Source organism: Sesamum indicum, linkage group LG13, assembly GCF_026168435.1.
Source record: "Sesamum indicum cultivar Baizhima isolate 11 linkage group LG13, ASM2616843v1, whole genome shotgun sequence".
Taxonomy (NCBI): Eukaryota; Viridiplantae; Streptophyta; class Magnoliopsida; order Lamiales; family Pedaliaceae; genus Sesamum; species Sesamum indicum.
The window spans coordinates 17,185,060-17,254,116 of NC_142669.1; the positions used below are offsets into that span (position 1 = coordinate 17,185,060).

Consider the following 69,057-nt stretch of genomic DNA (forward strand, 5'->3'; position numbering starts at 1 on the left):
TTAAACCCACATCAAAATGTTTATTTTTATGAAAAATATTAGATTTTGTTTGGAGTTAAACTAATGCCGCATATTTTATGAAAGTATATTAAAAAAATTAGATACAAAATGTGTCAAAAAATACACTACTTAATCTTAATAATATTTCATTTTTTTTATATTCTAATAAGTTAAAAAAATTATTATATCAATTATTAAAAATTAAATATATAACTTGGAAATTCAAACATAACAGCAGAAGGGAGAACTTAATTGAGACATAATGGTACATAGATGCACAAAGCTCAGTTACTTCCTCCATTGCATTTATTATTTAATAGTTTCCTTTTTTTTTTTAATAAATTTCCTCGTATATATTTACAAAAATTTATTATTTTTATATATTTATAAATTATTATTTATAACAACAAAAATTAAGATAAACCCGCACGCACAAGCAATCTCTGGTACGAGGACTCTATCCAAGATTTGATTTTCTGGGAGGAGGAGTCCACTGATTCCCGTCTACATTTTTCACGTACGCACATAAATCTCGTTTGTGAAGAAAATGATCGTAAACACAATCAATCAGCTGATGATCACAGTGGTTTTCCAAGTTGTTTTTTGAATCCGCCTTCTCGGACGGAAATCAACTCAGTAACACAGTCATCATCGTCTCTTTGTTGTTGAGAGTTGTTTTTCCGTCGGTTTGCTTGTCTTCCCTCATGACCATATCACGAGTTTTCTAAAACCCCACTTCTTTTTTACCTCCCTCTCCTCGTGTCGTAAAGTGATTCAGAATTCTTGAAAAGGTAAAAGCCATTGCCCCACATTTATATATATATATGTGTGTGTGTGTGTGTTTTGGTAAGTAGAGTTTGGGAGTAAAATGTGACCTGGTTGAACATGGCGGTGATTTATATTCTACAAGTTTGAACTATTAATACACATGCATGTATTACTTTCCTTACTGATCTTTTTTCATGGGATTTTGATTTCGAACTTGGCCTATTCTGATACTTACATTTGAATGACAATGGAAAGTCTAGTTCATTGTGTTAAGAAAGTCTTTGGATTATGTTTTGGGTTTCAGGTTGATCAAATTACTGATAATGTGCATTTGATTCTTTAATCAATCTGAAGTTGAGGGATGCTGAAATCCAGAGTGACAACTGCGTGCTCATTTGCAGCAAAGTTTGGGATTAATATGGGTTTGCCTGTCCGGAGGCCCACAGTTATAAAGTAATTCTGTAGCTCTAAAATGGTTCATTTTTCGACAGATTGATTGAGTTTAGTTACCTATTTGCAATGGTACATAACTGATGGTTTAGTTCCTTGTGTTGGCTGCAGCTTGCATAAAAGAAGAACAAATGAAGGGATGAGGCTACTTATAACAACTTTCGTGGGGATTATATTTGGCTTCTATTTGGGGGTGTCGTTTCCTATGATTTCATTGACAAAGGCAGGCGGTCTTCGCTCTTACCCTGTTATGATTTCTTTTTGGATGGTTTAGTGCTTTGTTTGTCACTACAATGTTTGATTCTTTAGAATTCGACTTACCAAGATTGTTTTGTTGCATAATCTGGTTTTTCCCAGGTTAATTTACCATCAAGTATATTTTCCTCCATTGATCTTACTTATATTGAGGATAAATACTCAAGCCTCCCAAACCAAGCTTTATTAGACCTATGGTCTTCTATTAAAGGTCACAAAGGCACCTCATACAAGTTTAATAATGCTAAGGTTAGCTGTTATTTGTTTGTTTGTTTAAGGATTTTTGTTTATCTGCCTGTAGTATTCAAATCCCACCTAAACCATAATTATTGGTATTGGCATACCTAGATTTTGGTGCCGACTCTTATAGCTAGAACATGGATCTGTGGACTCCTTTCCTGTACCACTACCCCTTCAGTTGCTGAAAGATATTGATAGGATTCTAGATGAGATTTAAGTTCCATGGATATGAACACGGGGAAGACTGCTATTTGTTGTATGCTATAATGAGGAGCTCAATATATTATAATGGGTAGCGTATGAGTGAAGAATATCATCTGCCTAATTTTCACTATTTCTTACTTCTAAGTGATTATATGCAGATTTGGGTCCCAACTAATCCTCGAGGTGCAGAGAGACTGCCGCCGGGTATTATTGTGGCTGAGTCTGATCTGTACATCCGCAGATTGTGGGGGTTTCCTAGTAAGGTGTGTATGCTTTCCAAATTGTCATATGATTTTCTCATTTTAACTGCCATTGCTCCTCAACAATAGGCCAAGAAAAGATTAAGCACTCTGCTTTTCTACCAAATTCGTAGTATCTGCCTAATATAAATGGCAAAGACATGGATTTATGAGGCCTTCGAACATGAACTCGATTCGGATTGATATGGCTGAGAAGGAAATTCATCCACATGCATTCTTCTTTAGACGGCTATTCAATTTGAAGGGTTGCAGAGTTCATGTGATTTTCCTATATAACAGTCTTTCCAATTGAACTGTTTATCATTTCTGGTCAGTTTCATTAATTGATCGAACATTGCAGGATGTAATTAATAAACCAAGATATCTTTTCACCTTTACTGTGGGTTATGAACAGAAAGACAACATTGATGCTGCCGTGAGGAAGGTAATTATGAAACTTGTCTGTTTCCTCTCTTCCAAGTGAGTACTTATTTGTGCTACTCATTAGTATGTTTTGTTTTCATTGCTTGACAAAGTCGTACAGTTGACAGGGAACTTTACAATTATGTTGTTTCACTATGATGGTCGGGCAAGTGAATGGAATGAATTTGAGTGGTCAAAACGGGCTATCCATGTAAGCGCGCGGAAGCAAGCGAAATGGTAACTATAACGAGCAATTATCTATGTGTTTTAATTCCATTCAGGCTGTATTTGTGATGGAAAACATAATATATATATTGCTGTTCTTGATAGGTGGTATGCCAAGCGCTTTTTGCACCCAGACATCGTGGTGCCCTATGATTATATATTTATCTGGGATGAAGACTTGGGGGTCCAGAATTTTGATCCGGAGGAGTGAGTAGAAACAGCTTATTATCTTGCTTATGAAAGCTGTTCAGGTGATACTCTTACTGAAATTGTCTTCCTTGGTGACAGATATATAAAACTGGTGAACAAGCATGAATTACACATTTCACAGCCTGGTTTATCCCCAGATGGTGGAATGACATGGGAAATGACGAGAAGGCGAGAGGACATAGAAGTTCACAAGTATGAACAGAAGAACCCTTTAATCTCAAGGGATATTTACATGGAAACCCCTGAAGCTTGGTTATATCACAAAGAAACTTCTCAGTTTTGGAGATTACACTAAAATCCCTGCAATCATGTTTTGTATTGTAGATTCTCCCCGAAGATTGGATGGCCGGGAGGATATGTAATATAAAGCATAATTACATGGGATTGCATTGTAATTCTTCAAAATTGTTTTTTCAGTTGTGAGTCTAAACCTAAGGGAATGTAAATCCAGCCGTCCCTTATTTCGATCCGCCCTTTTGCTTTATAGATGATCACTGATGTTCACTTAATCTAAATATTACTGTTGACATCGGAATATCAATAACTATGTACAGGAGCACAGAGGAAAGACCAGGCTGGTGCACAGATCCTCGTTTGCCGCCCTGTGCAGCGTATGTAGATCAGTTGATTACATCATTGTGCTTGTGTTTTCCCTAAGAAAGAACAATTTTACCCCAATCAAATTTTGGATGAACAGATTCGTGGAGATCATGGCCCCGGTATTTTCTCGTGATGCATGGCGCTGCGTCTGGCATTTGATTCAGGTACGAAGATGTTTCTCTAATTTTCTAGTTGTTAGCACAGGAAAGAAAAAAAAAACTACAAGAATGTCCAAGAAACGGCTAAATAAATATTTTTTAGTCCGAAACACCAGTATGCATGGTGATGGTGTTTCTGAAATATTACTAGTACTGCTACAGAATGACTTGGTCCATGGATGGGGGCTCGATTTTGCTCTTAGGATGTGTGTGGAGGTTAGTTAGTTATCACTTCTATTCCATGAAAGTCATTCCGTTGCTCGTCCACAGTCACTTCTTTTGACCTCACTGCATCTTTCTCTAAAGCAGCCTGCTCATGAGAAAATAGGAGTCGTCGATTCTCAATGGATAGTGCACCAAACTGTTCCTTCACTTGGGAACCAGGTATATGTGACATCTTGTCTGTAGTAGATCAGTTTCTTCTTCGTTTCTAATTCACACTTTGTCTCTACAGGGTGAAGCGGAGGATGGCAGGGCACCCTGGGAAGGGGTACGTGACAATTAACTCCGGCCCTCAATCCCTTTTCCAATCAAGAGAATATGAACATAAAACTATAGGGATAATTACATTAGCACGACCTAAGTTGAAAAACGACGCTGCATGCTTGCAGTTATGTAACATGACTGCAGCAGCTGCAACATAATTTTATAAAAACTAATGAGTTTTTAGTAATATGACTTCAGGGGTGGTAGTATAATTATCTCAAAATATAAGTGCGTACCAGAATCACTCTGAGATCCCATTTCCATAAAACTATAAGCAACGCATTTGTTTTTTGTTCGCTTATCATATGAGAAGTTACGTGAACTCAAACTCAACTATATATGAAGAGTTCTGAAGTTGAGTCCTCGGTTTGTTGCTTAGGTACGGGAGAGATGTAGAAACGAGTGGGCGATGTTTCATGATCGTTTGGCCATTGCAGAGAGGCGCTACTACGCTGGCTTGGGATTCTATCAGCCTAATTCGACAGCTAGTTAGGGAGATTATTGTTATTGCAACATCTTGGTGTTCACAAATTCCTTCTAATTTTGATAGTTGGTCTGATGTCTGTATATCATCTGCTGGTACTCCTCCTTCCCTTCTTGGGTTAGCCTCACCTTTCCTTAACTGCAGTTTTGTTGTGTACTTTGCTATATAGATTTAAAATGAACCAAATTGGGGTGAAAAATGCAATTTTGCAATTGATGTGGTACTCGATTGAAATTTATTCTGAAGTAGATGAGTCTTCTTGGACGATAACATTAGTTGGGAGTTGAAATATGAAATGGGAGTGGACAAATTAGTGGACGAGCTCGATTTTGAGCTCGAAAAACTCGGTTCGCGAGTTTTTTTTATTTTATATATATATTAAAATTTTTATATATTTAATTTCATATTTAATACTTTATCAATTTTATACTCAAAATTGATAATGTATTATAGTTATTGAACAATATCATATATTTTATTTTGAATAATAATAAATTATGGTATTTTTATTTATACATTTAATCATTATAAAAAAAAATTAATCAACAATTCAATAAATTATAATATTTTTTATAAAGTAATTATTTAATATGACACATAAATTTTATATTATATTTGATATATATTTGTATTGTGTTATACTTTTCTTAAATTGACAAGTAATTCACTTATGATTTTTTTTTTTTTATCTATTTTAGGGTTTTTATATTTATATCAAGATACATACTTGCATTATGCAATCTATTTTATTATTTATAACTTTATGTCGAGATTTAGTGATTCCTATGAATTAATTTAAAAATAATGATAATAATAACAATAATGATAGTTGAACAATTTTAATTATCATTTTATTTATATATAATGAGATCAAAATATTTAATCAATAATTACGATATCTTAAAATTCAAACACCCGAATCATACCAAATTGAAATATATATATATAAGACCGTGTACATTAGATTATATCCGACGGTATGATTTAAAATCACCTGATCTGATTCAATGATACATCGTTATGAATGATTACTCTTATGTTTCAAGTACGATACCTCAACATCTGTATATCTAATAAGTATAAAACTTTACCAAACGTAATTTTTTTGCAAATTTAATCATATTTATACGGTTTGATCTAAATTTTGATGGCCCGATTAATCCATGTTGTTCAATAATGTAAGATGAGAGTTATATCAATATAATACTAACATTTATAAATATATAAATTTATTGCAGATTGTGAATATATATTAATCTCAACAATAAAATATTTTTATTTATTTCAATCGCATTATTCCAGATAATGGATATTTTTCTACAATTTTAAATTATTCAGTATGATTTTTTTTTGGGTATATTTTACTAATTATGTTACTAAACTAATTAGTAGTTTATATTTACAACAATAAATTAAAATATCATACTATATTTTGATATATTTATAACATAATATGCAGTATACAATCTATTTTATTACTTATAAATTATATAAAATTTGGTGATTCCCATATTTTAATATAATAATAATAATAATAGCTCAAGCTCGAACTGTAAGAGCTCGTCGAGCTCGAGCTCTAGTACTTAAAGTCGAGCTCGACTCGTTTACACCTTCAGGACAAGAAGCTTTTATTAGAGTCTTGCTAGAAAATGAAATAATGATGTTGTATAATTAATGGGTTATAGAATAATTTTTCCATTTTGAGGGGGGACGAATTAATATTTTTTACAAGTGGGGGGCGAAATGTTAATATTCAAAACCCAAAAATGACGTACTACTTTTAAATTGACTTTCGGGCTTTGCCGCTCAAATAATTCCCAATCTTTCGAAATTTTCGGTAACATCCTCCATTCAATTTCGGGGTTTTGCAAAAATTTATACTTTATGTAGCCATGGCCTGTCCGGCCGGCTATGAAGATCCCGACGAGTGGGAATTAGTAAATGACGATGGATTCGTGCACAAGCGCAAGAAACGCCCGCGCATCGACCCTGGCGGGGCTCCGTCGGCCGGCCAGCCGCCGCTGGATCCGGAGCTTGAGAAGAAGCACCGTCGTGAACGGAAAATGAGGGCTCTCCTAAAGCTGCGGGAAAAGTATTTAGAAGAGATCAGCCGGTGGGAGCTTTTGTCGAACACCTTGAAGGAAATGGAGGAGACTGCACAGGCGCGATTGCTGGAGCGACAGGAGCTGTGTCCCACGACGTCGTTTGGTGCCGCTTCGAGCTCAGAACAGCATTCAGCGTCAGATGCGACATGCCAGAGAATCGTTGATGATCTCCTCTCTCAGGTAATGCAAAAAACTCTTTCAGGAGCTCCAAATGTACTAGCTAGTAGTGTCTTACCTTTAATTATATAGTATAAATGCTCTTCTCATCCTGTAGAGTCATTCTTATATTAAGATTCGGAAGCAGAGAAAGAAAAGGGAGTTGGTTGATTCTTTACGCCATGAGCTTGAATTTGTAGGTTGAAGCGCAGGAGGCTATAATTCGGGATGCCTCAAATTTGTGCGATGTAGCTGAAGCATTGTGCAGTGCACATGAAGAAAGATTGAAGCAACAGCTCATTGACCTACCGATTTGGGAACCATCACCACATGAGCTCATGGCGGCATTAGGTGAACAATAGGCTTCTGTCAAGAATATGTGGTAAGTGTTCTGATTGAAAAACCAGTAATTAGGACAAACTGTATAATGGCCCCAGTTGTTTAATTTGTATGTTATGTGTATTCAACTGTAGTGCAACGACATCTGTTGTTCAATTAGTTATATTGTAGAGTTAATTTTTCAGATATAGAAACTAGTGTTCCCATAGCAGGCACTTTGATGATTGATCTTGAGCTAGAGGAAGAACATTTCGTATTTTGGTGCTTGAGATATGGTGTCTGATTTATTCTTGATCTTTTGCGTTCACAATTTCAGTATGTTGTGGAACGACCGTATTCTGAGCCTGGTCTTGTGGTGTTTTTGATATCTTGAGAATGCTTGTCAATGGAGGTTTAGGAATGAAGTTTATGTAATCTGTCTGAATCTTCTCAGCATTCCTTGGAGAGCTTGTAAGAGTGCCTAGGAGCTCCTGTATGTATGTGAGATATTGTAAGATGAAATTAATAGTCGCAGAGTTTATTGATGACTATGTTACCTTGTGCTCATGGATTTTTATTTGAATTTTCTGGAAAAGGCTGTTGAACCTGCCCGTTTTTGTTTACCGGTGTATGGTGTTGTATTTGTTTATGCTCAAGAGACATGATATGTTATAATTTTTGAGGTTTTGTCAGCTGCTGGAACAAGGTGGACTATGTTCTTTGAGAAATTTATAATGACTGTGCCATTTCACATCTCTTCCATTCTGTGTGTATCTCATAACAGACTTAAATATTTGTTTCTTGCATGGTAGAAACCTGACAACTTTCCTGTTGGGTCTTGGTTGTCTACTGTTAATTTTAGCAACTATGTAAAGGACTGCTAGTTTTTTTAGCATATGTGTTAGAGTGAACTCTGTCGTCTTCGCTGGAGAAACAATCTTTGGTTCAATGTTTGGATTCGTTGCTCAATTTTCTGAACTAGAAAGATGGGTGCAACCTGTTCTTTTGACCATATCCAATTCATAAGCCACCGCCTCAAGTTCCTTGTGACCGTATCTGACATGAAGACGATGAGCACTAAGATTTAAGAGAATCACATAGTGACTGCTTGAAGGCTGCTTTCTGCACTGCTAGGAAGTTCTTCCCAATTTCCTAGACAAAAACAAGTTGAAACAAGGGGGAAACAAAGATAAAGCTTTGAGGCCCATCATGTGAAGATAGAAAAACCCTCATCCTATTGTATTGAGCGTAAGTCTATTGTGTACATGTTGGAATTACTCTTATTGTGCATCATAAAGCAAAAGAAATGAAAGAATTAACTCCTGAAGTTTTAGAAAGCAATACGGCGAATGGATTCCTCTACTTCTCATCTCTTTGAAATAGTTCCAAGATCAATTTCATTTAGAAAAGATGGCACAACTTGAACAGGCTGGAAGGCAAAACCAGCTGTTTTGCATGCATCCTCCAAAAGCTTTGCTTGAGAAGGCCCTTCAGGACAGAATACAACAACAGCGCCTCCACTGCCTGTAAACTTTGATGCAGCACCGACCCGTCTAGCAACTTCGACCATCTCTATGTTTAGAGCCCCAAGAGCCTCATCTCCAAACATTTGCCTGAATAGAACATGCACTTGAATTCATCACTTATGTACAAGTTCATAGAAGTACTGAAATAATACAGCAACTAAAAAGAGATGATTAGTAATATAAAGTTCCGAATAAATAAACTCCGATAACCTCTGAGTCAACATTTTGTGCATATTCTCACCTTCGCAAATCAAAGTTACGGTTCATGAGGGTTGCAAGTTTGGCATAGTCCTTTTCAATCAATGCCGTTCGTCCTTCTAATGCAATATTTGCAACCTCTTCCATTGTTGATATAATGAACTGATCACCATTTAACCACCTTTGACGAACTGTGCTATGAACCTGTATTACAATAATCTTCCATCAATACATGCTTCAGAGCTGGCCTCTCGAAATGTATAGCTATAATTTAATTTTAGTGGTGAATAAATTGAGTGTAAAATCTAAAGTACATTATTTGTTCTTTTCAACAATGGCTAAGGATAACTTTAGAAAACATTTGCATCTGCCTTCTACTACATTGGATTAGAAACTGAGAATAGAGTGGCACTTTGATGATAAGATTATTACCTTTCCAGAGTCACTAGGGTTCTCAGCATAGATAAGATAGAGTGGAGGAAGAAGATTCAGATCCATAACTGTATATTCACCATGGCCCAATTCTTCCATTCGTTTCTTGTCAAAATCCTTACAGACAGCAAAAAACAAATCATTGCGCAATGGATAAAGATAATTTCACTTCTAGTAAATAATAATACCACTACCAGTTTCACTGCATACCATATAGACAAGGCCACCATAGACCTGAGCTACTCTATCCTGGAGGCCAGCAACAATACCGAGTTCCTTCTCTGCATTGAGAATAAGGTTTGGCCGGACCTCAACTTTTATCAGGTTCCTGACTTGGTAGAAATCAAGAAGGCAGCTAAGAGCAGCGCATACAATAGCACTTGAACCAGAAAGTCCAGTCTGGTTCAGATCACAACCAAAACGAAGATACATATATATAGTTAGCTGATTTTTACTGAAAAAAGGAATGGTGTGCCCAAGCGAATTATGAATGGAGGAATGGATGAATCATGCACATTTCAGTGACAGGCATCAAGAAAAATCTCTTCCATACAAGAGAAATATTAATAGAAAGAGAATACAAAATAAACAAAATATCGCCAAAGTTGTTCTTTGGTTTACAGAATACAAGAATATATCGTATTGGAGTTCTTGAACTTAGGTTAAGCAATTCCAGAAAATTGCTGCTTCATCTAAATTATGCAAAATACTGTGCAAGTTACAACAATAAGAAAAGAATGTCAAGCTCTAAGGATCCAAACCTCAAATGAAACATATTCACTGTCCCAAGCTAGGAATCCCATCTCAGAATCCTTATGCTACAACTGGTTGAAATAACTTGTATATAATACATCATTCTCTTATGCATAAAGCTGGAAATGTGTGATCCTCTTTTAGATATGTATTTAGCTGTTGTATTGAGACAGAAAGCTATAATTATGAATTGGGCTCTGAAGAATGAGCTACATTCAATTAGTGGGCAAGGTATGGCTATACCTAAGGCTAAGAATCAGAAATTCACAGAATCATGTACTTATTCCATGATGCTCAGGCACCAAGCCTATAAATACTGTAAGACACAAGCACTACCTGGCGAGGTATGTTTGTATCATAAGACAGTGTGAAATTCCGCTCATGTAAACTGATGCCATTATCCTTGCAATGCCTATGGAAAATTCTACAAATCGCCATGAGCAGACGTACACCTCCATAATAACCATCAGTTTGCAACCGATTAACCTACACAAGAAAACATATGACAAATTAACATCAACCCTTCAATATCATCTCCTTTTCACCAGAACTCCACAAACCACATTCACCATCAATACATTTCAAACTTTGGATCAAGACAAACAATTTGGAGAACTCAATCATCCAAAATCAAAATTCAGGTTTCAGAACAAATCAATAAAAACCCTTTCAAATTAATCTAATTCCCAACTAAAGTTCATTTGCCATTAATGATCGATCAGATCTACGTCAAAAGCAACAGCACTTCACAAGAACAAATAATTTCAAGAATTTATCAACAAAAGGCACAACCAAATGCAGTAGAATTTCAAAAGATCCAACATTAACCCTTAATGTCGTTCATTCTGTCACCCCTAACAAACCAAAAGGCAACAAGTTTCAATCCAACGAAACAATCTCAAGAAACCCGATTACCCAAACCACAATCAGACTCAATTAAATCCCCAAATCAAAATCAAGAAACGACAAGCACAAGAACTTTCCAACAAAAGGAGAAAGAGAAAGAGACCAGATGAGTGAGAGAGTCGAAATGAACTAGATCGTGAGTTGGGTGGGGAACAATCAACAATTGCTCAGAAGGCTCCAATTTGACCGAAGCCCAGAAGTTTCCGAGGCTAAACGCTATGGTACGCCCGAAGTACACATCGCTCGGGTTCCCCAGAAACCCGATCCGAGCATACGCTCTGTGCTCGATCACCTCAGTCGCCATGTTCTTGATTCTTGCCCGCCTGATTTCCCTGCAGCCGCAGACAGTTGCTCCGCTATTTACACAAAATTACTGTTCGGTCATACGTGGTAATAAACAATATGGTCCGATTCGCTGTTTATATGTATGGATTGCACATCGGATGAGATGGAGAGACGTGATTGTTGTGAACATATCAGATATATATGGAAAATTATAAATGGTCCATTAAATCTTATGAAATGGATTTCATTCCAAAAACAATTCTGAGAGAAAGAAGTTAACAAGATGTTGAATATGGAATTCTTGAACTTAAAGTAAAGAAATGGTTTTTAATTTAGGACGAAATCATTTATTTAATTTGTAATAGGCAATCATTTATTTGATTTTTAATGTATACTCAAGTAATTCATATTTTGCCTACTTCTTTTTATTGGGCTAGAAATAAACAGTTCAATAAAAAAATTTGGATATTTACTTGATATGATGGATACTCGAGCTTATGAGAAATTTGGGTTTAATTATTGTTTAGGTTCAATTACTCCATCTGCTTCCCCATATATATATATATATATATATATATTTATGAGCTAGAGTCAAATATATAATAATGTCATTACACATCTACATTATTGTTATATAGTGAGTTAAACACGTGATTATTTTTAGGGATAATCATACCCCGTCCTACTTTGAATTTGGCATAATTATATCTAGTAATCTTATGATTTGAGAAATTATAACTAGTAACCTTATGATTTGAGAAATTATATTTAGTAATCATGATATTTGCTTCTATCTAATAACTAGATCAATGCGATAGTAAAAATACACTAAAATTGATGATATTAGTAAAGAAGTTGAATGAAAATCCATGTGTATTCATGATTGACTTATTGTAGATCAAAAACATCTTTTCCAACCAAACTACCCTTATAAGGGTGAAAATATATCTTATCATATGCACTAGTATACGGATATGGATAAGAGCAGTTTGGTCAAAATAAATTGTTTGACTTGTAATTAGTTAATAATAAGTCAATGAGGGGGGAATATAGATCTTCATTCGACATTTTTAATATAGTGAGCAAATTCGATGAGTTTTAGCTAACAGATGGGTCTGTTTATTAGATATAATCAAGCGTCCAGAGTACAAGATGTAATTTCGAGACCATAGGATGATTTACGTCACCAAACTTTAAAAGAAGAGGTGTAATTATCCCTATTTCTTATACAACCAATATAGTCGGTGTTACATAAACGGACTATAATTAATATTTAAAAGTTATGTAATGTGATATTTTTCACATAACATGTGATTTTTCCTTCGTAAGAAGAAAAAATGATCATATATGGTAAAATGTAAATTTCGCAGAGTTGATATGATAAGTTAACACAAAAAAAAAATTTAATGCCAAAATATAAAAACGAGTATAGTTGGAATGATAAAATGTAATTTACCCTACATTTAATCTAGATTTATTCTATTATCCAATTATTTCGTAGAACAACGCCATAGTAGTTGGTGTTTTTTGTATCATACTTATGAATCTGTGTTGGTATGGTTACTAAAGATAGGCACGTGACAAAGGTTGTGATACGATTGTTTTATCTATCTTATTTATAAATATAATGGTTGACAAAATGTAGGTTATTTTTTTCCTTTTAAAAAATAATAGGAATTGGGCCGCTACAAATTCTGTTAAATCTAATGGGCCTATCCAGATTCGTTTTGTAGTGACCATTGGGCCTTCTTATCGTTTATTGGGCTTTGAAAATTAATTAGGCGGCCCATCTAAGTTTAGGAAAAGAATTGGTAAAAGTGTGAAATAATAATCACATTCTTTTATATACAAAATGTTACACGTTAATAAAAATACATTAATATTTGAAGAGTCGTTATTTGTTATGAGCAATTTTTGTATTAATTTGAAATACTCAAACTTGAGTTAACTAAAAATGGTGATTCTGAATAAAATATTTATTATTAATTAAGGTAGTTCTATAAATATGGGTTTGATGTTGGTATGTAACTAAGATTAGTAAAAAATGGAAAAAAGAAAATGAATGTTATGAGATGGTGTTGAAGTTGAAATAAATAAAATATTGATGTGAATATTTGAAAAGAGAGTGGTCCTCCGCACAATTTTCATCCTATTATTGTTATTATGATATATAATTTTAAATTAGGGATAGGAATTTGAAAGATTTTGAGTGCGTAGCTTTTTCCATTCATTCCCTCTCTCTTTTCTCTCTCGGAAAATTGAAACTTTCATGAGAGAGAAAGAGAAGAAGAATAGGAGGAAAAGGAAGAGGAAGAGGAGCAACGGGACGACGTCCAAGAGAAGGAAAACTCCATAATTTGTAAAGATAGATTCAAAGATAGGAAATTAAAGGAACCCCTGTTTTTAGGAAGGAGAGAACAGTTCCGTTCCTTTGTTTTGAGGAGTTTTTGTTGATTAGTTTCTGTTGTTTTTTCTTTCTTTCTTTCTCTTGCTTCCCTCCGCTTCGTCACGATCAGGATTCTGATACGTACGTAAACAAGGAGGGGGAGGGAGGGGGGATTTGGAGAAAAAGTGGAATTTTTTTGTGAATATTTCATAGGAAGATTTGTATGAGGGTACAAAGAGATTTCAAAGGGGATTAGCTACTTCGTCGGAGAAAGAAATTTAAGCCCGGATGATATCCGGTGGTTATTATACATGGAAGAAGTGTGATGATAAATGTGCCGATGTTTGTGGTCAGGTATGCTACTTTCTCTGCTTTTCAAAATTCTTGTTCTATTTTTGTTTTTCTTTCAATGATTGGAAAACTGGGACTTTTGGTTGTTCCAGAAGTTTTCAGGAGGAATGCTGTGTAATTTGATGTAGGTTTGTTGTTCTCTTTGCAAATTCTGAGCTTTTTATGTATTCTTTAATTTCTGCATTGGTGCTACGAATGAAGGTTTGCAGTTTTGGGAAATAAGTCGTCCATCATCCACACCTGTTGGTTTAATTCATTGTTGGTGGCTTTTCGTCTCTTTTTCAGAGTTCTTCTTTTGTTGGTGTTGGGGGGATCCTGGTGCAATTCTTTTGTTTGTGTGTGCGTGTGAAGGTGCTTTGTTAATCTTTCCTGATTGATGTCACAGGATCTCTTTGTTGGTGATGTTGTATCATTGTTTACATGATAGGTGCTTTGTCAATGTCAGGCTGAAAAGTTTATCGAATTTTTGGTCATGAAAGTTCTTCCTGGAACTGAACTGCTTCTTGGGACTCTGGAGAAAAGAATGAGTTCTGATTGTCTTATATAGCTTGAGAAATAAATAAAGTTGGTATTTTTAAGCTTTTCACAATGGGCATAGAAGAATTATCTGTTTTCCAATATTATAATGAGATTATCTGAGGAACTACTTGTTTTATCTGCAGCAAGCTTCCCCAACACTCTTAAGCATGTCGAGCGTCCGGTGCTTTCTCCAGGGACTAGATCTCAGATCAATTTTCTTTTTGTTCCTGGTTATCCCATCGGGTGTCTTTTTCATATATTCTCATGGGCAGAAGATAACCTACTTCCTTCGGCCGCTGTGGCAATCTCCTCCAAAGCCTTTTATCCCCATAACCCATTACTATAATGAAAATGTCTCAATGCCAGCTCTTTGCAAGCTCCATGGTTGGGGCGTTCGTGAGTTCCCAAGACGTGTATATGATGCAGTCTTATTTAGCAATGAAGTTGACATGCTCACGATCAGATGGAAAGAACTGTATCCTTACATCACGCAGTTTGTTCTGCTTGAATCGAATTCCACGTTCACTGCTTTACCTAAACCTCTCAACTTTGATATAAACCGGGACAAGTTCAAATTTGTTGAGCCTCGGTTGACATATGGAAAAATCGGTGGAAGATTCCGGAGAGGTGAAAACCCATTTATTGAGGAGGCATACCAGAGGCTTGCACTTGACCAGCTTCTCCAAGTTGCGGGCATAGAGGACGATGATTTGCTGATTATGTCTGATGTTGATGAGATTCCTAGCAGGCACACGATCGATCTCCTTAGATGGTGTGACGATATTCCTCCTGTTCTCCACCTTCAGCTCCGGAACTACTTGTACTCATTTGAGTTCGAGCACCGTGACCTGAGTTGGAGAGCTTCAGTCCACAGGTATAAGAGGGGGACGACTAAATATGCCCATTACCGTCAATCTGACTACCTACTGTCGGACTCGGGCTGGCACTGCAGCTTCTGCTTCCGACGTATCAGTGATTTTATATTCAAGATGAAGGCCTACAGCCATACAGATCGAGTGAGGTTCTCTCATTTCCTGAAGCCCAAAAGGATTCAGGATATAATCTGCAAAGGGGCTGATTTGTATGACATGCTCCCCGAGGAGTACACCTTCAGGGATATCATCGGGAGAATGGGTCCTATTCCACATTCCTTTTCAGCCGTTCATCTTCCCTGGTATCTGTTGGAGAACGCGGACAAATACAAGTACCTTTTACCTGGAAATTGTGTAAGAGAACGCAGCTGAGCACGTTGAATGCAAAGAGGCACATTTCCTAGAAGCGGTATGGGCAGTAATGTATAAGGAATGAAGCGAATCTTCAAGGACGACCTGGGAAGACGCATCCGGCAGATAGTTATACTCAGACAAACTTAGATGCATTCTCAATCCAAGAAAAGAAGCTCACTCCATTTTCACATCATGGACTCATCTTGATGGCTGGCTGCCTCCTCTTGTTTCAACATGTTCTGCATTTCATCGGTTCACGACTCAATCCGAGGTTTAGCAGTCCCGAATTTTTGTTTTGTTCTCTTTTTTGATATTTTACTCTTCTTCACAGACTAATTTACTTGTGTAGATAGCTTGTTTTCTTGAACCTCCTTGATTTTTACTTAATAGGACTGATGAGATGCCGCTAGTGTTAGTATTTTTTTCCTGTTGCATAGAGTCATATGTTCTTGTTATTCGATTGCTTTGCCACTTAATTCTTAATCTTGCCCATACATATGTTGTATGCTAGGCCATTTCCTTTGACGTTTGCTTCCACTTCAATATTCAAAGTAGTCAATGGTTCAATAATTGGTTCTTGTCCCATCTGGTGTTGGCGTTACTTGTTCTTGATGTGGTGGTCGCTGCACCCCGTCAATCATGTCGCTCCACTTCATACCCCCGGGGGGGGGGGGGGGAGTTGTGGGTGGGGCCCATCTCGTTTACTTATACTGAGTGCACCTCTTAGTTGAATCCACGACGAACGTTTCTATCATACGTCAGCTTTCAATAGTGTTAATTACAATGAACGGAAATTGGGTAAAAGCGTCCATCCTTAATAAAGGCTAAAAGGCATAAAATCCTATCTTAATAAGTCAACTAAAAAACTTTTCCTTATTTTAAAAATAGTAAAAAAGACCTCCTTTTTGTTTTTTTCTTTTTTGGTAAAGGTAATTTTCATTAAGTAAAAAAAATACAATAGTACAATACAACTTACTTAATTTAAGCGGTTTTCTCGACAGACCAAGGAATCCGTCATAAGCGGTAAAGCACACAAGTGCTAATAGCAGTAGGTAATTCTATATTAAGAATCATCTGCTGCACATCTCGAACCATCAGCGCACCCACAGTGCGTATATCTCTATGTATTCCATCAAATCGCCTAATGTTGCGCTCACGCCAGATATGGTACACACACGAGGCCAAAAGAGCGCAGTAAGCCGTAGAAACATAGTGTTTGCCTCTCCATCTGCGAGCAGCCCATAAAACGTCGTAGTCCAAGCTCGATTTGGCCAATCGAACCGAAGTATGCTTCGAATCACCCTCAAGCAGCCACACGAATAAGTGCAGCGAAAAAACCTCCTTTTTGTTCTGTCAAATATAACTCAATCGTTCCTTTCTGTTAAATTCAATTATCGGCACTAGCTTTTTTTATAAAATGATCGTTATACCTTTATTTAATATATATTATTTAATGATTATTGAATTTTTTTATTTAATAATAATCGTCAAGTTTAATTAATTAATCTCAATAATTAGATTTTAAAACAATGAAAGGTTTGAATTCAACAAATTATTTAATTTATATTATATATAAATAATTTTAAATTATAAAACAATATTATTATAATATAGAAAATTAGAAAAAAATATCCCAACCCCAACCCCAACCCCCGCCCCCTCCCCTTGCGCCAACCCTGCCCTATAGACGGGGTGAGATTTGAGCGACCGCGATATCGCCTAGAAATAGGGCGACATTGTCGACCATGGCCTGCAAATGCCGTCACCCCCAAATTAGATAAAGAAACCGTCGTCGCCCGCCGTGGATGGTCTTCTAATTTTTTTAATTAATTTTAATTAGATTAATTAAATATATTTTAATTAATAAAGAATACTTTTAAATAATTAATATATATTTTAGTTAATTAAGAATAATTTTAAATAATTATAATTATTATTATACTTTAATTAATTTAAAATATATAATTATAAAATTATTTTAATTCAAATATAATTTAATTTAATATTTCAATTTAAATAATAAAACTTCAAAAATTTGTATAATTTTTTTTTTCATATTTTATAGTAAATATATCTAAAAATATTTATTTTTTAAGTAGAAATGTAAAAAAAAAATCACTAACAACAAGTAAAAAATGTACATTGGAAATATATAAATACCCAAAAATAAGATAAAAATAGTAAAAAATCATCCATAAGCGTACAAGGAGCAAGTGTAATACACATTCCATTAATTATTAACCAAAAAGATATTTTTTGTTGATTTTTAAAATATACAAATGTAGTTTTAGTCTATTTCAAAAATATAGAAAGACTTTTAACTATTTTAACAAAACAATGGAGATAAAATGCATTTTAGGCTTTAATAAAATACACTCCTAAAGTTGAGATTACGAGGAAACTAGTTTAAAAGCGTGCTTCAACCACACAAATATGATCTCCCAATTGAAGTTAATATATCAACCACGTGAACTTACATATCAAATAAAATTCACTTTTCTCAGACAATATTAATAAAATTCAATTCTTGGAGAATACAATTGTGATATGGTAAGAAAATGTCCTCCACAACTCCTTTTCTGCAAAATCATGAGATTCCCATGTTGAATCAAAGGCTGTGAACCTTTTTGTCTGTCTAAAATCGGTCCAACCAATCAAACACGCTGTCTTGAGAGGCAAACTGCAAATCCTGTTGCATGGAACAAAAACCAGACCTCAAACTCATGAAATTAAGCAAAGATAGAGAAGGAGAGCAAGATAAAGGCTTACAGTAAGCTGGAAATCTGGTGGAGTATCCAGGTCTAAGTTGTCAAGATCACCAATTCCACAGGAAGAATTGCCATCTCTTTGTTGTACATCACCAAGATGAGTTGATGAGCCATTTTTTGATCTTAGATTTCCCGACGCAGCGTAAGGATCGAGTATCTCGTTGCATAACAGGGAGTCAGCTCTGCTTAAATAAAAGGCTTCAGAGTTTCCAGCCAAGCACGTCGTGTACTGCATTTCATCCCCCAACCAAGAGCCACAAGAACGAGGAGACAGTTCCTTGAGATAGTCCTCTTCCTACTCCACAATACAACAAGTGAGGCAGAATAAGCATAATTAGTGTTGCACGACATTATCTGCTACAGAAGTCGCAAGATGAATTATCACACCTCTTATACTACATAACAATTGTATTTAGAGGCTCTATAACATAATACAAGTATGGATATATGAACACGTAAAGATGCTTCACTTGAGAGTAAATGCTGCTACCAACCTTGACAAGTGCCTGTATGAAATAATTATCCGAGCCACAATCAGAAGGCGGAGTTTTCTCTGCCCGAGGAGGATCAGGAGTGTTTGTCTTAGGAGTCCTAGGAATTACTTGAGCTGTGCCTATATCAGGTTCTTCAATTACCAAAGAAGTTCCATTTTTGTCATCAGTCTCTTTCGGCAGCTGATAAAAGATTTTTGAAACCACGTATTCTCCTTCTTGTTCATCTTCGTCTGTTCCGAGATGGAACTGATGCATAACCCAGTTGCATTTATCAGGCTTGGTCCGCATGGATCCCGTCTTTGAAGTTGCATACAGAACCATGATTTTCTTGAAACCTATATGAACTCCGTTTTCCATCACTGGTTTGGTTTTCCCTGTCTTGTGCCAACGAACGTGTGCGTTAATCAGGCTTTCTTGATCTTGGATTCTCCGGCGCTTCCTCTGACCACTAGCATATGCATTAACTATTTTATAAAAGAAGTGGACGCTGCTTCCATCTTTTTTAACTCCTGAAACAATACAAACAACCATATGCATTGTATTGTAAACTAGAATGCCGAGAAAGATTTCATCAAGTTGGTCATATCTCAGAAGCAAAATAACAAAATTTTGAAGTTTGAATCCCCAAGGGACAAGAACAATATGGACCAAGTAAATATCCTAGTTCTATCAGCAGGGAACTGAGACTAATGAAGATTGAAAGGACAAACTTTTTAGCCTCATAAAATCAACAAAGCAGACCATCAAACTTATCTCTATTACATTGTACGACAGTTTCACCTTCTTCAGAACCATCTTTCATAGAGCCCTTCCCTTCGGCACAAAACAGAACAGAAGGACAAAAAGCAAATGAAAAGCACATTACTGAACGACTTAACAACCATGTAATGTTACTGAATCATACTTCTTAGTCAGAAAGTGTCGTGCAAAATTTCAATATTCCAAGTTCGGAGATGCAGCATAATAATTATTTCTCTTTTTCTATCAACATTATATGCATATATGAACCTTGAGTTAATCTTTGTGATGTTGCTGAATTAAGTAGACCACACACAAAGGAAACAAAAATATATATAAAACACACTAATTTTGGAGTTAGGTGCCAACTCACCAGGAAGATTTTCAGGGTGAGTGTAACAAATCCCCTCAATACCTTCCAGCGTTGGAATAAATTCATCAATAAATATGTGGGGCTTTAAATTTCCCACCCCACGTTTTGCTGCCAAATGATCTAACAGCTCAACATCAGATGGATCAAATTTTACCCCGGCAGGCAGGCCAGGCCATTCATGAGAAACCTGCATTGCAGGATGTAGACATTAATTTCACAGTAGGAAACGTAGCCAAAAGAGTTAAACTCCATAGTTTATGCAAATCCTCGCTTCTGTTGTTGATTAAGATAATAAAATAGAAACAATAGCACCAAATTTGAATGAATCAACAAATGTAGTAATCTAAGAATAACAGAGCGGATAAAAATTTAAATAGTTTGCACAGAGAAATCGATGAGCAACTGGCTCAAAAGCTACATGATACTTCTTAAGTATCTGAAAGAACCATTGAGATAAATGAGAAAATTTGAGCTTACATCACTGTTATCAATTAGATGCTGGCAATTGGGGCATTGCCGATTCGCTCCACAATCTTTGATTTGATATGCAGCTGGCAGACCAGCATTTTTCACCTTTTTTGCAAGTCCTCTACTATCAATAAGCCAAGCCCTGCATTACTTGAAAATGTAAGTCAGACAATACAAAGAAACACATGTCAACCAAATCAAGAACAGCATTTCCATGGAAGCGCTGAGGAAACTCAACTTTGACACAGAATTTAGGGGCATAGCCCTTCTATGTTTGACACTCACAGAGGTAAAACAAAAGGAAAAACAGAATTTTTCTGCTGAAAGGGAGAACACCTGATCTTGAAAGACGCATTTAAACACGACAGCTGACAACATAAACAAAATGCACCTTCTCTGTTCTAATTCAAAATAATGACAGATGACTGCTCCCAAATTCTTAAAAACTCAATCTGGTTGACGACTTCATTACATTTAAACCCAAAAACTGCCAAATTATTTATTTCCTATACACCATTCACTTCCTTTCAGTAAACAAGCCCACACCACCAAATAAGGAAGATAGAAAAAGAAAAACATGTTCTTTTTAAAGAAAAAGATAGGTGGGGAATGTCGATTAAAAATCCAAAACTGAAAACAGAAAAATCAGTGGATGTCACTCAGCAAAACGAAAACTCTGATCGAACCAATCAACAGAGCTTTAATGATCTTCTGGGATGCCACTGTAGCTCATTGAAACCACAGCTTAAAACCCAGAAACCAGAAACGAGTAATTCCATACAGAAACTAGGATCTTGCTTCCATATGTCTATATATATATATATACATATTCTTGACCCATTGAAATCATTCGGAATCAGACCCGGAACAGATTATAATTCGAACGGATAATCCCTTCGTATTCCAAGATTGAATTTTTTACCTCTCCATTCAAAATTAATTGAGGCAAGAACAAAAATTCAGATAAAATGGGTTCGTGTATTTTATATACCTAGCCATGAACAAGAAGAACGGGGATCACCATAAAACTATTACACAAAGAGTTGGAAGCTGCGAAGAGAGTGTCTGATACTACCCTTTTTATCCACTCGGCTAAGTAATAAGAGTGTGTAAATGAGCGGGAAAACCCATCAAGAGCCTCGGAATCTTCGAACCTAAGGCTCGGACGGGTATCTTATGCACACGACAGTGGGTCCGACGTTGACTGAAGCTGACTCCGAGCCTCGCAGAGCAGCGTAGGCAACGGTAAACTGAGTGGGGAACGTAATGACTTGCCCTCCAAGCTATAAATGGAAGCCGAAGACGATTTACCTGCTTTACCCCTGGAACGACTTTCATGTTGAGTTTTGTTAATGGTGAGTGGAGGCGGAATTTGAGTATTATGTGAGGATAGTATTGAGAATTCATTTAAACAGAAATCTAGAAGAGTTGGATTTACTGCAGGGCTTCTATGTCCTGTTATTTTCTCTATGTCACATTAATAAATAAATATATTATTTAATATTTATTACTTTCACCCAGTTGATTATATGCAAAATTCAAATAAACTAAAAAATTGAATATTTTGTATATAATTCCATTCAGAATAAATTATATTTTATCATTTGAATTATGTCCATTTTTCATACTTTTTTTTTTAATCTCAATTTACCATCTTAATTTGCAGAATTTACACTTTTTAAGAGTTTTTTGCAGAAATAACATCATTTATAATGCATGTGATATTTAAGGACAATATATGGATAAAATATCACATATATAGAGCATGTGATGTTTTTTTCTAGTAGAAAAATCGATACAAAAACAGTTATACATGACAAATAGTAAATTTTGCAAAGTTGAGATTGTAAATAACATAAAAAATAAATAAATAAATAAAAAAGTGTACAAACGAATATAATTTGGATGACAAAATTATTTACCCTTACGTTTATTTTCATAAATCAGTAGCATTTATAATTTTTTTAAGTAAAAGTATTTCTTTTAAAATATAGAATTTTATGTGAGACACATAAAACAAGAAATGCTTAAATTTTGTTGCAAATTCCGTTACTTTTTTTATTATACAAACACAAATTCATTATTAAATTAGTGAATTTCATATAAAAAGAAACAATATAGATCCTGCTTCAACTGCAACTTCTTGATATTCCTGGTAATAAATTTACATACTTACAACGTATTATGAGAATTTAACTCCATAATTCTGTTATAATCATAATCTTTTGGAATTTGAAAACTGGAGGGCGATTGAATTTGCATATTTATAACGTGAATCGAGTGCATAGTGGTATGATACTCAAGTCGAGCGTTGTAATTTGTTGAAGAAGGATGGAATCTCTGCCTGTAAAGGAAATTCTTTTCAAGATGTGAATATCCAAGTAAACATTCATCACATTCTGAAGAACTATTTCACAGTTGCATTGACAGGAACAGCAGCAGAGACGGAGTGTCATTGTTTATTAGTATCTGAATTCTAACATATGAATGGAGTGAAGGCCTTTGGATGGACCTTATTTTACAACTACTAATACATCACAGCAACCCAAACTCCATCATCTAGACCTCTTAAATTCGAGTCAGATCCAACGCAAGTTAAACGATGAACGTCTGTTTATCTCCTGCAGCAGATGTCGAAATTCAAATGCGACCGACCTCTACAGTTGTTGGAGAATTTCGACGTTCAGTGGAGATTAGTAGCATTGGTTAAAGCAGAAGAAGAGCCCTTTTGGCTTGTTTTCCATTGGCGTTTTAGGTGTGTCGCAGGTGTCGTCCCGTTTGGCCATAAGCGAGCTGGTGCCTGGAGACTCCGGTGGAAAGACGGCATTCTCAGAAGTGAAAATCCGGTGTGGTATGACGGGTTCAGGTGGTGAAATCATGGATAGATAGTGCAGGAGCATCTGTATTATCTGACTGAAGTTGGGCCGAGCGTTAGGGTCCTCCTTCCAACACGACGTAACGATCAAGGCCAAATCCTGTGGGAGATCTTCGGCACTTGGCCTTACATTCTGAAAGAGGTTTCAAAATGTGATATGGTGTAAATGTATGAACACGAGTGAGCAATTCAGAGGAAGAGGGAAGAGAGTTACTTTAAAAGCAGCAGCATAGGCTGCCTGCAGGTTTGACATGCCTTCAAATGGTAGCTTATTATGTATGAGCTCCCAGAGCACAATGGCAAAGCTGTAAGCATCCACTTTGTGGTTATAATGCTTTTTTTCTCCATGTCTAAGTGTGACTGTACTATAGAGCTGCAACGAGGAATTAAGTCAAAAACATGGAGATATTTCCGGTCATTCTGTTGAGCTAAAAGATCACATGAAGAAACGAAAATCATCTGAATGAAAAACGTTGGATGAACTACCTCTGGAGCCATCCAGCGGTAGGTTCCCGTCTCTGCAGTCATCATCTCTGTCAATGACTCTTCTCTTGCCAAACCAAAATCCGCAAGTTTTACGGTTTTATGGTCAGCCGTCAACAGCAAGTTTTCTGTAGGAAAAAGAACATCATGGCAAATACTAAAACTTCCAACTAAATATCTAAAAGAATGTCTTGGCTCAGTTACAGAGAATGAGAAAGAAATACAACAAGAATTATTATTTTTATTGCCGATCTTGATGCTGTATACTCGTGCATATACCACATTGAACAAGCACATAGTATTATCCTATTGATAATTAACTTCAACTTTACAAAGATAAATCATACATTGAAACTTTTTCTATTTAATCCTAGATTCTTAGCTAACCAGTTCCTGATTCAAGGGCACAATAATTGAGCTGTCACAGCTAAAGAGAGTGTACAATTCCCACAGGACATTACACACGCAAGAATGGTGATGGCATAAAACAAGAGGTAGGTTCGTCTTGTGCTTATAGATGGATAATAGAATACATAAAAACACGGCAATCAATATAAAGAAGAATAGCTCTCCTTAACATAAGAAAGTCCAGAGATAACAAAAATTAATTATTACCAGGTTTAAGGTCACGATGTATGATGCCGTGCGAGTGCAAACATTCCATTGCACGAGCTATGTCAAGAGCAAATCCGATAGCAACCCGCATATCCAGGCACCTTGGCCTTATATTAAGCAAGTACTTCCTCAGCGTCCCACCCAGCAGAAGCTCAGTTACTATCACCATTACAGGTTCCTTGCAAGCTCCAATGAACTGTAGAGAAACAAAGAGTCACTAAGACACTCCCAACAACTTCTTGCAATAAGAGTTCATGTATGCAGTAGTAAATGGACAACCTTAACCAAATTCTTGTGTTGAACTCTGGACAGCATAGCAACTTCTCTTCCAAATCGAGCCTCCCTCTTGGCAATCTCTTCTGGTGTCTCTCCTCTGTGAACAATTTTGATCGCAACATTCTGGTTTTTGTATCTGAGAGATTGCCAATACATAAACGGTCAAACAAGCGGTTCATAATCAACAGATAATGCAACAACTATGCTTCAGTGAAAGATCCTAGCACACCGTTATACTATCTGATGTTACTTGATCTTACGAGTGTGCCCGTTAGCATTAAAAACTTAGACATGTTCCATATCGACCTCTATTAAAAACTAACGACATGCTAATTCTTATCAGCAAGACAAGAATCATGTACATCTGCTAAATTAAGGTTTATATTTGCAAGAAACTGGATCACATTACAAAGCTAAAATTGAAATATCAGAAACACAAAAGAAACTTGAACTTGAGGCTTAAACCTCTTGCAGTCTTGATAATTCTATTCATCTGCATTCATAGTTCTTGAAATCATAAACCATTACAGTTGAGAGATCATGATTCAGGCAGAAGAACAAAAAGTCAACTTACTTTCCCTCGTACACTTTGGCATGGGCTCCTTCTCCAATCTTCGGCCCGACAAAAAGAAGCTTCGGATCCACCAACCATTTGGGGTCCAAACTGAATTCTCCTCCCGAGTAAAACCCATTCCCAGATTCCATTTCTCACTCAACTCTCTTCTTTTTCTCTCTCTAAACGACCACCGACGTCCAATTCAAACAGCATCAAGATCAAAACTTTATGACTTGCCCACACATTTTAAGCAAATCCCACATAAAAAACACACAGAATTACAAATTTCTCCACTCCCCACTTCTTCTCCCCAACTTCACACACAGAGATCACTGACGACTCGAAACTATTATATACTTGCGTTTCTGAAGCTAAACAATGGCACCCCACAAGCTTCCACGGATTCCCACCACCAAAAATCCTCTCTGGACAAAGCCAATCAATGGTTATTGGAAACAGAACAACACCTACTAAAATAATATTTCAAGAAAAAAAAAATCTCGAAAACCATTCATAAATTCGAAGAAAGAAAATGAAGCGAGGGAGAGAGTTCTTTCTCACCGTCACCGTGTGATCTGCAGAGCTAGAGCAGGAGAAGGAATTGAGTCTGTGTCAGAAAACAGTGAGGAGGGGGTCTTTTTAATTTTAACACACACAAAGAGGAGACAGACAATGGAGGGTGTAATGGGAAATGGCCGTTGAAACGAAGAGATACCGTATTTTTTCTCTTTTATATATATGATGAAGAGAAGATGATGTTCAGACAGTGTACAGTATAGTTTACTTACAAGTTAAAAAGAAAAAAAAAAAAATTATTGAAGTAGCACATGGAAATGGATGCTGTTATAGGGGACAACCCCACTCAACCAGTCATCACCATCCCCACCAGTTTCTGTTTCTAGATTTGCTTTTCCTTTTTGTCATTCAGATCTTGTTTCACTATTCATTTTTATATTTTACTTTCACATTGTCACTTCCACTCACCTAAATATGAATGTATAGTTTATTTTTAGGACTAATTATATGATTTTGATTCTAATTGATTTAATACGGTTCAAATAAGTTTTTTTTGATTAAATTAAGGTGAATATGTTTAGTCATAAAAGTATTTATTTGATCTGTAATAAAGTAAATATAAATATTTATTTTTTTTATTTTGTTAATATCAGCAAATTCAATGATTTTTTATCAACGGGGTATATATTTATTACACAAATAAATGTCTAGAGTACCCAATGTTACGTATATTCATACCAAACTTCAAGGGAGAATGGTATAATTATCCCTTATTTTTATAATATAACTTGTTACTATTTTATTGTTTTCATAATGTTGTCTTGAATGCGAAGCTATTAATTAATTTATTTTGTTGTTTATACGAAAATGTAGTAAATGATGTAATGAACAGATATAATATTATTTTTATTGTTGATTATTTGTTTTTCTTTTTTTAATTTTCTTGAGTTATTTCTTATTAGGGTAAACCATGATTTTGTGGGTTAATGTTGATCCATTTGTTCAATTATTGATGTGGGAACTTGTTCTGTTTTTTTTTTCTTGGTTCCATATGCATTAGATTCACTTGAATGATTGATTGGTAAGGCTCAATAAATGTTGTTGGAACCATATTGTTAAATTATATTTAAAAAAAATGAAATTATTCCTACTTTATTGTTAAAAAGTTGGCATAAAAATTTTATTTATTTTTCCTTTGAGATACAAATAACAATTAAATCGACAACTCAATATATTTCAAACCAATATACCTATAAATAAAATAAAATTACAGAATTTTTTATGTGAATTCTTTTTTCATATTCACGTACCTTCAGGCTTCAGCTATGGATCTAAAAATGAAACTTTAAAGGGCCCAAAAATGTTATATTTATATATTGAGTTCATATTGCTACCTTATTGGGGTCGATATATATTTATATATATATATAATAATAATAATAAAAGAAAATATAAAATAAGATAATTTGCTTGTCTTGATTGTTGATAAATTCTAATTTAAATTTGATCGGACTAAATTAATTATAAAGTAAGCATGATATAGTTATTATATGATTTGTCATTTTTTTATCAATTATACACCTTATACCTGCATGTATATTGCATATGATATCACTACAAATAATGTAGCATTTAGTCATGGTTAGTTGTTATGGTTAGAAATATAATAGCCATAGCAAATAGCTATTGGCCGTAGCATCTATGAGAGTGGCTAAAAAATATTTGACATTACTTTTACCGTGGTTGTTAGTTATGGAAAATATTTTTTTTTTTTTGTGTAAAATCTATGTTTTTGCATCAATTTTATTAACCTGGTCAATAAAAATTATTTACCATAATTTTTAGTCCATAATTATTAAAATTCTAGCCAATAGTTATTTTTTTTTCTAGTACATATAATTAATTCAACTTCGACCAGACTCGATTGAAATAAATTTTTTGATGTATCACATCATTTGATTTCTTCGACAATGCACATGTGAAGAGCCCAAACTGCACTCTATACATATATATAAATAATAATAATAATAATTTTTTCAATCAGTATTAGAATTAAGACAGAGTTAGAAATTAGAAATAATTGATGAAGGCATGTTGATAGTTGAGATTAGAAAGTTAATTGCGTAGATTAGCGTGCAGTTAAGTAGGATTAAGGAGTAATTGTGTAGTGAAAATACAAATTTGGAAGACTTGAATCATTCACATGTACTGTTGACACGTGCGGTTTTGTGGCAGTGCGAACGTGTAGCTAATAATAAATCCAAGAACGTGTGATTAAGGTGCCGTGTTGTCTGTGTCAATTGTGTGTCGGGGTACGAATACGATACCGGGTACCCTACCCGCCTATAATTCAAGTCCCCCTACTACATATTACATTTTTGACTTAGTACAAATACAGTTTTCTTGTCCAACAATTTTCCCATTTGGGAGCATTTAAATTTAATACAAATATATTGCCGTCCCTTTTCTTTTTTTTTTTTTTTTTAAAAGATTGATCCATGTCCATGTGATGTCGTCCCATTTTTCAAAAGCTAATATTGAAGGAAAATAAAAATAATGCTTTGATGAAAATTATAATAACATACCGTAATTTAAATAGTTGTAAGATCCACCTGCTGTGATATCCGACTTTTAAGTACAAAATTATCGATAATCGTTGCTTTGGGTCATCGGACTGGGTCGGTTTGGGTGTGATCCGATCCAGACCAAAACCACGATGATCCTTGTATTGTGAAGGTTTTTGCCTTTGTGAGAGAGTATGTTGGTCTTTTCGCTGTTGTAATTTTTTTTAGATTAAACTTCCTCATGACGGTGAAGACATCACATGTATGTGAAGACGTATGAGGGTAATTTGATCATAAAAGGATTTATCTGACCTGCAATAAGTCAGTAATAAGTCAATCGAGGGTAAACATAGATTTTTTCCGATTTTTTTTGTTAATATCAGCAAAATTGGTGAATTTTGACTAACAGATTGACTTATTTGTTAGATAAAATTAAATCTCAGAAGTGTTAGATGTAATTTTCCAAATAACAAAAAATCTACATACAATTACATAAAATTTCAGAGGAGAAGTATGTAACTATGTCTAAAATTTATTTTCATCACAAAAATAGATTGTTGGTAGGGAACATGTGGCTTAGCTCAAAAGTGTTTAGATTTAAGGGCACATGCCCATCAATCTACTATTAATAAAATATTATACTTCTTTTATGTGATTATGAGAATTATAATCATTAATCAACGGTTGTGTACATTAAATGACCTACAAATATCACGTGCTTCCAATAAATAAGTAAAACATTTATAAATAAAATTATACTTTTAATCCTATAAAATTAAGAAATTCAATACTTTTAGTCTTCTATTTTATAAAATTTTTAAAATGATTCTTAAATTAAAAAAAAAATTGACACTTTTAATCATCTGCTTGACAAAATTTTCAAAATTAAGAAAACTCAACACATTTAGTTATCTACTTTATGAAATTAAATGTATCGAGTTTCATAATTTAAAATTATTTTAAAAATTCTGCAAAGTATAGGACCAAATATATTAAATTATTTTAAAAATCTTGTAAAATAGAGGAATAAAAATATTAAATCCCCATTTATATAAAATTAAAAGTATAATTTCACAAACATCTACACGTAGACTCGTTAAGGGATTTGAATTGTATAGTGGAGGAATCATGCTACAACCCTTGTTCAAATTGCTGAAAAGTGTGTCACTAATATTGTAGTAATTTAATCTTATATATCACATATATATATATATATATTTATTCAAAACTTACGATTAAGTTGATATTTAGGTTCCTAAATATGGAAATAAAATATAGTATTAATTTGGGATAATTTCATTTACACTCCCTAACTTATAGTTTGTTTACACAAATTATCTATATTTTTTAAATAATTACACATATATTATTTATACAAACCATTCATATTTTTTTAAAAAAATTACACATACAACCCCAAAAATATCAACATCATTATACAATCTATTATAATATTTTGGCTATCAAGGATGGTTTATAATATTATGCAAAAGACAGGGATAATTTTGTAAACACACCATAAAACAGGGATGTATATATAATTATCCCTATTTTCAATAGAAATTTGGATTATATATATATATAGGATAATTTAAGATTTGGGGAATATGATAGGTGGGAAAGGGATGACAAATAACTTCTTCAATATGATGAATAAATACAAATATAAATTTTTTTATAGAAAAAAAATGAAACATTTTTTCCCTTAGTAAGAAATGCTAATCAATCGCAGCTTTCTTAATATTCCAAGAATCACAATGTCTTTATAAGACATCGTGATGAGGTTGTACCTCAATATTAGAGTTCAAAAATAAATTGAATTACTCCATATTTGATTGAAATTGATCAATAAAAATTTATTTTAATTTAATTTGTTCAGCTTAACAAATTAAATTTGATATATATATATATATATATTATTTTGGATCAGCTTTTTATCTCAACTCGAACTCAATTCAACTAGTGCAGAATACCAAAATATATTTAAAAATATCAAATTACTTCAGCTCGATTCATATTGATCTAGTTAAAACTCATTTGAATTCGATTAGATCAATAATGAAATTGAATTCAAATGTAATTAAGCTAAATATTAATTCAAATAAATTTGAACTATGATGTGTCCGATTCAATTTAAATCATTTACATAACTACTTATCATCCACAATGTATTCCTAATATTGGTGCTCTCAACTACCTAGATTGGTTTTGATGGAGACGGCAAAGGGGAAATTCTTGCCCGAACCCGACTCGGCCAAATCTAAACCAATCACATGGCAAGTGCAATACCCTTGTCATGTGATTGGTTTACAGTTTAGAAAAAGTGATCAATTACAAAACAAATGTATACTTGCTTTGTGATTGAATTAGTTCGATCGAACTAGGTCCGGACAAAAATTTTCCAAAGAGAGATACAAAAATGTCTGTCTAAATGTCATAAAATTTTGTGTGTTAGTTTTGAATAAGTTATGTTGCAGGATTGACAATTACTTAGGGACTGTTTTATGCCTAATTTAAGACTTTTGCGAACTCTGACTGTTGACATATTAACTTATGTGCTTTTGTTATTTGGAAACTGTCCAAATTCCAATGGAAAGGACCTCTCTCCTCTCATCTCTTTTTATCATGAGATTCTTCGTTCAAGTTCAAATCTATTAATGTGGCAGATCTATTAATATCTTCATAAGCAACATGTACTCTTTGCACTTGTCCTAACCCTGCCGGTGATTAGAATTAAAGTTAGATATATTATAACCACCTCCCGTTAAATTTGGCATAATTACGAATGCCCTTCATTATTTGAATGATTACAAATACATCCTGATATTTGATAAAATTATGTAATAATTAGATGGAGGTATGGAATTATCAACTATACCTTTGTTATATATATATTTTTTTTTGATAAATAAAAATTTGTAGAAAAGTATGATGGAATGGAGGAAAAAAATTATAAAATTATAAAAAAAACTATCCACTTACTCAATAAAAAAATGAAAAAAAAAATAAATAAAACTATAATTTTTAGTTCACAAGGGCATTTTGGTTATTAGTTTACCACAAAAAGTAGATGGAAGCCTAACGGAATGGGCTAATAGTTAGACCGACATTAAAATCAGGGAGATATTGATAATTTTTCAAATAACAAGGGAGAATTCGTATTTATGCCAAACCTCAGGGGAGGTTGTTGTAATTTACCCTTAAAAGTATCTATTTGTATTATGGATAATTAATTCGTCATTTCCTGAAATTTGGTGTAACTTAACAAATAAGTCTTTTTGTTAGTCAAAATTCATTGCATTTGCTTACACTAACAAAACAAATAGATGGAACTACATATTTACCCTCAATTAACTTATTGTAGGTCAAATAAATCTTTTTATGACAAAACTACACATACACATCTTCACACATTAATGCGAGTAAGTAAATCTTCACACTTATAAGACTATTTTAGTCAGAAAATATTTGTTTGGGTCAACAATAAGTCAGTGATAAATCAATCGAGGATAAATGTCGATTTTCATTCAGTTTCTTTTTGTTAATATTAACAAATTTGGTGAATTTTAACTAATAGAAAAGCATATTTATTGGACAGAAGCAAACTTAAAAAGTAATAAATTTAATTTTTCAAACCACAAAAAATCTATATGTAATTACACAAAATTTCAAAGAAGGACAATGTAATTATTCTTTTATTTATTTTGAAAAACCCTCATCAACAATCAATGTTATATTGTATCTTGTAACCCAAAATATATATACATCAGACAAGAAAATGACAAAAGAAAGTCCAAACTTTTATTAGTTTCATTGTCTTATAAATGGTGAAAACGAGGAGAATAAGAATATTTTGAGCATCCTCTCTAACAAAAAAAAAAAAAAGAGGAATATTTTGAGCTTAAAAATATTAAAAGAGAAAAAGTGTTGCATGGGAAAGCAGAAAGGTTGTTTCCTTGTAAAATTTGACATAACAAACTGCGGGTGTTCTTATAACTATGCGCTACGCAGACCCTTTTCCTTCTTTTGCTCTTTACTTATTCTTTTATTTAAATATATAGTAGCGTCTCAAATCTCAATCATTTTCGTTTAGTTAGCTTTAAGATTTTCCAACTATTTTAGTACCATAAAACATTAGAGTTGTATTTTGAATAAATATACTTACGCGTATAAAATTTACATCACCTGTATATTATTATTAAATAAATGATGTATATAAATAAGTTCCAATTTACAATAAAAATTTCTGACAGGATTAGGCCGTGGTTATATGAAGAACAATATAGAAAGTGTAATTGGGGATGTAGGATTAATTAAATGGAGAGCAACATGAATATACAGAGCTTTCAACAAGACATATCATCATTAACTGATTCAAGAGAATCCATCATGCCAAAAAGATGGAGATTCAGAGGCTGTTTGGCTAAGCTTTTTAAAAACATTTTATAAGCTCCTACATTCAGAGGCTGCTTGTCTACACTACTTATGTTACTACAATGATATAATCCTATTGGTTCAGAAATGATAAGCAGAATGAATTGTGATAACAAAATCTGATCCGCCAACCTTAACGGCGCTTGTACAAACAAGGTTTCAACTCAGGCCATTCAATGTCCTTAGATTTTTGTTTCTCCTGCAGAGAAGAAACAACAATGCTGTTAGTAACCATAACAAAGAATTTCAACCATGGCAGTTTAACAGCATCAGACCTTTTTCTTGAAGTAGAAAAGTATAAACATTTTGTTGGAGAAATCCTGCACAGAACATACAACTCTTAGGGTGGATTGTAAACGTTGTGAAAGAATGAAGGGGGTAAAATTGAAAAACCTTGGATGTTGAGGTGAATCCTAGTTCACATATGGCCTTCACAAACTTATTTGGGTCTGCTCCTCCTGTATTAGGATCGAACCTGCTCTTCACTTCAGCTATTAAAAGCCAGCCACTTCACAGAGACAATAGAACTTGTGTTATGAACTGCAAAATCGTGAAATAAACATTTTGGAGAATTAAAAGCTTCGGAAAAATGCAATGCATACTTAGGTTTAAGAACTCGATTTGCTTCCTTGAGGTAATTGGGGAAGTTTGTTCCCATCAGAGACAGACAAAAGACGGCAACATCAACTGAGGAAGGGTCAAGAGGTGTCTGCATGTCGAAGTTGGACATTTTCAGCGAGAGGATAAACACACTCACATACATGAAATGGAGGAAGCATTCTCATTGCAAATAGGGTATCGTCCCAAAAGTTTCATACTTTAGAATGCAATCATTTACATAACATTCTTCTCTTCTGACCAACCTCATGAAGATAGAAAGAGAGGAAAAAGCTAGGGACATACATTGGACATGTCACATGCGATTACTGAAGGATCATTTGAGACAAGATCGAAGGAGAAAACTTTATTCTTCACACTTTTAGCGAGCCGTGCATCCCCTGAATAGAGAGCAAACGAAGACTTTTAAAAGCAGTAGGTAAAACATGGGACTGTTTATCCAAGTGTACTTAAATATTCTTACCACAACCAAAATCAGCAACAACTAAAGATGGGCTGCGATCCTTTATCCATTTTATGATGATATCATTTGGCTGCTCAGGCCATCTTGACATTTGCTCTTGGTACCCTGAATGATACTGGTAGGTGAATATGAGTTACAGTGTGTACTGCAGAATGATATGGCCATATCTAAGGGAATTCTAAAGAAAATATGCTACATATGGCTGGTTTTGCTGAAGATAATGTCACATGAGAAAAGATCACAGGCACACCCTTGCAAGGGACGCGCGCGTGTGCCAGGGGGGGGGGGGGGGTAATACATACACTAAAAGATTAATGGGAAAGAAAAAGAAAGTGAAGACATAAATAAAACAGATAAAGTATAGGGACATAAAGAACGTGAATGAAGTTGACCAGCTTCATTATCCTCTAAGCCTCATGTAAGAGCACACCTCCAAAACTATTTCGTGAAAAGAAGTTGCAGAACCACACAAGGCCTTTTACATATTTACATGTCATGTAAGGCAGTCAACTTGTATTTCTTCAAATGCATAGAGTCACATGACCACAGGTTTGGGGTTAATGCATATTAAGATTCAAGACACATTTTTTGGAAGGTAGATTTGTGTTTTCAATCCACATAGAAGGTGCTAGACTACATGCATCTCTGATCTGAACCACAGCCAATTGAATTTCGTTTAATTTTAACATGCAAAATTAGAGACATTGAAGCTTCAAATTATAGGAAAGTATTCTCTTAAGAAATTCACTAGAAACTTAAACAGTTGAGTCACACATAAAAGATTAAAATCCAATCTCAAGGAAGTTTGAAGTGAAGTAGGCGCCGCAACATTCTTGCTCTCCATCACACTAATGGAATCGATTGATAAACACAGACATTAGACAACAAATGCTCTAGCTCAGTAATAGATAATGGAGGAATCCCTTTTAGCCAACTAAAGAAATAACATAAGATCATGAACTTACCACATTGAACAACGATGGATCCTCTTTAAAATACTTCAGAGCCTCATCTCCGCTGTGTACCCAATGGAGGGGGAAAAAGAGGCACGTTTAAATGTCCAATTGAAATGGAATTCAACTGAATTCGGAGCTACACAACTTCTTTTTCATAACATTCATCAAATGAACAAATCAGGGTAGCTTAAATATGTCTTTTACAATTACGACCCACATTTTCAGTAAGAAAAAGAATAACTTATCCACTCAACACAAAACAATAGATTTTTAAGTATAACTTAAAGGAAAGGATTATAGTACCTGCAAGTGTAAAGCTTCTCATTGATCATGCGAAAATAACCTCCTGATAATTTAGCTTTCATCTGAAAATCAACAAGTTTTAAAAAAATCAAATAAATAAACCATGAACATCACTATAACTTGAATTTTCATACTATTACTCAATTACCAAAATCATTTACTCGTACTTTGTCCAGGAAAGAAGACGAGGACTTTGAGCCACTCCTAATTGGAGAAGCAGAACCAGAAGATGCGGCGAGAGAAGAAGATTCATTATTTGTCACGGAAGCTCCGCCGCCTGTCCTCTTTCCTCTATGGCGATGGCCCCTTTTCCTCTTCGTGCTCCGCCGCTGCTCCTCTGTCATAATCAAAATTATACTCCGCTAGTTTCGCCAAGCAAGTACTGCTCTGCTTTTTTGTCCAGTATTCAGCTGTCGATTATCAGTAGCGGGAGACGAGGGCAAAAGCCATGACCGAATTCAGGTTTGGGCTGAAGCCAGATATTCGAGCACTAACTTTTCAGTACAATTCCTAATGGATTGGGCCAACATCGCGTCCTAATTGTCTCATATGGGCTCTCGGCCCAATTAGTCTATCATAAACTTAACGTACTTGGGCTGTCCAAAACCTAAATGCAATCACATTGCTTCTTTTCATGACATTTTTTTGGTTTTTTTTTCCCCCTCTTTTTACAAAAGAAAAACAAAAAAGTGAGACACTAAATAAAAAAATTCTAATCCAAAGCAAATTTTGCCCAACCCAAGTCAATTATACGACAAGTATAATAAACTTGGGGTGTGAATTGTGCAAATTTAAAAAAAAATAACTAATCACATGACAAGTGCATTACTTTTGCTTTGTAATTGATTTGATTCAACCAAATCTAATTTAGATAAGAATTTTCTAACACTCAATATGGATTCTTTGTCGTGACTGGCAATGGGGATCAGCATCAAAATATACGATTTTGGTGCTTCCCTTCACTGAAAATCCTGTTTTCTTTTAGCTGCATAATATTCAAAATATTAGCACATATTTCACACACATAAAAGAAGGAAGTATAAGAAAGCACAGAAACCAAATATGAGTATTGGCTCATGATTATTGATTCCCTAGTTGCAGGCATATATGCAGACAATGATAAACTGAAACATCTTTTAAGGACAAAAATAGGGAAAGCACCATCGAAACCAACAATGGAAATGTATCAAATGGTGATCCACAGCGATGTGGCAATGACAGTTCTTGTGGTTATATTGCTTATTCTGGCCTCACCATGAGAGCATGGTAAGGAAGAACTTCGAGGAAGGCCTCTCAGCATTCAAGGAGCTCACAGGAGGCAAGAATCAAGAGCTCACAAAAAAGTATAAGTAACTTCATCCTCCACACCGAAAAAGAAATCTTTCCCTCATAGCTTGACTAGCTTTATCTGTTCATTCAAGGATTATGGGAGAAGCATCAGATGACATAAAGCTGACACCAGGTTCTGTGATTGAGATATCTAGGCTTCGGGGATATACACTTCAAATGAAAGGTAAAACTGCTACTAAATTTTCATATAATATATTTAAACTACAAGTGTTTCCAAACTTAGTTGAGTTTTTCTGCGACGCAGTCAAGGATGAGAATGAGATTGTGAGCACAGTTGAAAGTGAACTACTTTGCAGGGCATACATATACCTGTATTTGGGAGAAGAGCCTTTCGACAAAGAAGTCAAGGGAAAATTTGCGACATCCCTGCTTCCTCTTTTCTAAGGAGTTGTTAATGTCTAGGTCTGTAAGGAATAAGAGAAGTCTACATTGTAGCACCTGATAATTGCTCAATAAGAAAGTGATGATGAGAAAAAGTGTCAAAAGTTCAAACGTTATTAAGAACTTAGAATTTCCGAGACAGGATGAAAATAATTTCTTCATCAAGTTAACTACAGCACCAACATTCCTCATACTTGTACATCAAATGATCGAAAGCTCATATTGAACAACATGAATATGGAGTAGTATTGCTGCAGTTATAGAAAAAGCAGCCCATATAAGAACATATATACCACTGAAATCAGCAAGATACTAAGGAAGTGCTTATATGCAGAAAAGATGAAGTGAACTCCAGTTAACATCACACAAAATGTTATGAGTCAATCAGCTGAAGCCCTGAAGAACCTTTTGAGGATCCAATTGTCCACTGCAATAACTTGAGGAGACAGTTGATAGCTCTTGACGGCCCGTCCACTCCTCAAAAGGTTTCAAGACTATTGGGGTTTCAATAGCAGCAGAATCTATACATAACATTGTTTTGTAATCTTCATCACCTAAGTCCGGAAGGGCCTTTGCTTTTTTGTCCCAAGGGTTCCATACAACTGCACACCATGGTCTTCCTTTTACCAAATGTCCAGAAAATGACTGAAAATCTTCAGATCATTACATTGAAGTGCAAGTACCTGCATCAGGCATGCCTACTTTGCGGAGTACGAAGGTTCTCTTTTTCTCATGGTCTATTATGGCTATCTTTGTTGGCGTGCTTAAATAGATGCGGTCAATCTATGAAGATACAGCCAACATGCGAAAGTGGTTGGAGAAGTTTTGAATTCCAGAAGAATCATTTTGCAGAAGAGAAAGTTCAAGCCGCAAAAGTGCCTTACCTAACACTTACCCTTAGAGTCCTTCAACTATTTTGAACAAATCTATAAAGCTCCTCAAAGGGTAATAGAGAGCGCTAAAAAGATACTATGGGAGTACTAAATGATGTTAATCAACTACTGAATCGAGTAGTAAATATATGGAAAAAGGTAGAGACTGACGACGGCAATAGTACTACTGTAAGGCGCTAATAGGCAAGCTAGCGGAAAAATACAGGCAAAATAAAGACAGTATTAAACATATTACCTCCCTGTCAAAAGTGATTGCATCAGCCTGCTCAGTGCACCTTTCTCTTTGTAACAAATTATCAAAGTAATCAAGTGTCTCCAAGCCCTCAACGCGCACTTCACTGCAAATAAAAACGGCATCACGCAACCTATCTGAAAGGGATAAACCATCCAGGAAGACCAAGCACATTTAGATTTCATAACTAATATCCAGATTGGATTCCTCATTAATGCACGGCAAAATAAGTGGATTAACAGGGACTATTAGAATATAATAGATTAAAATTCAAGCAAAGCTAATAACATATATCAGCAGTGCAAGCAAGAAGAATAAGTAGTAAAGTGATGAGATAAACCTGATATCAGACACAGACAGATAATTACACAAAGCAAATGTGAATGAGAAGGGCTTGTTATCAGTATTTCGCACACGTGGGATCAAGATTAGCTTGCCAGCAGTCAGAGAAATACGTAGACGCAACTCAAATCTGCAAACAGAACCAGAAACAAATTGAAATACCGAAAAGAATTTTCATATTACTATTTACAAAAGTGGGTCATGTTCTTTGCATCCTGACCTATGTGGCCAAGTCTTCAGATCCTCTTCTATAGATTTTAATATAAGATCAACAGTTGACTGATTGTTGACTGAGGGTAAAGGTGAAGGAGAGCTATCCAATGACCATAATCTACTTGTTGCAAATCCATGTTCCTCCAGTGAACCAAAATTAGAAAACTAAATGTATGTGGAACAGATAAGTGTGCATTCAGATAGGGTCATAGATGTAAACATTTTTGCTAGTTAAGTTAGTAATCAACCTGTGGAAAGCAAATCTGTATCCCTCCCCTGATGGCTCTAGGTGGCTTCCATGTAGCCTGGTGAACAAAATGTGATACTCATTTCTCATGAAACAGTCCATTACTTATCAATGATTTCATAGAACACATACTCGGACCTCTGTTGCACATTTTAATAAGCATGACCAGCATTTTCAACCACCTAGGTCCATTTCCCCGGAACTAGAAGCTTATTTGTTAGAACATCAGAGAATTGAACTGTCGCACACTTCAGAACAGTCGCTTCTTTGACTCCACAATGTATGGTACAAGAAATATCAAGATCGTTATCACAAATTTACCAGTCCTCGAAGAGCTTCCATATATAATGCCACAAATACATGTCGGTTCCAGATCCAAATAATGGACCGTGTCTCTGGTACCAAATAAGAATCCAAAATGACATGTCCAGACGCCACCGACAGGCACATAGAAGAAACCACATTCCAAAGGCATTCTCATCCATCAAAGAGTTAGATATCAACCTCGACTACCTTCTTCCATTAGTTTGGTGATGCTTTTTCTATTGCATGTAATGATTAAATCATATATATAAACTAATAAGTTTACCTTAGAGCTCATGAACAGCATCTCTTGTCTTTTTTCATTCTTCCAATAAACTACCTGCCCACCATACAAAAGCACCTGGGCAACAAATAAACGGATCGAATCAGACTTTGTTCCAATGCTCATCCATAACTCTGTACCCCCAGACATATAGAAACTGTAACTTGGTCATGTTTGCTCGTGCCAAGGACGGGAAAAATCCAGAGACCCCCCTGTGATAATAGGAATGTTCAAAAACCCCCCTATGAAAATTAAAGTATCAAATACACCCCCTATGATATAAAATAAAGTTCAAAAAACCCCCTCCGTACAAAAATTGGGCCACACGCGCTTTGACTGCGATTTTTCTATAAAAATATTTTTTTTTGACATTTTTGCCCTTTTCTCACATTTAACATATAATATTATATATATGTATTTAAGAATTAAATATTATTTTATATAATAATTATTTAATTAAAATATGATATATTTCTATTAATAATAAAATATTTTTTTATATATAATTACTTAATTATTTATATAATAAAATATTATTTTAATTAAATTAAAAGTAATTTTATATATAATTTAAAAAAAAAAAAAAGCAGCGGCGGCGTCGTCGCCGCCGCTGCTGAAGAGGAGGGCCGGCGCCCTCCTCACCATGGGCGACGGCCGTCGCCCAACGCAGCAAGGGCGACGGCCGTCGCCCATCATCTGGGCGACACCGGCCGCCCAGATCTGAGCGGCCGGCGTCGCCCAAATGGCGCCGGGGGAGGGAAGGGGAGGGGGAGGATAGGGGAGGGGGGAGGGAAGGGGGGGTTTGGAGGTGGAAGGGGTGGGGGAGGGGGGAAGAAGATGGAGGTGGGGAAGAAGATGGAGGTGGGGGTGGGCCCGGTGGGGGTTGGGGGTTTGGGGGGTGGGGGTGGGGGGAATGGGGTATAATTATTATTTTTTAATTTTTTTTATAAATTATAATTATATGTATTATAAAGATATGTTAAAAATTATAAATTAAAATAATTATATATTAATAAGCCTAGTTGACCGGTTTGACTAGAAGGGTATTTTAGTCATTGTTTCTAAAAAAATAGATTCAAATTGACCAGGGGGCTGTGTGATTATTTATTGGTAACCTAGGGGTGATTTTTGATATTAAAAATTTCATAAGGGAGTTTTTGATATTTTGTTATATCACAGGGGGCAAAATGGATTTAACCCTGCCAAGAACTGCTTGTTGAATTTGGAATTTCAAAAGCTGTAAACACACAGATTTGTAACAGCAATTTGTAACAGCAACAACAATTGAATTCTTTGTCAATTCCCGTCAATTTCATTTGCCATTTGAAATTTGATTAATCTGCTATTAAAAGTGCTTAATTGAGGATCAAAAACTGCAACCATTTTCAATTGCTGCTTTATTTTCATTGGACGTTTTTAGTCGGTTTCATGTGGGGAGAATTATTACAATTATGTCCTCCTTTATTGCTGAAATATTTTGAAGCCTATATAAAGGCTTGTCTCTCCATCATTTCAAACACACCAACACAACAAGCTCTCATTTTGAGTTCTCTCAAACTCTCTCTTTCGGCTTCTATATTTTGTTTAAAGATTTGAGTCTCTTGTTTCGATAACAAGCTTTTGAGTGTTTGGTCAAGGTGTTCTTCGGTATAGTGCTAAAACCGAAGAACTGTAACCGTCTTATCTTGGGAGAAATTACGTTGGACCCGGTGCACTGCTGATACGGGGCGTATATTTTCTTCAAGGCAAGCAGTAATTCTGCGATTCGGTTAAAATTAACTACTTCAAATTGGATTGAGAATTGTTACGATACAATTCTCGTTGTAAGTTTTTGATTTAAATTTCTTGTCGTAAATAGCGTTTCTAATTGTGTTTTGTTATTTGTTCCAACGTGGATTTATTTGCTTTTGATTTCTAAATCCGATTGTACTATTTCAAAACATCGTTTCAATTGCTTGAAACCAATTATTTATCCAACAATCTTGAAGAAAATATACAGGTTTTGAAAAATCGAATTTTGTGTTGGAACTGTTTTAGAAAACACTATTTTTTCAAACGCATTTTTGAAATATTACTTTTAGTTTCCTAAAATACTAAAAAAGATGGCCGAGCCGATTTCTGTTGCAATTCCGATCACACAAAAGGTCAACTTGACCGGTTTACCGAACAAATTTTCGGGCCAATTTTTCAAACGCTGGCAACATCGAATGAAAATTTGGTTGACGAAGAAAGGACTTTTGTCAGTGATTCAGGTGATCAGACCTGAACCTACTGATACCGATCCCAAAACTGTTGAGATAGCGCAGTGGACAGAAAGGGATCAAATAGGCAGAGGAGCGATTTTGTCAGCCCTGTCAAATACGCTCTTCGATGTCTATTGTTCCGATTCTTACACTGCTAAGTCTTTGTGGGATGAGTTGGACCGGAAATATAATACTGAAGAGCAAGGGCTCGAAAAGTATTCTGTTTCTAAGTTCATGAGGTATCAAATGGTTGAGGACCGGTCTGTAGCTGAACAGACTCATGAGATTATCAACCTTGAGCATGCTCTGGCTATGCTGAGATGAAGCTTCCCGAGAAGTTTCTGGTCATGTCCATAGTGGACAAATTTCCCAAATCCTAGGAAAATTTTGGCATGACACTCAAGCATCAGAAAGGAAGATTGTCTCTGGATGATCTTATGATTGCTATCAGCATTGAGGAAGAACATAGAAATCAAACGCATAAGATGCCTGTTGAACATCAACCAAGGGCCAATCTTATAATGGGGAAACAGAAAGTGAATAAGATTAACTCGAATTCGAAAGCCATCAATAAAAGCAAGGCCTCCAAAAATAAGAAACCAAAAGCAAACAAACCATGCTGGAACTGTGGGCAGGTTGGACACTGGGCCAAGCTTTATCCTCATAAAAAGGCCAAGACTGGGCAGACAGTTGTCAACATGGTTGTGGGAGGTTCTAGCGGTGCTAGCACCTCAGGAGCAACTGATGGGTATGTATCTGTACAACCCGAACTCTTGACTATTTACGAACCATATGATTGGTTGATTGATACTGGAGCGAATGTGCACGTTTGTGCTGATAAATCTCTCTTTGTGTCTTATCAGGCCATCTATGGAAGGACAGTAAGCATGGGGAACTCCAGTACAACTGAAGTACTTGGGATAGGAAGCGTGGACTTGAAGTTTCCTTCAGGGCGCATTCTGTCGCTGAAAAGAGTTCATCATGTACCCACTGTCAGAAGAAACATTATTAGTGGTTCTGTAATAGTTAGGGAGGGATATGAATTGGTTTTCAAGTTTAATAAAGTTGTTATTCAGCAATTTGGTATTTTTGTTGGTAAAGGGTACTTAGACGATGACTTGTTCAAAGTTCGAGTTGATAATAATAAAATTGATGTTTCTGATTCTATTATATTGAATGTTGAATCTTCTACTCTGTGGCATAGTAGGTTAGGTCATTTAAATTTCAATTCAATCAAACGAATGATGAATTTGAATTTAATTACTAGTCAAAATATTGAACGAAATCACAAATGCCAAGTTTGTGTAGAAGCTAAACAAGTTAGGAAACCCTATCAGTCAATTGAAAGGGATTCGGAAATATTTGATTTAGTTCACACTGATATTTGTGAGTTCAATGGAGTTTTAACCAGGGATCACAAATGATATTTTATCACCTTTATAGATGATTGCAGTAGATACTGTTATGTGTTTCTCATGAAAAATAAGGATGAAGCCTTAGACAAATTTATTTTGTTTAAAAATGAAGCAGAAACCCAAACTGGTAAGAAACTTAAAAGACTAAGGTCCGATAGAGGAGGAGAATATGAGTCGAGTAAGTTCAATGAATATTGTCAAACATTTGGCATTATTCATGAAGAGACTCCTCCTTATTCCCCTTCGTCTAATGGAATGGCTGAACGAAAGAATAGAATATTTAAAGATATGATTAACAGTCTCCTATTAACCTCCGGGTTACCAAAGTATTTGTGGGGAGAAGCTTTGAATACGGCTTGCCATATTCTGAATAGAGTCCCTCTGAAACACAATACGAGTACTCCTTTCGAGTTGTGGAAAGGTAGGAAACCAAGTCTCAAATACTTTCGAGTGTGGGGGTGCCGCCTAGCAAAAGTGCTAGTCCCAGAACACAAACGAAAGAAATTGGGTCCTAAGACTGTTGATGCCGTGTTCTTGGGCTATGTGGAGACAAGTTATGCCTTAAGATTTCTGGTTATTAAATCAGAAATTCCAGGCATTGAGGTTAACATAATAGTCGAATTTCGTGATGCTGTATTCCTAGAAGATGTATTTCCTTTTAAAACAGGAATACCTTCTAATGTTTCGCTTGATGATTCACTTGCCTCCACATCTATTCCTGAACATGTGGAAAAGATGTCAAATGTGGGGGTTGGTTCTAGTAGTTCTAATCAGACTCATGAGGAGTCAGATGAACCTAGACGGAGTAAGAGAGCTAGGATCGTCAAGGATTTTGGAAGTGACTTTGTCACTTACAACATCGAGGATGATCCGATAACTTTCAAAGATGCTATGGCCTCTTCAGAAGCCAAGCAGTGGAAAGAAGCTGTCAAAAGTGAGATGGATTCCATTGTTTCCAATGGAACATGGGTGCTAGTCGATCTCCCTCCGGGGTGTACTACTATTGGATGTAAGTGGATTTTTAAAAGGAAACTGAAACCTGATGGGACCATAGATAAGTTTAAAGCCAGATTGGTGGCTAAAGGGTTTAAACAAAAGGAGGGAATAGACTATTTCGATACCTATTCCCCGGTAGCTCGATTGGCTACAATCCGGGTGCTTACAGCACTTGCTTCGATGTAGAATCTCCCGATTCACCAGATGGATGTGAAAACAGCCTTCTTGTATGGTGAACTCGAGGAAGAAATTTACATGGATCAGCCTGAGGGGTTTGTAGCTCATGGTAACGAGCATAAAATCTGTAAACTTGTTAAGTCTCTATATGGACTTAAACAAGCACCCAAACAATGGCATGAAAAGTTTGATAAAACTATTCTTGCATTTGGCTTCACTGTAAATGAGAATGATAAGTGTATATACTGCAAGGTTAAAGGAGATAAAATGATAATTCTATGCCTGTATGTGGATGATATTCTGTTAATAGGATCATGTCTAGCTATTATTACCGAAACCAAGTCATTTTTGAAAAACAAGTTTGAAATGAAGGATATGGGTGAGGCTAATGTGATTCTTGGTATCAAGTTGACTCGGTCAACTGATGGGATAACCATTTCTCAATCTTATTATGTTGAGAAGATAATTGAGAAATTTGGTTATCAAAACAGTAGAATTGCTAAAACACCATATGACCCTTCTGTAGCTTTATTCAAAAATGAAAGTGGTGTTCCGGTTGCACAGCTAAGGTATTCCCAAATTATTGGGAGCTTACAGTATCTGGCAAATGGCACGAGACCAGATATATCATTTTCTGTCTCTAAGCTGGCTAGATACACTAGTTGTCCTGACAAAACTCATTGGGGTGCTTTGGATAGAGTACTAAGGTACTTAAAGGACTCGGTGTCACTGGCCATACATTATGGCAGATTCCCTGCTGTTCTTGAGGGATATAGTGATGCTAGCTGGATAGTCAAAAACTCCGAGAGTAATGGGTGCTCAGGATATATTTTTACCTTAGGTGGGGGAGCAGTCTCCTGGAAGTCTGCAAAACAGACTTTGATAACCCGGTCTACGTTTGAAGCCGAGTTATGTGCGTTAGATACGACTGATACCGAGGCAGAATGGCTATTTGGGTTGTTATCACAACTTCCCATTGTAAGTCAGCCTCTTTCACCGATTGCTGTACATTGTGATAGCCAAACCACAATAGCAAAGGTGAGGAGTCGTAAATACAATCAAAAGACTAAACGACACATCCAAGTTAGACTGAAGTCTATAAGGGCATTAGTGTCAGACAGAGTAATAGGCATTGACTTTGTGGGAACAAAGGACAATGTGGCTGATCCTTTGACGAAAGGATTGAATCTGTCACAAGGTCCAGATTGGGGATGGGACTGAAAACCCATGAGTGACATATCTACGACGGCAACCCAACCTTTTGAGTGGAGATCCCACAAAGAAGGTTCAATGTGGTATCAACAAGTCGTAAGGGTATGTCGGAGCACCAAATAGACTGATACTTTGTATTTGGAGTCTGTCCCCTGAAATTCTGGAAGGTGCTGCTACTGTAAGTATAGTAAGAGTCTAACTCTGAATGGAGTCAAGTCTTATAAGACGAGATGCTAGCAGTGCATTCCTGGAGACGCCCAACTAAATGAATGTCGTTGTTTGGCCGCAACTAAGGAATTGAGTTATTCCTAAAAGCATTCATGAACAGGATCAGGACACATGGCCTAAGTGTCAACTCTAAAGATCAACACATAGCTGGTGGCTTGTTGTTACTGACAGACGTTGTCACACTCACAGGCTTAAATTCAAGGCTTAGTTCCATTTGACCTGGTGACAACTGACGTTAGATAACTTAGACAGTGGTTCAAACCGGAAGGTACCATTGTTGAAAACAAGTCATGGAAACTTGAGTTCAAATCTATGAGTTTGTGGGGGATTGTTGAATTTGGAATTCCAAAAGCTGAAAACACATAGATTTGTAACAGCAACAACAATTGAATTCTTTGTCAATTCCCGTCAATTTCATTTGCCATTTGAAATTTGATTAATCTGCCATTAAACGTGCTTAATTGAGGATCAAAAACTGCAACCATTTTCAATTGCTGCTTTATTTTCATTGGACGTTTTTAGTCGGTTTCATGTGGGGAGAATTATTGCAATTATGTCCTCCTTTATTGCTGAAATTTTTTGAAGCCTATATAAAGGCTTGTCTCTCCATCATTTCAAACACACCAAAACAACAAGCTCTCATTTTGAGTTCTCTCAAACTCTCTCTTTCGACTTCTATATTTTGTTTAAAGATTTGAGTCTCTTGTTTCGATAACAAGCTTTTGAGTGTTTGGTCAAGGTGTTCTTCGGTATAGTGCTAAAACCGAAGAACTGTAACCGTCTTATCCTGGGAAAAATTACGTTGGACCCGGTGCACTGCTGATACGGGGCGTATATTTTTTTCAAGGCAACCAGTAATTCTGCTATTCGGTTAAAATTAACTACTTCAAATTGGACTGAGAATTGTTACGATACAATTCTCGTTGTAAGTTTTCGATTTAAATTTCTTGTCGTAAATAGCGTTTCTAATTGTGTTTTGTTATTTGTTCCAACGTGAATTTATTTGCTTTTGATTTCAAAATCCGATTGTACTATTTCAAAACATCGTTTCAATTACTTGAAACCAATTATTTATCCAACACTGCTGCGGTTACAGCATGCGCTCTAAACTCTCAAGGAACATGCTCTGATTATACATTTCTGTTTGAGTTGTAAATTGTAATGGCATTTCAAATTACTTACAGTCAACCAAGAAAGAGAAAAACCTCAACTTCAAACGCTATGGATTAAAAAAAAAAAAAGGAAAAAAACAGAAGTCATCAATAAATTCATTAGCTGTTATATCACTTCGTACTGTAAAACTTAATAAAAAAAGAAACAATTCCACGAACCTCGGCAGTTGAACCATTGGGCTCCGACAATATAATCCGAGGCGACCTATCACCGTCCTGAACTAAATTAAACGACATCGTGCTTACTAAATTTCGGCAAATTACTCAGAGTTTACTGTAATCTTCCTCTGCACGAAAAGTAGGAAAAAAAATCAAAATTGAAGCAGAAATGACAAGAGCAGAGGAACAGATAAAAATGCAAACCCCAAATCAAGCCCGAAACACCTCCCACCCCCCAATTAATCACATAAAAATAACATAAACACAACACTGCTGAATGATTGATCAAAAGAAGTAAAAAAATCAAAGAGAACAAAGCCAGTCTCATACATTTGGCGTCAACAAGTTGGTGATCCAATAATAAATTCAGCAAGGTATCAGCTTCGAGTTCCAAGAACAGCAACCCCAACTTCACTTCCACTTAATTCACTCAAAAAAATCACATAATAACAGAAAAATCATGCAACCCGATTTTGGCAATAACTTCTTTTTCCTGGATTGAAAAGTAGGCAATAGAAGTAACGACTTCTTTCTAATTATTATTATATTTTCAATTCCGAGTACGTCAACTACAAAATCATGAGTTAGAACCACTTATTTACAAAAGCGCCCCATATGAGGCGAGGCGATCATCCTAAATAATATGCGTTGATTACATGGAGAGTCAAATTCATACTAAACAAAATAATCCGATTACATTCCGAGATTAAATTCTAAGTAACAAACGAAAAACTACGAAGCTTTTAAACTTGGGGGCTCAACCGTCGGCAACTTCCACTACCTCCTCTTCACCCTCCGACACCTCAGGATCAAGGAGCCCATTGTCTTCTTCAACAATCCGGCCCTTATTGCGAAGGGTTCAACGAAGGATACGGCAATACCTTCGAATTGCATCATCGTAAATAAGAGTTACCTTGTCAGTTAAGATTGTATCGAACTTCTCTGATTCTTGGAACCTCGAGACCGCCTCCTCTTGAGCCCCGGTACCGAACCACCTGAGGCGCGACCGCGAGTTGGGAGGGGGACTGCACCCCCCTACCCTAGGCGCTGCCTCAAACCGACGGGTGCCCCCCCTCCCCCCCCCCCCCCCCCCACCTCGAAGTCGCGCCTCGCGCCTCCCCCCACCTTCGCCGTGCCCCCCTTCCGTTGGGTGTGTCGTCGTCTGTCGGCAATCTAACTCACTGCCATTTTCACAATCACCCTCCCCACTCCACATTTCAATCAAAGAAGCAAAATACAAAGCAAGAACACCAAATAAAGAAGAAACAAAATTTGACTAAGGAAGAGAGCTACCTTTGCTAGCCATTGTGGAGAAAATGGGGTTGGGAGTTTGAAATGCAAATGAAAGGAGAAAAATATAAGTGAGTAAGTGGAAGACAAACATGGGGCACATATCAAACAAATTCAACCCACCGCACCGTATAACTTCCAACGGTACTATAAATACCAAAAATATTAATTTTTTAAGGCAACCACTATTTATTGCAAGTGACCATTTTTCTTACTAAAAGACCTTCCTCAAAAATCATGTTTCACCTGATGCATATTTGTGCCGTAGGTAACATTTTTAATTTTATCCATTCGTAAAAATCTCGACCACATCAATATATATATATATATATATTAATGATTACATAACTGAATTAATATTGTGGGATACTAATGTTTAATTCACATGATATATATTTACAATTATTATAAAATTTTACTCCTTATTATTAAAATATATTAGTTTTCAGCTTCTCATTAAGGAAACAAATAACCCAAAAATAAAAACATAACAAAATCAGTCAATTAAGTAAAAAGTATAATGCAAAGTAACTATTTTGCCCTTGGAAGATACATTACAAGGAATTATCCCCATCACAATGTATCACGAGGAGTGTTGTTGTGCATATGAATTTTTTAATTTAAATCGAGTTAGATCAAACATAAATCAATTACACAGTAAATATAATACATTTATCATGGAATTGATGTGCAATTTAAGGGAAGTGATCCATTACACGTTAAATATATCATATTTATTGTATTTTGATCGAACCTGATTTAAATAAAGTTTTTTTTACTGTACATATATACAAATTTGAGCTATAAAATGTGAACAAATCACCAATCTATGAATCTGATTTCCTATATTTGTAGTGGCACTAACTACTAGTTGACAACTTACAAATTTAGGGACTCAAGTGAGAAAAAAAAAATTCTAAACTGGTCTTTTTATTCGCAATTATAATATTGTCAGAAGGATCAATTTTAGTCAAAATTCAAGTTTAGGGATGTTAAATCAAGAAATGAACTTGAGAAACTAAAACGATTCTAAATGAAAACATAATGAATCAACTATAATATTTAATTCTAATAAAGAAGAAAAATATATGATACTTCTAATTCCTCTAAAGTACTTAAAAGATGAATGATATATCTAATAAATAGCATAATATTTCAACATGCTTAATTTTCTAGGAAAGATCATAAATATTTATATAAAAAAAAAAAATTACTAGGGCACTTTAAAATTTAAATGAATAGCATATGAGTAACATGTAAATACTAATCCAAACTTCAAAAAAATAAAAATATAACATTGAATAAGTATCCTCAATTTTATTAAATTAAATGTATTGTTGAAAAATTTAAATCAAGTGATTTACGACTAATTAATTTTATTTTAATATTAATATTAGATTAATATTTTTAGATTATAAATTTTTCCATAATATAATGGATGTATCATTTCGAGAATTCTAATAATTGTAACTTATGATTAAATATAAAATAGTGAGAATGTTTTGAGTGTTTATTTCTATTGTAAGAAAACATTAGTACTTTTAACGGGGTACACTTTCATATTGTGCTCTTTTTGAGTTATATTGTTAATCTTTTATTAAATGAAACTTCTTACTAAAAAAATCCAAAATGAAGAATTTTGACTAATTATTTTTATCTATTGAGTTTGTTAATATTAATATTTTCTTTTTAGTTTGTTGATGATGATTGTATACTACAAAAGTTCTATTTTCTTTTATTTATTTTTGATTGGCAGTGTTTTTTCCATATGGAGAATAGAGTTCGAAAGTGTTCCAATTGTAAGCAGTATTAGGAAAAAAAAAAAGAAAAGAATTCTCAAAAAATAGTTGATTTGAGCTTCAATGATGTACCGACTTGTGTATATGGTTGAGTTGATTTTGATCAAGTAATAAATATACAACTGGAAATTGATTTCGGATCAAAATTTTTATTTCTTTGGCTAAGAAACAAGGCGGTCTTATTGGAGCCACAATACAAAGAAGGCCGAAGTACTACCATACACACTTAATTCTTATTTACAATAGACTCTTTACATAGATGGCTGCCGATTCTTGGAGAACCCAGGAGGGTTGATACTCTAGTGCAAAAGACTCATACTCCAAATTACTTGAACCCGATCGTCGTGAAAGCTGTCTTCACCAGCATTAAATTGTTAGAATGAAATAAACAAACAAAGAAATGTGTACAGACTCAACAATTAAAGAGAAAAACGCGCAACATCATGACATGCAATAACAACTTATATAAATAACATCTTCCCTCTAAGAACTAATTTAAACACCCAATTGTCACATATTGGCTGCTAAAAGAAGAGTGCATTCGACAACATCTAGAACCACATAATAACCTATATATCCATATATTCCTCTCTAAAGATTCCAATAGGCCACTGCTGTTGATTGCATTCTGAGGATCAGGGATTTCAATGGTAAATTAATGTCACTAAGAGTGGAAAATGACCAGATAAAACCAAGAAAAGACAATCATAAGCACAACAGTTTCTGAACAGAAATATTAGAACCAATCCATTCACAACTGAACAAAGACATGGCGTGAATTTCCAAACCAATCAAATTTACACATAACTGACCTTGTCTTCCACCAGTCAACTTGATTTGGAGACCCTTGTCGACAAACTTCGCCAAATCCAAAACTGTTCCTTTTCGACCAGACTGAAACAAAGAAACAATCTGTATATTAGAAAAACTGACAAAACATATATAGACATATAGATCTATATATATGCACCCGTGCACGCACACACGCCTGAGAAAGAAGAACCAATAAATCGTGTCCTTATTAAGGCTAGAATAGCATGTTTAGGGAATACGTCTCACGAGAGATTGCTAAAGAACAGCAGCTTTATGCAGCAACAAATATGGCTTGCAATTTTCGAAGAACCAAAGAAAACAATGAGAATAAACTTAACAGCTCTTCACTACACATCTTTTAACAAACAAGAGTAAATACATGATGCACCATATACAAGAACAAAACATGCAACTTACCTGTAATTACAATTGCTTATTCCCGCATTCTGAAAGTGACATGAAAGAAAGACTGCAGCTCATCCTTGCACATGATTTTAAAGCAAAGAAAGGATACAAGGGACAGTTCCACCAAAAGAACACTATCCCAAGAACACATTTTCTTGAAAATGAAGATAAATTCACCAACTTGACTTACTTTTTTCTTGAAAGGAGAAGCAGTTAAACACAGTCAAGAGACTTGGAAATAATTTTCAGGGAAGTTCCTTAAAAGTAGTTCCAGCAATTTCCTCGGTCATGTCTTGAAAATTTTATTATTTGGGAGTTGCTGATGCCAGAATTACCAACCCGTGTACAACTTCAACATAGAATGTTAGGAACTAACACCACCATTTTCTCACCATTTTATCCAGTGTAGCAATAAAAATCACAACAAAATCAATACAGTAATCAAACAGAAAAACAACCATACCAAAAGGGAAGAGGCCTCAGAACCTCCAATGATGGGAGCCGTCTTGGCTATTCTCCTCGCAAGTTCTGAACCAACAAAACTATCTTCACCGGCATCCTTGAATTTAAGTCCCGCACCTTTGTCCCCCGCAATAGTAATCCACGACGTACTAGAGAACCCAAGTAGTAGTTGAATTTCAAGAACCTTGAAATAATTCACCAACACCATAAAGAAAAAAAAAAAACAGAGTAAGACCGTGTACTTCAAGAATTCGTGATCTTTAAGTAGTCATCATACCAAGTTTTCCATTGGGCAGACAAATTCATTTAAACAAGATACATTTAATTTCACAAAGCAAGAACCCTAAATCAAGAAACTTAAAAAAGAAAAAAAAAACTCACTTGCTTTGATCAAGAAGTACCTACTGAAAAAAAGAAGAAACTGAGGTTGGAGAATGGTTGGTGGCTGTCAGCGGAGGAAGGCGACTGGTGGCTCTCAGCGGAGGAAGGCGCGGCTGCCTGAAATGTGAGAATTGGCTGCCGTCGAAATGGGACGTTTTTCTTGGCTTTTTTTTTTCATATGGTTTTAGTGTGTGTTTGGTATTTTACAACGGATAATAAAATTTGCACTGGGCTGGGCCGGTCACTCTTTGTTGGGCTTTAATGGATAAGTTTTTTGATCTTATTTGCCACATACATTTAGTTCTATAAATATAAATAGTCAATTACATTAATTTTTATTAATTATTATTTGTCATCATTATTTTTTATTTTTTTTAATCCATCCATTTATGTTAAATTTAGAATTATTTTTTTATTATAAATCTTTCAAAATTTACATCAATTAGGTTTTATAATTTAAGTAACTTAATATAAAAACCTTTCTCAGTTTTTAAAACTCGTTTTGTCCATCAATTAATAGATACCATATAATTTTTTTTATTTTATTATACTTATCATTATTTCATCATATTTTTTTTTTTTACGTACGTACATACTTATTATTGATTTTGTTTAAGAGGTCATGCAACAAAAACTACAGTGTTTAGTATCAATTAAAAAAAAAATTATTATTTTTAAATTAATAAATTTACAAATTCTTTAAATTATAAAAATTATATTTATCTGTTCAAACGTTATTGACTCAATTAAAAGTTTAATTCATTTAAATAAATAATTCAGTCAACGGAGGAAGGCGGCTGCCTAAAATCTTGACGACTGATGCCACCGTTCAAATAGAATGAACAAATTTTGTTTTTCTATATTTTTTTGCTACTTCTTCATTTTCACTTTCAACTGATATTTCTATAATTTATAGTGTATGTTTTAGTGTGTGTTGTGCATTTCACAACGGTAACAAATTCTTAGTTTTACAACTCACTTCCAATTGGTTTGAGCCGGTGGCCTTAATGGATAAACAATCTCTTTCAAAATTCACATCAATTAGTTTTTGTAATTTAAGTAATTTTATATAAAAACCTTTCACAATTTTTAAAATTCGATTTTGTCCATCAATTAACGCTATAATATTTTTTTATTTCATTATATTTATGTTTATATCAGAATTTTTTTTTATGTACGTACATATTAATTATTGAGGTTGGAGAAACTGAGGTTGGAGACTGGTGGCTGCCGACGGAGAAATGTAACTGCCTGAAATGTTGAAAACTGATGCCGCCGATGAAATAGAACGACTAAATTTTATTTATTTCTTTAATGTCATCTATTGTTATAATTATTATTAAATTAAACTACAACGAATTTCTAGAAAGTTTTTTTTATAATTATAAATATATCTTATATTTAAAATTATAAATATATTTAAAACCAATGAACATCTAACAAAAGTACTTATTTATGGATAGCTGTTATAAAAAGTATTTATTAGATAACAATTTTAACAAATATTCATAATTTTTATTGGATAAATTTTATTCTTAATATTTTAATTACACATTTTGAATTAATGTATTTGAAACTATTATTGCAACTATATTTTTTCAATGAATAACTTTTAAATTTATAAGAAAATCCCCTGACACATGAGCAAGCGCCCCTTGATGGGAAAATCCCCCCATTGCATCGGCAATCTCCGTCTGCTCCTCCCATGAGAGTACTCCCCCCGAAAGCTCTACCCCAAGAGTACTCGCTGGAACTGTTTCTAGCCTCGAGCAGTTGGTTCAGCGTTCTTGCATCACTTCTCTATGAATAAAAAGTTTCAAAAACGGCTGCATTTCTATTTACCATCCGCTAAATTGAGGGTGAGACTCTGAGAGACTACATGCAAAGGTTCGTGGACGCAGTGCGTGAGTTTCCCCATGTTAATCATGAGTTATTAGCCAGTATTGTCCAACAAAATCTGCTAACAGGAAGATTCAAGGAATCCATAGCCGGCAATCCCCCTAGAACTATGGAGGATTTACTCATGCGCTCCCATAAATCCATCCACATTAAGGAGTCGAATGCATCAGATCCTTCCCTCAATAGCAAAAGGAAGGGTCGGGAGAGGAAAAGGAACCGAAGAAAGAAGAACGCAAGCATGTACCTCGGGCGAGGTTCGCTCACTACACCCCCTTGAACGCTTCCAGAGGGGAGATATTAGTCGTAGCTGAGCAGCAATGGTTAATCAATTAATGGCCATGGAAAATGAAAGACAACCTTAAGAGACTCAAGTCCAACAAATATTTTGGCTTCCACTAAGATAGAGGGCACACGACGAAGGAGTGCCGCCACATGAAAAATGAGATAGGAACCTGATTTAGTGAGGATATTTGAAAGAATACGTCAACTAAGGATTGAATCCCCAACCTCGGGATCCAATGTCCACACAGACCAAGAACGACGACAACCTCCCCACTGCAGGGGTGGCCCGGCGGGTGATGACTCGGCTAATGCAAGAAAGGCTCTCGCTCGAGCAGCTAGGGGAAACCACGCGCAAGCCCCTATTCAAGTTTACAATATTAGTTTGAAACAAGGGATGAGATTTCATTTAGCCAACAGGACTTGGACCCAGTGAGGAATTAAAACAACGACGCCCTGGTCATCTCTGCCACGATCTCTAACTTTTGGATCAAAAAAATTTTAGTGGATAGTGGGAGTTCGGCGGACATTATATTCCACGACGCATATGTCCAATTAGGGATTGACAATGCTCAACTTCTGAAGGTGAACGCCCCACTCACAGATTTTAGCGGAAAAATAATCAAACCAGTAGGGGATGTAATGTTAACAATGTCTCCCGGCTCTTATCCAAAGAGGTCCACCAAATTGGTGAAGTTCCTCATGGTGAAGGCTCTATCTGCCTACAATGTTATCTTGGGGAGACCGAGCTTAAACCTCTTTAGAGCGATAGCATATACTTTCCACCTGAAACTTAAATTCGCCATCCCTAACGGCATGGGAGAAACCATGGGGGACGAGAGAATGGCCAAGGAATGCTACGTGAGTACCCTTAAAAGATCGCGTGAGAAACTGAATGAAGCAGCCGATGAGAAAACAAAGAGAAAGATGACTGATGGAAGACATGAGATGAGAGACACCGCGGAAGAGCACGTAGGAACAACCTATGGGGAGAAAAGAGTTGAAGCCCTGGAAGAGTTGAAGGTGATCCACGGCGAGAAGACGATGAAGATAGACACGGCGATGTGTCACAAAGAGAATTTAACTCAATTTTTGATAAAAAATGAGGAAGTGTTTGCATGGAGCATGACGGATTTTTATGGGATCTCACCTAACGTTATCACTCACCAGCTCAATGTAAAATCCCGAAGCAAAACCTATAAAGCAAAAATAGAAAAAGGATATTCGAGCTGGAGAGAAGTCAAGCGATAAGAGCAAAAATGGATAAGCTGCTTAAGGCCGAACACATATGCCCGGTGCAATACCCCGAGTGGCTGGCTAATGTTGTCTTGGTTCCGAAGCCAAACGAAAAATATCGCATCTGTATTGACTTCACAGATCTGAGCAAGGCATGTCTAAAGGATCCCTTCCCCCTCCCACGTATTGACCTCTTGGTTGACTCCACCTCCAGATGTGAAATGTTGAGCTTCCTAGACGCATATCAAGGCTACAATCAAATTCCTTTGGCCTCTGAAGGTCAAGAGAAAACAAGTTTTGTCACGGACCAAGGGATCTTCTGTTACAATGTCATGTCATTCGGCCTGAAAAATGCAGAGACAACATATCAACCATTTGTCAACTACATGTTCAAAAACCAAATTGGTTGAAACATGGAGGTCTACATAGATGACATGTTGGTTAAGAGTGTGAAAGAACAGGATCAAATCAAGGATCTAGAAGAGTGCTTCCAAATATTGAAAGCTTTTGGCAATGAAGTTTAATCCCGCTAAGTGTACCTTTGGAGTGGGGGTGGGGAATTTCTAGGGTACATGATCTCCAAGAGCGGAATAGAAGCAAACCCCGACAAAATTAGCACTGTCATGAACATGCCCCCACCAAAGTCGGTCGAAGAGGTACAAAAACTCGTGGAAAATTGGCATCCTTGAATAGATTCATTTCACAATCTACGAATAAAGGCCTACATTTCTTCAAGATCCTTCGCGGCGCGGAAAAGTTTGGGTGATGCTAATCCATCCAAGAAGCATTTGACGAGCTGAAGAAGTATTTATCTTCCCCGCCTTTATTGACGAAACCTAAAATAGGATAAACCTTCTACCTTTACTTGGCGATTTTAGAAAATGTTGTTAGCTCAGTTTTGGTACGAAAGGAAAACAAAGGGCACCACCTGGTGTACTAAGTTAGCAGGATGTTGCAGGGGGCTGAATCCAGGTACTCCTAAATTCAAAACTAGCATTCTCTTTAATCACTGCAGCTAGAAAGTTGAGGCCGTATTTTCAGGTGCACCTAGTGGTTGTGTCGACAAATCATCCTTTGAAGCAAGTGTTGTCGAGTTCGGAGCTCTCTGGGACAATGGTCAAGTGGGCAGTAGAGTTAAGTGAGTTTAGCGTCGTGTTTCACCCCAGGCCAGTCATTAAAGCACAAGTGCTAGCCGATTTCACCGTCGAGTTGGCGTACAACGCGGCAAGTATTTCTACGCTTTCCTGGAGTATGCACATCAATAGATCATCCACATCGGCGGGAAGTAGGGATGGAATAGTTCTAGAGAGCCCTAAAGGAGATGAATTTGAGTATGCTATAAAATTAGAATACCCTCGTCGAATATAAGGCATTTTTAGAAGGACGTAAGTTAGCTTTGGACGCTGGGGCGAAAAAGATTATCATTTATAGTGATTCACAACTGGTGGTTAACTAGATCCAAGGATCCTTTGAGACACGAGATGAAAAAATGGCCAAGTATTCCCTGAAAGCGAAAAATCTATTTGAGAAGTTCGAAGAAGCCTTTGTTGTTCAGGTGTTGAGAACAGATAATGCTGTAGCCGACCAACTAGCCAAGTTAACAAGCTCGATGGCAGCCATCCGAAGCAGAAGAATCACTTTTCTCTCGTCGCAAAGAGCCGTGATACAGGAGCAAGAGGAGATTATGTGCGTGGACCCAACACCTCTGAGTTGGAAAGAACAGATCGTCAGATTCCTAACTGATGGAACTATACTGGAGGACCAAAAAGAGGTAAATGCCTTGAAAGGAAAAGCATCCCGCTTCATTATGATAGATGGAGACATATACAAACGTGGTTTCTCGCTGCCCCTCCTAAAGTGCCTGACTCCTGAAGAGGAAAATTATGTCCTAAGAGAGATACATGAGGGAATTTGCGAAAACCAACTTGGACGAAAGGCCTTAGCGGGAAAAGCCCTCAGGCATGGATTCTTTTGGCCAACGATGATCTCCGACGCACATGAGTTGCTAAGGCGATGCCGTTCATGCCAAGAACATGCAAACATTAATCACCAGCCGACAGCGCTAATGCAACCCCTTGAAAGTCCCTGCCCTTTTGATCAGAGGGGTTTGGACCTAGTTGTCTCTTTTCCACAAGCTGCAGGACTAAAAAAGTTCTTGGTTGCGGTGGACTATTTTACAAAGTGGGTAGAGGCCAAGCCGTTAGCCAAGATATCGGAGAAAGGTCAAGTTCCTAAGGAAGAACATCATATGACGTTTTAGATCCCCGGTGCCATAATATACGACAATGGGACTACGTTTTCGGGGAATAAACTTAAGGACTGGTACAAGGAGCTGGCGATCAAATAATTATTCACATCAGTTAGTAATCACCAAGCAAACGGACAGATGGAGGTCACCAATCGGATAATCCTTTAACATTTGGATACTCGATTGGGAACCGAAAAGGGAACATGGGTGAGTGAGCTCCCTAGAGTTTTATGGGCATATCGAACGACACCAAGAACTCCTATGGGAGAATTCCCGTTTAACCTATCTTATGGGACAAATGTTGTAGAGCTGGCAGGAATAGGAGAACTTTGTTGGCGAGTGAAAAATTACAACCCTGACTACAACGAGCAAGGGTTGAGGATGAACGTAAACTTTTTCGAAGAGGGCAGAGAAAACGCCACAATCCGGGCCACTATGTATAGAACCAATGCGAGAGTCAAGCCGAGAAGTTTTCAAGTGGGATATCTGGTGATGCAAAAAGCCGAAGCTTCGGGCCCCATTGGGAAGTTGGATGCAAAGTGGGACATCCCTCGCACGTGGAACATCGCAAATCTCAAGAAGTATTACTGTTAAGTTCTCTGGGTATGTAAAGTTCACTTTTTGAATGTTTTGTAATAGGGAGCAAAGTAGAAGTGTAGCGTTTTGTCCCTCGCCATCGACCTCTTGTGAAACTCTTGTAATTTACGCTTAAGTAATGAAGTTAATTTTCCCGCTGTAGTTCAAAATTTCTTTGATAAGGGGGATCTATGAATTTTCGAGAGGCCCCCTTGAGGTACCAATTGCCCCGGGACCTCTAACAAAAAATCCACTAAGATCAACCCCCAGCGACGTTATCCTCGGAGAATTTTGCCTCCCTAAATGAAGTTGGCAAAGATCCAACTCCGGGACGCGAGCGAAATCATCCCTTGAGGCAACATCCAATCAAAATACATTGCGTAAAAAAAGCAAACTCATCCTAGAAAGATACAACGCGAGTGACATAAAAGCCGATTAAGTAAAATACTACAAAATCATGAGTTAGAACCGCCTACTTACAAAATTGCCCCATATGAGGCGAAGCGGTCATCCTAAATAATATGCGTTGATTACATGGAGAGTCAAATTCATACTAAACAAAATAATCCGATTAAATTCCGAGATTAAATCCTAAGTAACAAACGAAAAACTACGAAACTTTTAAACTTGGGGGGCTCAACCGTCGGCAACTTCCACCACCTCCTCTTCACCCTCCGACACCTCAGGATCGAGGAGCCCATTGTCTTCTTCAACAATCCGGCCATTCTTGCGAAGGGTCCAACGAAGGACACGGCGACACCTTCGAATTGCATCATCATAAATAAGAGTTGCCTTGTCAGTTAAGATCGTATCGAACTTCTCTGATTCTTGGAACCTCGAGACCGCTTCTCTTGAGCCCTGGTACCGAACCACCTGAGGCGCGATCGCGAGTTGGGTGGGGGACTGCACCCCCCTACCTGAGGCGCCGCCTCAAACCGACGGGTGCCCCCCCCCACCTTCGTCGTGCCCCACCTTCCGTTGGGTGTGCCGTCGTCTGTCTGCAATCTAACTCACGGCCATTTTCACATTCACCCTCCCCACTCCACATTTCAATCAAAGAAGCAAAATACAAAGCAAGAACACCAAATAAAGAAGAAACAAAATTTAACTAAGGAAGAGAGCTACCTTTGCTAGCCATTGTGGAGAAAATGGGGTTGGGAGTTTGAAATGCAAATGAAATGAGAAAAATATAAGTGAGTAAGTGGAAGACAAACATGGGGCACATATCAAACAAATTCAACCCACCGCACCGTATAACTTCCAACGGTACTATAAATACAAAAAATATTAATTTTTTAAGGCAACCACTATTTATTGCAAGTGACCATTTTTCTTACTAAAAGACCTTCCTCAAAAATCATGTTTCACCTGATGCATATTTGTGCCGTAGGTAACATTTTTAATTTTATCTATTCGTAAAAATCTCGACCACATCAATATATGTACATATATATATATATATATTAATGATTACATAACTGAATTAATATTGTGGGATACTAATGTTTAATTCACATGATATATATTTACAATTATTATAAAATTTTACTCCTTATTATTAAAATATATTAGTTTTCAGCTTCTCATTAAGGAAACAAATAACCCAAAAATTAAAACATAACAAAATCAGTCAATTAAGTAAAAAGTATAATGCAAAGTAACTATTTTGCCCTTGGAAGATACATTACAAAGAATTATCCCCATCACAATGTATCACGAGGAGTGTTGTTGTGCATATAAATTTTTTAATTTGTGCATATAAATTTTTTAATTTAAATCGAGTTAGATCAAACATAAATCAATTACACAGTAAATATAATACACTTATCATGGAATTGATGTGCAATTTAAGGGAAGTGATCCATTACACGTTAAATATATCATATTTATTGTATTTTGATCGAACCTGATTTAAATAAAGTTTTTTTTACTGTACATATATACAAATTTGAGCTATAAAATGTGAACAAATCACCAATCTATGAATCTGATTTCCTATATTTGTAGTGGCAGTAACTACTAGTTGACAACTTACAAATTTAGGGAATCAAGTGAGAAAAAAAAATTCTAAACTGGTCATTTTGTTCCCAATTATAATATTGTCAGAAGGATCAATTTAAGACAAAATTCAAGTTTAGGGATGTTAAATCAAGAAATGAACTTGAGAAACTAAAACGATTCTAAATGAAAACATAATGAATCAACTATAATATTTAATTCTAATAAAGAAGAAAAATATATGATACTTCTAATTCCTCTAAAGTACTTAAAAGATGAATGATATATCTAATAAATAGCATAATATTTCAACATGCTTAATTTTCTAGGAAAGATCATAAATATTTATATAAAAAAAAAACAATTACTAGGGCACTTTAAAATTTAAATGAATAGCATATGAGTAACATGTAAATACTAATCCAAACTTCAAAAAAATAAAAATATAACATTGAATAAGTATCCTCAATTTTATTAAATTAAACGTATTGTTGAAAAATTTAAATCAAGTGATTTACTACTAATAATTTTATTTTAATATTAATATTAGATTAATATTTTTAGATTATAAATTTTTCCATAATATAATGGATGTATCATTTCGAGAATTCTAATAATTGTAACTTATGATTAAATATAAAATAGTGAGAATGTTTTGAGTGTTTATTTCTATTATAAGAAAACATTCGTACCTTTTACGTGGTACGCTTCATATTGTGCTCTTTTTGAGTTATATTGTTAATCTTTTATTAAATGAAACTTATTACTAAAACAATCCAAAATAAAAAATTTTGACTTATTATTTTTATTTTACTATTGAGTTTGTTAATATTATTATTTTCTTTTTAATTTGTTGTTGATGATTGTATACTACAAAAGTTCTATTTTCTTTTATTTATTTTTGATTGGCAGTGTTTTTTCCGTATGGAGAATAGAGTTCGAAGGTGTTCCAACTGTAAGCAGTATTGGGAAAAAAAAAAAAGAAAAGAATTCTAAAAAAATAATTGATTTAAGCTTCAATGATGTACCAACTTGTGTATATGGTTGAGTTGATTTTGATCAAGTAATAAATATACAACAAGAAATTGGTTTCGGATCAAAACTTTTACTTCTTTGGCTAAGAAACAAGGCGGTCTTATTGGAGCCACAATACAAAGAAGGCCGAAGTACTACCATACACACTTAATTCTTATTTACAATAGACTCTTTACATAGATGGCTGCCGATTCTTGGAGAACCCAGGAGGGTTGATACTCTGGTGCAAAAGACTCATACTCCAAATTACTTGAACCCGATCGTCGTGAAAGCTGTCTTCACCAGCATTAAGTTGTTAGAATGAAATAAACAAACAAGAAAATGTGTACAGAATCAACAATTAAAGAGAAAAACGCGCAACATAATGACATGCAATAACATATTCCCTCTAAGAACTAATTTAAACACCCAATTGTCACATATTGGCTGCTAAAAGAAGAGTGCATCTTCGACAACATCTAGAACCACATAATAACCTATATATCCATATATTCCTCTCTACCATTTTCTAGCCAAAAAAGCAACCTTTGACCTTATCAATTGTTTCTTTATCAATTTTTCCCATATTCAGAAATCAAGTAAGGTTGAAACCATTGCAATTTACTTTGTATAATTGAAACCCAAAAGTGTCTAATTTCTATGAAACACTCACGTACTCAACATTCTAATTTGGAATCGATGCAATTACGGATTCTGAGACCGCTTTAAATATGACAGGCGCAAGAGAGTTGGAGTTGAGACGTAAACAAGAAGTAACCCTCCATTATTTTTCTTGGTTTATTCTCGGTTTGTTCATTATATTAGGTTTTGTTTCCATGTTGCTTTATCAAAACTTTTTGTTTGTCGTACATTTAAGATTCTTGTACAAATTTTACAAAAACACCATATTTGTTCATATCATCGACATCTCAACTTTGCAGGCGTATCAAAGTATTGTTGGAAATTCTATATCATACAATCACAAATTAGTTCATTTGTGAACTTTAAAAAATAACATACATATAATAAATTGCATAACTGTTCTAGATGCCAATCTCATTATCGTTTTTTAAATTATTTGTCAAATATCTTAAAAGAATTTTCAACACATCTTAACAAGTTTCAGCACGATAATCATTTGTCGAAAGAAAAGTTAATAATGTATTTCTTGAAAATCTGAACAAATATGGCAATGAATGCAATTTGACCAAAAATAGTAAACTGAATGCTTTTTAAAATGTTACAAAAAAACTTCAAAAACGGTTTCAAAGTCGATTACTTTTATAAAATTAAAATTCAACAAAAAAAACTTCACTTAAAGTCCAAAACATATGACTTGCCATGCATTTATCCAAAAACAATTACATGATTTCATCTATTGCTAATCAAAATATTTTGTTAATTTTTCTTCATTATTGTAAGTTCAAGCTGATTTTGGAAAAATGAGTTTATTATAAAACACTTGACAAGAAAAACAAATCTTTGAGTAAAATATAAAAGCTGCTTTTGAGAACATTAATTGATAACAGAAGAATAGTTGACAAGGAAACCAATTTCCAGTAATATTTAAAGGTTCTTCAAACACAATTTAAGTTAGCAAAACTCTGTGTACCTCAAAAACCATTTATCGACTCATGAAATTATATAGTACTCACAAAATATTTACCAAGTCCTCTTGAAAAACAGATTTTAAATTGGCATCTAGACAACAGTTAGACATTTTAGTATAGCATTTAATTTTCAAAGTTCACAAATAAAATAATTCATGATCGAATGATATAGATTTTTCAACGCATTTTTCTATGATACGCCTGCAAAAACAAGAGGTTAATAACATGAACCAACATGAATTTTGTAAATTCATACAAGAATTTCAAATGCATTACGAACAAAAAATTTTAAGGCAAGCGCATGAAAAGAGAACCCAACACAATAAATGAACCAAGAATAAATTTACGAAAAAAGAGGAGGGTTTACTCTCCAATTTAGGTCTCAACTCTAACCTCGCACCCTTCACATTTTGAGCAGCCTCAAAACCCATAATTATTTTCTTTCCAAACGAGAATGGTGATTTTGTGACTTTTCAAAGAAATTAGAGCAATACAATTGGGTTTGAATTATACAAGTAAAATCAATGGTTCAACCACCTTGATTCCAAAATATGGAAGAAAAATTGACAAAGAAGAATTAATAGGGGCACTGATTACTTTTGAGTTAGAAACCAGAATAGAGGAATATGAAGATAGGTAGGCTACCATTTAGGTTCTAAAATGTCGTCAAATAGCATACTTTAGCAGCCAACATATGTTTCAACTGAGCATTTAAATCCTACTTAACCTTTTGATTCCCGCACAATATTTATCGATATGAGGTTATCTACTTCGCACATGGCAAATCAAATTCAAACTCTGGCCCTAGCTCTTGTAAAAGACAAGTATGAATCACACATACCAACTGACATGCTTCACTTGTAGAATCAAATAAATGCATATTATACATATTACTGAAAAATGATTTATGACCAGTAACAATAAAACTCGCATATAAAAGAATTCGTGCTAGATTACCAGTAACAACAGTACTTCTTGAAGAGATTATAAATAGTATGACATCTATTCTTTGCATTAAGATAGAATCATGAAGGCACAAAAGAAAACAACACAAATACATAATTGCGACATGCTCTAATTTAAAATTTAAAGGCATAAAATAGATACCGCATAAACAAGATACTTTTCTATATGGCACTTGAGAGAAAATATTCTGTCTGTCCATTAATTGGTCTAGGAAGTTAAAATATCACTGTCCTAAGGGAATATTATAATACTTGAAGTCAAGTTAAGATAAGAGCAAGGGAGAGTGGATGATGGCACTTAGCTTTCAGCGGATTACATATAAGAGTAAAATACTTAGGAAGTTTCATCACAGTCCCAAGAGAATATTAAGATAGTTAAAGTCAAGTTCAAATTAGAGTAAGAGAGAATGGACGGATGACACTTAGCCATCAGTGGATCACATATATGCAATAAGAGGTGAAGTAGGCAAATTGATCAGTAAACATACTTACTGCTCCTTAAGTAGACACAGATTCACTAATCAAAGTGAAGATATACATGGCTTTCCATTACCTTCAAGCAGTAGTCTTACTCTAGATTGTGCAATTGACAACATCAGCATCTTGCTCGTATAGCTCCATGTGTTAATAAGTGGAGCCAAAAGGTTTCAGCACCAAAGTCCTACGTGAACCAAGGATCATTTGGCAGCAATTTTCAGAAAACTTAAAATATCACTAACCTCGCATACAGGTAGAAATCATTTCCAAAAAAATCTTTTGTGAAAAGCTTGTAAGTGTACGTACGATTCTTTTATATCAATGCAAATAACCTTTTCCCAAAACAAGAAAATCACTTCCATTACATTTTTGCATTCATTTAGATTATATAACTTCAAGTAAAGAACTTTCTGAAACAGAAAATGCATACATTTATATTATTGCTGCAGTCACATTCTTTCCTATCTCAATGGTAGGAAGATCACACAACACACCAAGATGACAATCCAAACAAAAGCCTGTAGATCCTCATGGAAGATTTGGAGAAACAAAGTGACTATGTCATGAACACTCATCGCAATTTGATAAAGTCTTGCAATTAACACAAGCGTACTGATCAATCAAAACTTAAGAAAAGGGACGGGAAAATATATGCATGCAGAACACATTGCAGACGTTTTGGAAAATGATAAGTCAAAACAAAGCAACAATTAAACTGTAAATAGTGAAATCTTAAGGAGGATTTAATTGCAGTAATCCGGGGAACAAAATTGTTTGAGATTCCAATAGGCCACTGCTGTTGATTGCATTCTGAGGATCAGGGATTTCAATGGTAAATTAATGTCACTAAGAGTGGAAAATGACCAGATAAAACCAAGAAAAGACAATCATAAGCACAACAGTTTCTGAACAGAAATATTAGAACCAATCCATTCACAACTGAACAAAGACATGGCCTGAATTTCCAAACCAATCAAATTTACTCATAACTGACCTTGTCTTCCACCAGTTAACTTGATTTGGAGACCCTTGTCGACAAACTTCGCCAAATCCAAAACTGTTCCTTTTCGACCAGACTGAAACAAAGAAACAATCTGTATATTAGAAAAACTGACAAAACATATATAGACATATAGATCTATATATATGCACCCGTGCACGCACACACGCCTGAGAAAGAAGAACCAATAAATCGTGTCCTTATTAAGGCTAGAATAGCATGTTTAGGGAATACGTCTCACGAGAGATTGCTAAAGAACAGCAGCTTTATGCAGCAACAAATATGGCTTGCAATTGTCGAAGAACCAAAGAAAACAATGAGAATAAACTTAACAGCTCTTCACTACACATCTTTTAACAAACAAGAGTAAATACATGATGCACCATATACAAGAACAAAACATGCAACTTACCTGTAATTACAATTGCTTATTCCCGCATTCTGAAAGTGACATGAAAGAAAGACTGCAGCTCATCCTTGCACATGATTTTAAAGCAAAGAAAGGATACAAGGGACAGTTCCACCAAAAGAACACTATCCCAAGAACACATTTTCTTGAAAATGAAGATAAATTCACCAACTTGACTTACTTTTTTCTTGAAAGGAGAAGCAGTTAAACACAGTCAAGAGACTTGGAAATAATTTTCAGGGAAGTTCCTTAAAAGTAGTTCCAGCAATTTCCTCGGTCATGTCTTGAAAATTTTATTATTTGGGAGTTGCTGATGCCAGAATTACCAACCCGTGTACAACTTCAACATAGAATGTTAGGAACTAACACCACCATTTTCTCACCATTTTATCCAGTGTAGCAATAAAAATCACAACAAAATCAATACACTAATCAAACAGAAAAACAACCATACCAAAAGGGAAGAGGCCTCAGAACCTCCAATGATGGGAGCCGTCTTGGCTATTCTCCTCGCAAGTTCTGAACCAACAAAACTATCTTCACCGGCATCCTTGAATTTAAGTCCCGCACCTTTGTCCCCCGCAATAGTAATCCACGGCGTACTAGAGAACCCATGTAGTAGTTGAATTTCAAGAACCTTGAAATAATTCACCAACACCATAAAGAAAAAAAAAACAGAGTAAGACCGTGTACTTCAAGAATTCGTGATCTTTAAGTAGTCATCATACCAAGTTTTCCATTGGGCAGACAAATTCATTTAAACAAGATACATTTAATTTCACAAAGCAAGAACCCTAAATCAAGAAACTTAAAAAAGAAAAAAAAAACTCACTTGCTTTGATCAAGAAGTACCTACTGAAAAAAAGAAGAAACTGAGGTTGGAGAATGGTTGGTGGCTGTCAGCGGAGGAAGGCGCGGCTGCCTGAAATGTGAGAATTGGCTGCCGTCGAAATGGGACGTTTTTCTTGGCTTTTTTTTTTCATATGGTTTTAGTGTGTCTTTGGTATTTTACAACGGATAATAAAATTTGCACTGGGCTGGGCCGGTCACTCTTTGTTGGGCTTTAATGGATAAGTTTTTTGATCTTATTTGCCACATACATTTAGTTCTATAAATATAAATAGTTAATTACATTAATTTTTATTAATTATTATTTGTCATCATTATTTTTTATTTTTTTTAATCCATCCATTTATGTTAAATTTAGAATTATTTTTTTTATTATAAATCTTTCAAAATTTACATCAATTAGGTTTTATAATTTAAGTAACTTAATATAAAAACCTTTCTCAGTTTTTAAAACTCGTTTTGTCCATCAATTAATAGATACCATATAATTTTTTTTTATTTTATTATACTTATCATTATTTCATCATATTTTTCTTTTTTTATGTACGTACATACTTATTATTGATTTTGTTTAAGAGGTCATGCAACAAAAACTACAGTGTTTAGTATCAATTATAAAAAAATTATTATTTTTAAATTAATAAATTTACAAATTCTTTAAATTATAAAAATTATATCTATCTGTTCAAACGTTATTGACTCAATTAAAAGTTTAATTCATTTAAATAAATAATTCAGTCGGCGGAGGAAGGCGGCTGCCTAAAATCTTGACGACTGATGCCACCGTTCAAATAGAATGAACAAATTTTGTTTTTCTATATTTTTTGCTACTTCTTCTTTTTCACTTTCAACTGATATTTCTATAATTTATAGTGTATGTTTTAGTGTGTGTTGTGCATTTCACAACGGTAACAAATTCTTAGTTTTACAACTCACTTCCAATTGGTTTGAGACGCTGGCCTTAATGGATAAACAATCTCTTTCAAAATTCACATCAATTAGTTTTTGTAATTTAAGTAATTTTATATAAAAACCTTTCACAATTTTTAAAATTCGATTTTGTCCATCAATTAATGCTATAATATTTTTTTATTTCGTTATATTTATGTTTATATCAGAATTTTTTTTTTATGTACGTACATATTAATTATTGATTTTATTTGAGAGGTCATGCGACAAAAACTTGTTTAATATCAATTATAAAAAAATATTATTCTTAAATTAATGAATTTATAAATTCTTTAAATTATAAAAATTATATTTATCTATTCAAATGTTATTGACTCAAATAAAAGTTGGATTCATTTATGAATAATTTTATTGAGTGAAGTGATCATAAGCATATAAATATGATTAAGTTGGTATTTATAATTTCATATAATTAATAATAATTTATGCTATATATATGTGTCTTTATCCAATTTATTTATTTATTTTTAAGCATTATTTGGCTTATAATTTACTTATTGGATACATTTTATTCTTAATATTTTAATTACACATTTCTAATTAATGCATTTTAATTTCATAATGCAGAACCCTAAATCAAGAAACTTAAAAAAGAAAAAAAAAACCTCACTTGCTTTGAGTTGATCACTTTCAAGAAGTACCAGTACCCACTTAAAGGAAGAAGAAACTGAGGTTGGAGACTGGTGGCTGCCGACGGAGAAATGTAACTGCCTGAAATGTTGAGAATTGATGCCGCCGATGAAATAGAACGACTAAATTTTATTTATTTCTTTAATGTCATCTATTGTTATAATTATTATTAAGTTAAACTACAACGAATTTCTAGAAAGTTTTTTTTTATAATTATAAATATATCTTATATTTAAAATTATAAATAAATTTAAAACCAATGAACGTCTAACAAAAGTACTTATTTATGGATAGCTGTTGTAAAAAGTATTTATTAGATAACAATTTTAACAAATATTCATAATTTTTATTGGATAAATTTTATTCTTAATATTTTAATTACACATTTCGAATTAATGTATTTGAAACTATTATTGCAACTATATTTTTTCAATGAATAACTTTTAAATTTATAAGAAAATCCCCTGACACATGAGCAAGCGCCCCTTGATGGGAAAAT

General features: G+C 35.0%; 9 protein-coding genes, 2 long non-coding RNA genes and 1 pseudogene across 26 annotated transcripts; 5 read left to right on the top strand and 7 right to left on the bottom strand.

The window, feature by feature from the left end:
• Nucleotides 1-429: 429 nt before the first annotated feature.
• On the top strand, nt 430-4,984 carry LOC105176309 (uncharacterized). Of its 4 annotated transcripts, none has more exons than XM_011099067.3 (15): nt 430-791; nt 1,073-1,221; nt 1,330-1,441; nt 1,576-1,722; nt 2,076-2,180; nt 2,518-2,601; nt 2,701-2,816; nt 2,910-3,011; nt 3,093-3,206; nt 3,569-3,625; nt 3,712-3,778; nt 3,935-3,988; nt 4,082-4,156; nt 4,227-4,262; nt 4,638-4,984. In XM_011099067.3, the coding sequence occupies exons 2-15, from the start codon at nt 1,130-1,132 to the stop codon at nt 4,749-4,751; spliced, it is 1,275 nt and encodes a 424-aa protein (XP_011097369.1). In that variant the 5' UTR covers nt 430-791; nt 1,073-1,129; the 3' UTR covers nt 4,752-4,984. The 4 variants fall into 4 exon arrangements, with proteins under 4 accessions (XP_011097369.1, XP_088733413.1, XP_088733414.1 ...); XM_088877287.1 differs by having other exon boundaries at nt 1,123-1,221; XM_088877286.1 differs by lacking the exon at nt 430-791 and adding an exon at nt 856-934.
• Nucleotides 4,985-6,538: 1,554 nt separating this feature from the next.
• LOC105176310 (uncharacterized) lies at nt 6,539-8,083 on the top strand. Of its 2 annotated transcripts, XM_011099076.3 has the most exons (3): nt 6,539-7,027; nt 7,204-7,385; nt 7,659-8,083. In XM_011099076.3, exons 1-2 carry the CDS (start codon nt 6,635-6,637, stop codon nt 7,363-7,365), a joined length of 555 nt encoding a protein of 184 aa, XP_011097378.1. In that variant the 5' UTR covers nt 6,539-6,634; the 3' UTR covers nt 7,366-7,385; nt 7,659-8,083. The 2 variants fall into 2 exon arrangements, with proteins under 2 accessions (XP_011097378.1, XP_011097377.1); XM_011099075.3 differs by having other exon boundaries at nt 7,204-8,083.
• Nucleotides 8,084-8,533: 450 nt separating this feature from the next.
• On the bottom strand, nt 8,534-11,700 carry LOC105176311 (glucuronokinase 1). The gene is made up of 6 exons (XM_011099077.3): nt 11,240-11,700; nt 10,567-10,716; nt 9,688-9,876; nt 9,478-9,594; nt 9,089-9,249; nt 8,534-8,934 (listed from the first exon to the last, which is right to left on the bottom strand). The coding sequence occupies exons 1-6, from the start codon at nt 11,438-11,440 to the stop codon at nt 8,688-8,690; spliced, it is 1,065 nt and encodes a 354-aa protein (XP_011097379.1). The 5' UTR covers nt 11,441-11,700; the 3' UTR covers nt 8,534-8,687.
• Nucleotides 11,701-13,561: 1,861 nt separating this feature from the next.
• On the top strand, nt 13,562-16,428 carry LOC105176312 (uncharacterized). Of its 3 annotated transcripts, none has more exons than XM_020698671.2 (3): nt 13,562-14,161; nt 14,586-14,722; nt 14,821-16,428. In XM_020698671.2, the coding sequence occupies exon 3, from the start codon at nt 14,845-14,847 to the stop codon at nt 15,919-15,921; it is 1,077 nt and encodes a 358-aa protein (XP_020554330.1). In that variant the 5' UTR covers nt 13,562-14,161; nt 14,586-14,722; nt 14,821-14,844; the 3' UTR covers nt 15,922-16,428. The 3 variants fall into 3 exon arrangements, with proteins under 3 accessions (XP_020554330.1, XP_020554331.1, XP_011097380.1); XM_020698672.2 differs by having other exon boundaries at nt 14,604-14,722; XM_011099078.3 differs by lacking the exon at nt 14,586-14,722 and having other exon boundaries at nt 13,565-14,161.
• Nucleotides 16,429-18,376: 1,948 nt separating this feature from the next.
• LOC105176313 (SUPPRESSOR OF GAMMA RESPONSE 1) lies at nt 18,377-21,935 on the bottom strand. Of its 2 annotated transcripts, none has more exons than XM_011099080.3 (6): nt 21,736-21,935; nt 20,754-20,886; nt 20,277-20,463; nt 19,166-19,674; nt 18,673-18,966; nt 18,377-18,592 (listed from the first exon to the last, which is right to left on the bottom strand). In XM_011099080.3, the coding sequence occupies exons 1-6, from the start codon at nt 21,741-21,743 to the stop codon at nt 18,539-18,541; spliced, it is 1,185 nt and encodes a 394-aa protein (XP_011097382.1). In that variant the 5' UTR covers nt 21,744-21,935; the 3' UTR covers nt 18,377-18,538. The 2 variants fall into 2 exon arrangements, with proteins under 2 accessions (XP_011097382.1, XP_088733107.1); XM_088876981.1 differs by having other exon boundaries at nt 21,667-21,935.
• A 1,185-nt stretch (nt 21,936-23,120) lies between these two features.
• Nucleotides 23,121-26,394, bottom strand: LOC105176315 (serine/threonine-protein kinase STY13). The gene is made up of 7 exons (XM_011099081.3): nt 26,111-26,394; nt 25,568-25,974; nt 24,997-25,129; nt 24,718-24,913; nt 24,106-24,230; nt 23,834-23,992; nt 23,121-23,752 (listed from the first exon to the last, which is right to left on the bottom strand). The coding sequence occupies exons 2-7, from the start codon at nt 25,696-25,698 to the stop codon at nt 23,438-23,440; spliced, it is 1,059 nt and encodes a 352-aa protein (XP_011097383.1). The 5' UTR covers nt 25,699-25,974; nt 26,111-26,394; the 3' UTR covers nt 23,121-23,437.
• A 6,571-nt stretch (nt 26,395-32,965) lies between these two features.
• LOC105176316 (S-adenosyl-L-methionine-dependent methyltransferases superfamily protein) lies at nt 32,966-35,747 on the bottom strand. 2 transcript variants are annotated; one of them, XM_011099082.3, is made up of 9 exons: nt 35,571-35,747; nt 35,404-35,465; nt 35,110-35,161; nt 34,145-34,259; nt 33,967-34,061; nt 33,666-33,772; nt 33,457-33,571; nt 33,339-33,383; nt 32,966-33,262 (listed from the first exon to the last, which is right to left on the bottom strand). In XM_011099082.3, the coding sequence occupies exons 1-9, from the start codon at nt 35,745-35,747 to the stop codon at nt 33,197-33,199; spliced, it is 834 nt and encodes a 277-aa protein (XP_011097384.1). In that variant the 3' UTR covers nt 32,966-33,196. The 2 variants fall into 2 exon arrangements, with proteins under 2 accessions (XP_011097384.1, XP_088733295.1); XM_088877169.1 differs by lacking the exon at nt 33,339-33,383.
• Nucleotides 35,748-36,479: 732 nt separating this feature from the next.
• Nucleotides 36,480-37,137, top strand: LOC105176319 (chalcone isomerase-like protein 1; annotated as a pseudogene).
• A 375-nt stretch (nt 37,138-37,512) lies between these two features.
• On the bottom strand, nt 37,513-39,232 carry LOC105176318 (putative glucose-6-phosphate 1-epimerase; the record flags this gene model as incomplete). The annotated part of the gene is made up of 7 exons (XM_088876892.1): nt 37,513-37,736; nt 37,818-37,917; nt 38,263-38,365; nt 38,600-38,731; nt 38,822-38,979; nt 39,063-39,119; nt 39,200-39,232. Coding segments are annotated over 7 exons (801 nt in total), but the record flags the coding sequence as incomplete, so codon positions are not given.
• An 11,235-nt stretch (nt 39,233-50,467) lies between these two features.
• Nucleotides 50,468-52,599, bottom strand: LOC105176317 (uncharacterized). 5 transcript variants are annotated; one of them, XR_016063543.1, is made up of 4 exons: nt 52,400-52,599; nt 51,569-52,202; nt 51,151-51,232; nt 50,468-50,689 (listed from the first exon to the last, which is right to left on the bottom strand). It is a non-coding gene; the product is annotated as an uncharacterized LOC105176317 (long non-coding RNA). The 5 variants fall into 5 exon arrangements; XR_016063541.1 differs by having other exon boundaries at nt 50,468-50,693; nt 52,020-52,202; nt 52,400-52,597; XR_016063542.1 differs by having other exon boundaries at nt 52,020-52,202; nt 52,424-52,596.
• A 4,703-nt stretch (nt 52,600-57,302) lies between these two features.
• LOC148784572 (uncharacterized) lies at nt 57,303-58,073 on the top strand. The gene has a single exon (XM_088876893.1). The coding sequence runs from the start codon at nt 57,303-57,305 to the stop codon at nt 58,071-58,073; it is 771 nt and encodes a 256-aa protein (XP_088733019.1).
• A 3,647-nt stretch (nt 58,074-61,720) lies between these two features.
• On the bottom strand, nt 61,721-67,110 carry LOC105180348 (uncharacterized). 4 transcript variants are annotated; one of them, XR_016063729.1, is made up of 5 exons: nt 66,967-67,110; nt 66,565-66,747; nt 65,696-65,777; nt 64,778-64,885; nt 61,721-61,942 (listed from the first exon to the last, which is right to left on the bottom strand). It is a non-coding gene; the product is annotated as an uncharacterized LOC105180348 (long non-coding RNA). The 4 variants fall into 4 exon arrangements; XR_016063728.1 differs by having other exon boundaries at nt 66,963-67,108; XR_016063726.1 differs by having other exon boundaries at nt 66,943-67,105.
• Nucleotides 67,111-69,057: the final 1,947 nt, after the last annotated feature.

What these genes read in the sequence shown, in the direction of transcription:
- LOC105176316 (XM_011099082.3), bottom strand. Translation starts at nt 35,747, where the DNA reads ATGACAGAGGAGCAGCGGCGGAGCACGAAGAGGAAAAGGGGCCATCGC. An exon ending in TGTTGCTGATTTTGGTTGTG is followed by an intron (nt 34,062 to 34,144) that starts GTAAGAATATTT and finishes CTCTCTATTCAG; the next exon opens with GGGATGCACGGCTCGCTAAA. An exon ending in TTTTCTACTTCAAGAAAAAG is followed by an intron (nt 33,263 to 33,338) that starts GTCTGATGCTGT and finishes TCTTCTCTGCAG; the next exon opens with GAGAAACAAAAATCTAAGGA.
- LOC105176315 (XM_011099081.3), bottom strand. Translation starts at nt 25,698, where the DNA reads ATGGAATCTGGGAATGGGTTTTACTCGGGAGGAGAATTCAGTTTGGAC. An exon ending in AACACAAGAATTTGGTTAAG is followed by an intron (nt 24,914 to 24,996) that starts GTTGTCCATTTA and finishes GTTTCTCTACAG; the next exon opens with TTCATTGGAGCTTGCAAGGA. An exon ending in ACCGCTGGATGGCTCCAGAG is followed by an intron (nt 23,993 to 24,105) that starts GTAGTTCATCCA and finishes TCCTCGTTGCAG; the next exon opens with CTCTATAGTACAGTCACACT.
- LOC105176312 (XM_011099078.3), top strand. Translation starts at nt 14,096, where the DNA reads ATGATATCCGGTGGTTATTATACATGGAAGAAGTGTGATGATAAATGT. An exon ending in GTGCCGATGTTTGTGGTCAG is followed by an intron (nt 14,162 to 14,820) that starts GTATGCTACTTT and finishes TTTTATCTGCAG; the next exon opens with CAAGCTTCCCCAACACTCTT.
- LOC105176309 (XM_011099067.3), top strand. Translation starts at nt 1,130, where the DNA reads ATGCTGAAATCCAGAGTGACAACTGCGTGCTCATTTGCAGCAAAGTTT. An exon ending in GCGCGGAAGCAAGCGAAATG is followed by an intron (nt 2,817 to 2,909) that starts GTAACTATAACG and finishes TGTTCTTGATAG; the next exon opens with GTGGTATGCCAAGCGCTTTT. An exon ending in CGTTTGCCGCCCTGTGCAGC is followed by an intron (nt 3,626 to 3,711) that starts GTATGTAGATCA and finishes TTGGATGAACAG; the next exon opens with ATTCGTGGAGATCATGGCCC.
- LOC105176310 (XM_011099075.3), top strand. Translation starts at nt 6,635, where the DNA reads ATGGCCTGTCCGGCCGGCTATGAAGATCCCGACGAGTGGGAATTAGTA. An exon ending in TTGATGATCTCCTCTCTCAG is followed by an intron (nt 7,028 to 7,203) that starts GTAATGCAAAAA and finishes TTGAATTTGTAG; the next exon opens with GTTGAAGCGCAGGAGGCTAT.
- LOC148784572 (XM_088876893.1), top strand. Translation starts at nt 57,303, where the DNA reads ATGGCCAAGTATTCCCTGAAAGCGAAAAATCTATTTGAGAAGTTCGAA.
- LOC105176311 (XM_011099077.3), bottom strand. Translation starts at nt 11,440, where the DNA reads ATGGCGACTGAGGTGATCGAGCACAGAGCGTATGCTCGGATCGGGTTT. An exon ending in TCGACTCTCTCACTCATCTG is followed by an intron (nt 10,717 to 11,239) that starts GTCTCTTTCTCT and finishes TTTCTTGTGTAG; the next exon opens with GTTAATCGGTTGCAAACTGA. An exon ending in ACCCTAGTGACTCTGGAAAG is followed by an intron (nt 9,250 to 9,477) that starts GTAATAATCTTA and finishes ATTGTAATACAG; the next exon opens with GTTCATAGCACAGTTCGTCA.
- LOC105176313 (XM_011099080.3), bottom strand. An exon ending in TCACCCTGAAAATCTTCCTG is followed by an intron (nt 19,675 to 20,276) that starts GTGAGTTGGCAC and finishes GTATTGTTTCAG; the next exon opens with GAGTTAAAAAAGATGGAAGC. An exon ending in CACCAGATTTCCAGCTTACT is followed by an intron (nt 18,593 to 18,672) that starts GTAAGCCTTTAT and finishes TCCATGCAACAG; the next exon opens with GATTTGCAGTTTGCCTCTCA.